The 72,089-nt window shown below is 47.3% G+C and overlaps 2 protein-coding genes, 1 long non-coding RNA gene and 1 pseudogene across 3 annotated transcripts; 2 read left to right on the top strand and 2 right to left on the bottom strand.

Annotated features, from left to right (window-relative positions):
• The first annotated feature begins 10,395 nt into the window (after nucleotides 1–10,395).
• Nucleotides 10,396–10,928, top strand: LOC120964177 (uncharacterized). The gene is made up of 2 exons (XR_005755821.3): nucleotides 10,396–10,495; nucleotides 10,706–10,928. It is a non-coding gene; the product is annotated as an uncharacterized lncRNA (long non-coding RNA).
• A 14,512-nt stretch (nucleotides 10,929–25,440) lies between these two features.
• On the bottom strand, nucleotides 25,441–33,072 carry LOC109761786 (acetyl-CoA carboxylase 1-like). Its single transcript, XM_040391175.3, is given in 4 exon segments — nucleotides 25,441–29,338; nucleotides 29,340–31,868; nucleotides 31,978–32,184; nucleotides 32,274–33,072. Coding segments are annotated over 4 exon segments (6,747 nt in total). The 5' UTR covers nucleotides 32,568–33,072; the 3' UTR covers nucleotides 25,441–25,621.
• A 6,270-nt stretch (nucleotides 33,073–39,342) lies between these two features.
• Nucleotides 39,343–40,804, top strand: LOC109761785 (F-box/LRR-repeat protein 14-like; annotated as a pseudogene).
• A 3,517-nt stretch (nucleotides 40,805–44,321) lies between these two features.
• Nucleotides 44,322–48,069, bottom strand: LOC109761784 (BTB/POZ domain-containing protein POB1). The gene is made up of 5 exons (XM_020320602.4): nucleotides 47,746–48,069; nucleotides 46,530–46,597; nucleotides 46,391–46,454; nucleotides 45,725–46,004; nucleotides 44,322–45,608 (listed from the first exon to the last, which is right to left on the bottom strand). The coding sequence occupies exons 1-5, from the start codon at nucleotides 47,942–47,944 to the stop codon at nucleotides 44,774–44,776; spliced, it is 1,446 nt and encodes a 481-aa protein (XP_020176191.2). The 5' UTR covers nucleotides 47,945–48,069; the 3' UTR covers nucleotides 44,322–44,773.
• Between the last annotated feature and the right edge of the window lie 24,020 nt (nucleotides 48,070–72,089).

Here is a 72,089-nt window from a genome sequence, read left to right as displayed (position 1 = left end):
TTGAGTTTGCCGGAATGTCGATTAACTTCCGTTCCGGCAAATTCGGGTACTCCATATGTCCTATTTTCAGCAAAGGTCATGCTGAAATTTTCCGTGAATTTTAGCATGACTTTGCTAAAAATAGGACATATGGGGTACTTGCGACTAATGCATGGGCCGGGGTATCTTAGTACTTAATTAAGTAGGATCAACTGCCCCTTTATTCTTGCTGCATTAAACCATAGGTGGCAATAGAGCCAAGTGATTAGGCCCAACTTAGAGTCGACAAACCCTAAATTATAAAACCTTGGCTTTTAGGGTGCCTCGGCGTCGATAAAAACCTAAATGATGAAAGCTTAGGCTTTTAGGGTGCCTCAGCGTCGACACACCCTAAATGATAAAAGCTTAGCTTTTAGGATGCCTCGGTGTCGACAAACCCTAAATGATGAGACCATGATCTTGTTCCTTGACAATAACCAACTTTTTGACCAAACTTTTTTCCTATTTAGAGCGAAACATGGCCCACAACGATGAGGCCGGCGGTTCGGGCGGCAAGGCATTCTGGGAGCTGTCCCAGGAGATGGAGGAAGAACCTCACCGCTATGAGGACGTCGCGGAAGACACCGATCCTGACTACACAACCCCTAGTGGCGTCGGGGATGACACCACTGATGGTGCCGCTGAGGATGCCACCACTGATGATGGCAGCGCACGCACAGATGGCAGCCAACCGAAGAGGCAACGGAAGGACCGGCGCCCGAACGTGCTCGGCACCGTCAAGGAGGAATTTACTGAAGTGAACTGCGACGGGGATCCAACAGCGCCCAAAGAATTACTCAAGGGGTACTCGGTTCAGCTCGGGTGCATTCTCCGGAGCACCGTCTCGATCAACACCGAGAACCTAAGGCATAAGGACCGAGGGAATTTGCGCAACCTCCTCTTCACGAAGCTGCACGAACGATACAAGTTCCCCGCTGAGTTTGCAAACACACGCCTCTTAGGGAATAAAGTGAACAGTGCCGCCCTCACGAAGATGAGCACGGCCCTGTCTACTTGGAGAAGCGCGGTGAAGAGAATGATTAACAAAGGTGATAGTTATGAGAAGATCAAGGCGAAAAATCCTTCGATCAGCGAAGATGACTACAAGGAGTTCAAGATCAAGTGCGAGAGCGGCGCATCCGAGGAATCAAGTCAGTGGGGGAAACAGATGCGGGACTTGAACTTAGGGGTCCACAAACTCGGTCCCGGCGGTTACAGAGTGGCGGAACCTATATGGGACAAGGAGGACGCGGAGCGTGCCGAGCAAGGCCTACCGCCCCGCTTCGAGAAATACCGTGAGAAGCAGACCAGGAACTATGTCAGGGCCCGGTACAAGGAGGACCCGGTAACAAAGGAGCTTACCACGGATCCGAAGACCAAGGCGCTTGAGAAAGTTCTGGTAAGGAATACACCAACGCGTAATTAGCTACATATATGGTTGCATTCTAGTTAATGAAGCCAAATTTCTAAATGGTTCACATTCCTTCCGCAGGAGACTGAAAGCAGGAGCGCGGGGTCGTCTCAGAGCTCCCCAGCTTGGGACAGCACTCTAAATAGGGCGTTGAACATAATGAAAAACAAGGATAAGCTCAGTAAGCCGTCGTCAGCTGGTCGTGTGGCCGGAAAAGGCTTGTCCACAAAATGGTCGTCATACTATACCGCTGGTGGGCGAAAGGAGAAAAAGACCAGCTCGGAAAGCCAATCGCGCGAGGTTCAAGAACTCAAGGCACAAGTGGCACGGATTCCGGAGATTGTCCAAGAGCAAGTGCAACAACAACTGGGAATGACGCTCACCGCCATTGTGCCTAGCTTGATTGAGGGGCTGCAGGCGTGGATTGCGGGCGGCCAACAGGGGCCGCCCCCGGTTCCCAGCTTCACGGCCAGCAACTTGCACAACGTGCAGGCGGCGCCATTGGTGTCTCCGGCGGAGGTGGTATTGGTGTCTCCGGCACGGGCATTGGAGCTTAATACACCCGGGTGTAAGCCGGCCGACACCTCGGCAGCAAGCGGCCCCTCCGTCAGTTGCACGCCCGCCGTTGGCGGTGCCTCGACATTAGCCGAGCTCGACGCCATCACGGTAACTAAGCCTCTCGGTCGATGACTTCATCTCCTTGCCTTTGACTGGGCATCCCTGATGCCCTACATGTTTTCGCAGGCGCCGCCGACGTTCCATGCACTCTCCTGCACTTCGTGGGCGGCGAGTTGATCGATGTCGCGAAGGGCAGAATCGTTCAACCAGGCAACCCCGTGTTCCACGGCAATCCGATGCCACCCACCGTGTATAGGGTTGAACTAGTTAGGGTGCTGCCAGGCTGCGACGAGTTGTTACCTCCGATTCGACCCGCTGGGGCCGACGAAGATGATGTGATGACCCTCAGCGCCTGCGTAAGCTGGCCCCTGCTTTGGCCGAAGAGCCAGATTCGTTTGGGGCGGGGGACACCACCCCACAGACAACACCGCCAGTCGTGCCGGCGCCAAGCCATGGCAAGACCGCTGCAACGCTACCGGACATGCCGGACATCCCTATGGCACAGGATCCGAACATGCATATGGCACAGGATCCGGACGATGACGACAACGACGACGGTACATTTACCAACGTCGATAAGTACTTTGCCGAACATGGGTACGGTGACGAATTCTTCGGGCCTCCTTCTCAAGAACCCAACCCTGAAAAAGACGACCGCGATCGAGCTGGTACCGCGGAGAAACCCAATTGCAACAGGCGTCGTCTGGCGTTCAGTTCTCAGGAGACGCCTCCAGCTGCCGCCTTCACCGAGCCTCAGATAGCCGAGGTGCGGAATATTATCAGCCCCAACACACTCAAGAAGGCGGTCTCTGAGCAGAACTCGATCCCATTACAGGAGATGAGGAAGAAGGGACGGAAACGAAAGAATAACAAGGGCGGTGCGAGCCAGCCGGCACCGAGTACGGATACGTGCTCAGGACAGGACACCTTCACCTAAGGATATCGCGAGGAGGGTGCATGTGGCGGGTAGGCCGATGCTACCGACTAATCTGCTCAATGCTGCAACCGGTGCTATGCGGAGTCTGCATGACAGTGTTCTTTCTTTGGAGAAGCGGCGTCTCTCCGAGAATGATGTGGCATACCCGGTTTTCGTGGCCAAGGTGCCAGAGGGCAAGGGCTTTGTGGATAGAGCCATCGAGGGTACGATGTCCTGCGGTTTGATGACATCTTCGCTATATTTAACCTTCATCCGCTGCACTACACCTTCATTCGGCTATTTTCGCTGAGTATGGGGATGCGGATCATTAGAGACAAGACCTCGGACATCGTGATGGTCGACCCCTTCTACATGCGTGCCAAGATCTTGGGCAGCGCTGGGGACCGGCAAGTCGCGAGTTCATACCTCGAAGGCGTCATTCTGGCAAACCCAGATAAGGATAACTTTCTCGTGCCTTACTTTCCCGAGTAAGTCATCCCCTCACCGCCCGGTAACATATGATTTCTTAGATTTCGATCGTTCTTTTTTTTCTAACATTCCGTGTTTTGTGCAGTGACACACATTGCACACTCATCCTCTTAAGCCTGAAATATTCCATGGCCACGTATTTCGACCCGGACTGTCAGTCGAAGATAGACTACACAAATATCAAGAAAGTTCTTGATGATGTTCTCCCCGGCTACGCCAGATCTGGAGGCACCTTCAGCAGGCCACTTCGTAAGTATGGCAAGCACATCTTCAGCCACAATACGACGTTCTCCTGCGTCAAGCAGCCGCCTGGCGGTCAGAAGGATGCCTACTACGCCCTCCATCACATGCGGGCGATCGTACGGGACCATAATCACCTTCTGCTACCAAATAATCTCAAAGATTGGGCCGCACGCTTGTCGGCAATCCAGGACGCGGACATCAGACAAGAATTCTTTCGCATCCAGTCGGAGTTTGCGGAAATTATCCATCAAGATGTCCTTCGTACCTCGGGGCAGTTCTATCTCAGACATCAACCGTCCAACAGTGAGATAGAAACAACGCTACAAATGCAGGCTGACAACGCCCACGATTTCATGACCATCACGAAAGACGGCGGCTTCATCCACGCTCCGGTCCCTGAGTCGAGTCGAAAGTAGTGATGCTATGTAGTTCTGAAATGTCGATTGGCTCATGTTGTAATATTAAACTTTAATGAACTTGTATGTCTCTTTGGTTTGGACAGTCATTCAACTTATATGTAATCGATGCTATTTATTAGTAGGACCATGAATCGTGCTATTAATGTGTTGCTTTTCTCTTCCGATCTTTTGTTGCATACTTATATATTGCTTATGTATTGTCTGTGAATTGCTACTAACGTTTTGTTTGGCTAGTGCATATATAGAGATGCCGTCGTATGTCGTGTACAAGGGTAAGGTTCCCGGAGTCTACGATGACTGGGAGGAGTGTCGGAGACAGGTTCACCGTTTCAGCAATAACAGTTACAAAGGGTACACCACTAGGGCGGAGGCGGAAGTTAGATACGCGCGCTATCTAGCGGGAGAGAGGAGGGGGCGGAGGAGGAACCGGATGAAGACCAGTTTCATCGCGATGATGCTAATCGTGATGACCGCAGCTCTCTTCTATGTGATGGTAGTTTAGATGATCGATATCGACTTGTAATGTGAAGACAAACTCGCTACTCGCGGTTTCGAGGCTTGTAATGTTATAACTTTGTTCGGTATTTGAAATTTGGAGACTAATATGATGAATTGTATTCGGAGACTAATCTTCTATTGTATTCGATAAATCTGCTGTTTATATGTTGTGCTCTCTATATTATGTGCAGTAATATGTTTTGTAACCTGTGCAAATATCAGAAAAGAAAAAAAAATCCCTAATATTCATACTAATGGCGCACCACTCAGCACACTAATGGCGCACTGCAGAAAGGACACTAATGGCGCATCACCCCCTAGTGCGCCATTAGTATGCCAAGGCACATGGGTAAATATGGCCCCTGGGAGGCATACTAATGGCGCACGATGGGGGTGCGCCATTAGTATACCAGATACTAATGGCGCACCAAGGATGCGCCATTAGTATTTAATTTTAATGGCGTGGTGCTAGTGGCGCACCAGTAGTGCGCCATTAATAGGCAAAACTGGTGCGCCACTAGCAGGCCTTTTCCTAATAGTGGATGTCCCATTCTTCCTAGCTAGGAGAAGCGGTGATTCTCAAAAAAAAAAAAGAATAGGCGAAGTGGTACTAATCTATGAAGCGAACGTGTGACGCTGGCTAGGTGTAGTTTGGAACTTACTTCCTTCGTTCCAAAATATAGTGCATCCGCACTTTTTAAGGTCTAACTTTGACCATAAATTTAACCAACGAGACTGACTGCGGCAGGAGAAAAAATTATATAACTGAAAACTTCTTTTGAATACGAATTCACTGGTATAATTTTTGCTTCCGCCGCACTCGGTCTCATTATTTATGGTCAAAGTTCAAGCACGGGAATAGAGGAGGCACTATATTTTGAAACGGAGGGAGTACATACTACACATAGGTGTGGTTGACCCAAGCAAGTGACTGGGCCATCGTGACTCGCATAGGACCACACAAGGTACCAGGGCCAGCCAACTTCCTTAGCGGCACGACGAGAAGCTAACGCATACCCATCGCTCCCCCCCCCCCCCCCCCCAATGCGTGAATTTGGGCCGGCAAACGTTCGGCAAGTATTGCCCAGTTTTTTTTGTTTTTGTTTTGTCTTTTTTGCTTCTTCATTTTTTTTTGAAGATTTAAAAAGAAGGTTCCAAATTTCAAAAAGTGTTCATGAATTTTAAATTTATTTTCACAAATTCAAAAAAATTAATTGTTTCAATAAATGTTTTGAATTAAAAAACATGATTTTGAAAAAAAAATCTTGGATTTCAAATAATGTTGGAAAATTAGAAAAAAATTGAACTTCAAAATATGTGTACGAATTTTAAAAACTTCTTGAGTACAAAAATGTTCATTAATTTTCAAAATGTTCGTGGTCCAAAAAATTTCATGAAATAAAAAAAATCTTTCATAAATTTCAAAAAAATTTCCTGAATTTGGAAATAGTTCAAGAATTTCAAAAAATGTTGGTTGATTAAAAAATTGTTCCCAAAATATAAAAATGTTCGCTAATTCAAAAAAGGTTCCCAAACTTCAAAAAATGCAAATAAATTCAAAATTGTCCCCAAATTTCAAATGTTGGTCGAAAGTTCAGAAGTTTATGAAACTACGAAAAATAATTAAAAAAATAAAAGGAAAGAAGAAAAAAGGAACCCGGAAAAAACAAAAAATGGCTCAAGAAACCGATGGAAATGAGAGGGAAAACACAAAACAGAAGAAATGAGCACGCGCTGCCGCCCAGGGATGTCGTCCCATGCCGCCACCCACCAAGGGCGAACGAGTGGACGCCCCTCCACCACTGACGTCAGTCGGGCTTTGTCCGCCAGCGCACACCGACGGCGGTGAGGGGAAGGGGGAGGAGATCGGGCCGAGACCGGCGGCAGCTAGGGTTAGCCCCCATTGCTCACGGGAGCGACGCGGGAGGTGAGGTGATTTTTTGTCCACTGAGACATGAAACAGAAACTAGTAGAGAGGTGCATCGCACGTTCATCCTGGTGGTTTATCGTTAGGAAAAAGAAGACATAAATAATAGAGTTGGATATTTGGGTCATGGTAGCAGAGATCTGTAAACATGCTAGCTAGCTAGTAGTAGTAATCTAACAGGCAGGTAAGTTCACTGGAGTTAATATAATACCTTAGGGAGTTCCATATATTCATCAGGATATATTTGAGGTAACTGAACAGCCGTTTGCCCAATGCACAATGTGAAGACTATTGACCTCTCCGTATGTTCGGTCAGAACTTTTCCTCTTTCTTTCTACAATGGAAGATCTAATAATATTCATCCAATTGGCACTACACGGACTTCATTTTTCATACAAACATGTCTGTGGCGCTGCTTTCATTAAAGAAGCAAAAAACCAAGTTTAACTGCTTACAAAGCATCATCAACACTGAAAGGCTCCCCTCTTTGAAGCACATTATCAAAAATTACATCAACATAATGAAATGCAGTAATTGAAATACCCGTGCGTTGCCAGTGGATAAAACAATCTCTACTCTTAAAGGGAGAGTATATGGTCATGATGGTAGGTTCGTATGTCATTTGGTTTGGTTTTGTTGGTCTCGCACGCAGCCATTAATGCCCAAAAATCGCCTCAGTTATCTCTTGTCTAATTCATGCCTTGACCATAGTTGCATGCAATTAAATAGCTAGACCAGTTAATTATGTGTTAACTAGCTAGATAGTTAATAGGTTCGCTTAATTTGAAAAGTATAATCGAGCGTTGGACAGGAGGATCTTTGGACGGAAGAATCACATTAATTATAAAGAGTATTATTATTAGGACGGGGTCATTTAAATTATGGAAAGTATTCTCGAGCGTTCGACAATAGGATCTTTTAATTATGTATAGTGTTGTTTTTGGACTTCAGGATCACCTTTATTATAAAAGGTATCGATTGTTGAACGGAAGGATCACGCTAATTATGCAGAGTATCATTATAATGACGTAAGTATCACATTAATTATGAAAAGTATTATCGAGCCTTAGTCCATGTAAGTACTCCCTCCGTCCCGGTGTATAAGTCATTCGCGTAGTTCTAGCTAGGTCATCGATTTGAGGAATTAAATATGTGTGATATGTCATGAAAAGTATATCATTAGATTTCTACACTGATGTAGTTTCTAAATATATATTTTTTATCGCATATAATACATATTTAGATAGTTAAATTGTCAACCTAGAACTCCGTGAATGACTTATACACCGAGACGAAGGTAGTACAAATTTTGCACCAAATCAATTATGAAATTGATTCATTAATGCAATTAATTAATTAGTCAGCCATCCACTACCACCTTAATTAATTTCGCACCAAATCATCTAACACCCCATTTGGATGTATGTATCAGGGCCCTGTAATCGATTTGGTATTGCCGAACTTACAATTCAGGTGTTTGGGTTGTATATGGAAACTGTCGTCTGAATCCTGGCGAATACAGGCCCGAAATCTCGCCTGCGCCTCGAGCCCTCCCACGATTCGGACCCCTCCCGCTCTGAAATACCTGGAAATGGCAAGTTCCCGCAAAACGTACCTGTTCGGGCCTTTGTTTCATCGCTCGACGAGGGGAAACCCTTTCCCCCACCCCGCGACAGGAGCCAGACGAGGCAGCGCGCGAGAAACCTCGACGGCGGCGCGCAGGTATGCTCCACTCGCCGGCCGCCCTCCCCCCTCCTCCGGCGACTCATTCCTCGCTGTTGTAGCTCCATCTCTTCCCCGTCGGCTGGTTTCCTTCGTCCTCTGATGTGCAGTCCCCCTCCACCCCCCTTTGAATCCCCAAATCCATCAGAAGTGATGAGGAGCATCGGTATGGTCTTAGGAAGTATTTGCTCAAAGAAATGTACAATGGTTCAGAAGTAACTTGCTATGATGAGTTGCGATTAACTAAAATAAACTTCCATGATTTATGTGCTATGTTGCGTGAGAAGTGTGGCTTGGTTGACAACATATATGTGACTGCAGAAGAAAAGGTTGCAATGTTTTTATTGGTGGTTGGGCATGGTCTTAAGATGAGGTTGCTCCGTGGCACTTACAAGCGTTCTTTAGAGACTATTAGTAGGCACTTCTCGAGTGTGTTAACAGCCATCCTTTCCCCAAGTGGGGGATTTATAAAGCTTCCGGACCCTTCTGTTGAACCTCCAGATGATTACAAATGGAAGTGTTTTGGCAATGCATTGGGAGCACTAGACGGGTGTCATGTTGACATCTCTGTTGTTCTGACTGACCAAGGCAGGTATAGGAACAGAAAGCAAGACATCACCACGAACACATGCTAGGTGTTGTTGACTGGAACATGAAATTTCTTTATGTTCTACCTGGCTGGGAGGGATCTACTTCTGACTCCAGTGTATTGAAGGGATAGGTCCTTACAAGACCAAAGTAGTGAAGCACTGGGATTCCATATCTACAATATATTCAAAAGATCATGCCAATGGGGAAGGTGCTGTGATGGGTGCTGAGAATGCTGCAGAGCCAGAAGAACCAATTGAAATCTCTCCAAAAATGGCACCAAAGAGAGCACGAACATGTGAGTCCATTATGTGCATGATTGGAGAAATGAGGACTACTTTTAAAGATGCTTTGAAGACAACCGATCCACTTCCGTTGCCAAAGGCTACTACTCCTTCTGAAATACTTGCCGCACTTCAGTTGATACCAGATTTGGCAGAAGCGGACATGTTGTGCTCTTATGGAAAGTTGATTCTTAATGAGCGCTTGTTTGAAGCTCTAATGGAGCTGCCCATGCACATGAGGAAGACTTGGCTGCTATTGTTGCCTTGAAGTTACACAAGTTATGCTTTCCTGTTTGTCTTGTTGAACTTGAACCTATCTAGACTATTATTTTCCTACATCTGGGACCATGTCATGTTGGACTTGAACTTATCTGAACTACTGCGTTGTTAAATTTGAAACTATGTCTTGTTGTGAATTTGGAACTATGTCTTGTTGTGAATTTGGAATGCCTATTGTTCTGTACTTTGTTGGTGCAAGAGATTGTTGCTGTTGTTGCATCAATATTATATGATATATAATGTTGTTGTCAATTTCTAGAATATTTGATAGTATTTTTGGCTATATATTCATCCAATTGTATTCACACATTGTACAAATTTTGGTTTTATGCACATACTATTGTTGCTATGCAATTCCATATTTTGACATCCAAACAAGATTCTGTATTGAAACCTTAGTAAGATTCCATGAACCAATTCAACAAACACCCAAACAGCCGAATTCGTATTCATGTCCATTACAGTTTCCTGACTGAATTGGAATTGAAACCAATTCAATACATAGGCCTCCAATACAGACATCCAAACAGAGTGTAAGTATAATTAGGAAGTTTTTTCAACCGTATCTTTACTATAAAACCCTTGACCCCCCTTACAAAAAAAAAACCATTCGCTCCCACCTCCCCACACGCATAAGAAAACTCACCTCCCTGGCCTCACCCAAAAAGAAAAGAAAAAAGGATTTTTTTAAACCAAGCACCGAATCAATTTGCAAATCAAGTAATTAATGCAACAGACGTGCAATACGTTTAATGGTGACTAGGAATGCGTTCAGGTGCCACTCGCCTCCCACGTCAGTATGCACTTGCAAAGTTGAATGGGCTTTTGAGAACGATCTTTATATTGTATAGATTCCAAAACAATAAATAACTATAAAGATCTGCCATTAATGTTTCCAAATTGTATAGAGTCCAAGTTGTTTTGCATTAGTGACTACCTGCGAAACTTTAATAGTATAGATTCTTTTGACATTATATATTGTCCCTTTGGCTCTTGTTGGAATGTATAGTGCAAGAATGGACGGAAGGTCTGCCATCGCTTGTTTTCTGGTGATGCTTGTGTTTTTCAAAAGCACATCCGCAGGTTTGTTCTCTCATTTGTTGTTCCTAAGTAGGGTTCCTTCTCTCTAAACCAAGTAGAGTTCCTTCTCTCTAAAACAAGTAGAGTTCCTAGGGCAGATGTTATTTCAAAAGAAGAGCCTTGAAAAATCTACATAAGATTTCAAGATCGTTGCACATGCAGCCTTGAAAAATATGATGTTGGTATAATTTCCGTTATGTTTGTGGTACGCAGACTGTCAGTTGGTTCACATTAAGCTCGTGTACTGCACCAAATCAGTATGCAAGGTTGAATGCTCGGCTCAGTGGCAGGATATGAAGGTCTACGAGCATTGGTGCAATCGGTTTTTCGTTGGAACTTGCTACCGCAAGATTTGCTATGATTAATAGATCTTAATGGATATGCTATGCACACTTTCATGTTATCAATAAATAATGCATAACTTTGTGTCCCTGAATCACTGATTTCTATATGGTCTCATGGACAAATTTCTTAAAGGCGAATATCATATAGTTATGAACAAATATAGCGAGCGAAACTGATGAGTACATTACTTTTCTTAGCAAACATTTGACTTCGGTCTTCAACAAGAAAACAAGAACTCATGTACTCATCAATTCTCAAATGGCACCCTTGTGTTGGGAAGAGGAAATAGGCGTCCAGTGTGTCACCTGCAGATGTACGATAAACCAAGTCATGCCATTCGTCCAAAGCGCCATTGCCAGCGCTGGGAACATGGTTATGGAGACTGAAAACAAGACAGTCACGAAACAATCTGTTCATCATTCCATATACACAACCATCAAGTTAATAACACATTTGATAAATGAGGGAATAGCTAGGGGCCAGTCGACTGAATTTGTTTTTTGGGTCAGTCGATTTGTTCCCAGCCGTTATCTTCTTCAACCACCTAAAAAAATTGTGCATCGTCTTCCTTCCCACAATCTCGATATGAACCGCCCACAACTGATGGCCAAACCGCCAGCCTCCACCACCCAGGGCGGCGCTCCGGCAACCGCCTCATCCCCCCGCCCACCAACCACCGCCATGCTTGCCGCCTCCCACGATCATCCCTCTAACAGGCAAACCACCTAAATTTTCCGATGAACCTGCAGCCCCAAGCACCCTTAAGGTAGACAAGGAGGCTCTTACTTCTCCCTAGACCCTAAGATAGACGAGCAGGCTGCTTCTTCCACTACTAGGAAAAGGCCTACTAGTGGCGCACCAGTTTTGCCTACTAATGGCGCACTACTGGTGCGGGTGCGCCATTAGTATCTGGTATACTAATGGTGCATCATGCCGTGCGCCATTAGTATAGACCAACATGCGCCATTAGTGTGCCTCCCAGGGGGCGATATTTACACATGTGCTTTGCCATACTAATAGCGCACTGCGGGGTGATGCGCCATTAGTATCCTTTGGCATACTAATGGCGCACGCTGGGGTGATGCGCCATTAGTATGTATATTAGGGATTTTTTTCTTTTCTGATATTTGCACAGATTACAAAATATATTATTGGACAGAATATAGACAGCACCACACAGCAACAGCAGATTCATCGAATACAATAGAAGATTAGTCTCCGAATACAATTCATCATACTAGTCTCCGAATTCAAAAGACCGAACAAAGATAGAACATTACAAGTCTCGAGACCGCGAGTAGCGAGTTTGTCTTCACATTACAAGTCGATATCGATCATCTAAACTACCATCACATAGAAGAGAGCTGCGGTCATCACGATGAGCATCATCGCGATAAAACTGGTCTTCATCCGGTTCCTCCAACGCTCCCTCCTCTCTCCCGCTAGATAGCGCATGTATCTAGATTCCGCCTCCGCCCTAGTGGTGTACCCTTTGTAACTGTTACCGCTGAAACGGTGAACCTGTCTCCGACACTCCTCCTAGTCATCGTAGACTCCGGGAACCTTACCCTTGTACATGACATACGACGGCATCTCTATGCACTAGCCAAACAACAGAAAATACATAAGCAATATATAAGTATGCAACAAAAGGATCGGAAGAGAAAAGCAAGACATTAATAGCACGATTCATGGTCCTACTAATAAATAGCATCGATTACATCTAAGTTGAACGACTGTCCAAACCAAAGAGACATACAAGTTCATTAAAGTTTAATTACAACATGAGCTAATCGATGTTTCAGAACTACACATAGCTTCACTACTTTCGACTCGACTCATGGGACCGGAGCGTGGATGAAGTCGCCGTCTGTCGTGATGGTCATGAAGTCGCGGGCGTTGTCAGCCTGCATTTGTAGCGTTGTGTCTATCTCACTGTTGGACGGTTGATATTTGAGGTAGAACTGCCCCGAGGTACGAAGGACATCTTGATGGATGATTTCTGCAAACTCCGACTGGATGCGAAAGAATTCTTGTCGGATGTCCGCGTCCTGGATTGCCGCCAAGCTTGCGGCCCAATCTTTGAGATTATTTGGTAGCAGAAGGTGATTATGGTCCCGTACGATCGCCCACATGTGATGGAGGGCGCAGTAGGCATCCTTCTGACCGCCAGGCGGCTGCTTGACGCAGGGGAACGTCGTATTGTGGGTGAACACGTGCCTGCCGTACCTACGAGCTGGCCTCTTAAAGGTGCCTCCAGATGCGGCGTAGCCGGGGAGAGCATCATCAAGAACTTTCATGATATTTGTGTAGTCTATCTTGGAGTCATGGTCCGGGTCGAAATACGTGGCCATGGAATATTTCGGGCTTAAGAGGATGAGTGTGCAATGTGTGTCACTGCACAGAACACGGAATGTTAGGAAAAGAAAAGAACGATCGAAATCTAAGAAATCATATGTTACGGGGCGGTTAGGGGATGACTTACTCGGGAAAGTAAGGCACGAGGAAGTTATCCTTATCTGGGTTTGCCAGAATGACGCCTTCGAGGTGTGAACTCGCGACTTGACGGTCCCCAGTGCTGCCCAAGATCTTGGCACGCATGTAGAAGGGGTCAACTATCACAATGTCCGGGGTCTTGTCTCTAATGATCCGCATCTCCATACTCAGCGAAAACAGCCGAACGAAGGTGTAGTGCAGCGGATGAAGGTTAAACATAGAAAAGATGTCATCAAACCGCAGGACGATCGTACCCCCGACGGCGCTATCCACAAAGCCCTTGCCCTCTGGCACCTTGGCCACGAAAACCGGGTATGCCACATCATTCTCTCTGAGACACCGCTTCTCCAAAGAAAGAACACTGTCATGCAGACTCCGCATAGCACCGGTTGCAGCATTGAGCATATTTGTCGGTAGCATCGCCCTACCCGCCACATGCACCCTCCTCGAGATATCCTTAGGTGAAGGTGGCCCGTCCTGAGCACGGATCGTACTCGGTGCCGGCTGGCTCGCACCGGCGCCCTTGTTAGTCTTTCGTTTCCGTCCCTTCTTCCTGATCTGCTGTAATGGGATCGAGTTCTGCTCACAGACCGCCTTCTTGAGCGTGTTGGGGCTGATAATATTTCGCACCTCAGCTATCTGAGGCTCGGTGAAGGCACCAGCTGGAGGCGTCTCCTGAGAACTGAACGCCAGACGACGCCTGTTGCAATTGGGTTTCTCCGCCGTACCAGCTAGATCGCGGTCGTCTTTTTCAGGGTTGGGTTCTTGAGAAGGAGGCCCGCAGAACTCGTCACCGTACCCATGTTCGGCAAAGTACTTATCGACGTTGGAAAATGTACCGTCGTCGTTGTCGTCGTCGTCCGGATCCTGTGCCATATGCATGTCCGGATCCTGTGCCATAGGGATGTCCGGCATGTCCGGTAGCGTTGCGGCGTTCTTGCCATGGCTTGGCGCTGGCACGACTGGCGGTCTTGTCTGTGGGTTGGTGTCCCCCGCCCCCAAACGAATCTGGCTCTTCGGCCACAGCAGGGGCCAGCTTACGCAGGCGCTGAGGGTCATCACATCATCTTTGTCGGCCCCAGCGGGTCGAATCGGAGGTAACAACTCATCGCAGCCTGGCAGCACCCGAACCAGTTCAACCCTATACAAGGTGGGTGGCATCGGATTACCGTGGAACACGCGGTTGCCCGGTTGAACGATTCTGCCCTTGGCGACATCGACCAACTCGCCGCCCACGAAGTGCAGGAGAGTGCAAGGAACGTCGGCGGCGCCCTGCGAAAACATGTAGGGCGTCAGGGATGCCCAGTCAAAGGCAAGGAGATGAAGTCATTGGCCGAGAGGCTTAGTTACCGAGATGTCGTCGAGCTCTGCTAATGTCGAGGCACCGCCAACGGCGGGCGTGCAACTGATGGAGGGGCCGCTTGCTGGCGAGGTGCCGGCCGGCGTACACCCAGGTGCATTAAGCTCCAATGCCCGTGCCGGCGCCGGAGACACGAATACCGCCTCCGCCGGAGACACCAATGGCGCCGTCTGCGCGTTGTGCGAGTTGCTGGCCGTGAAGCTGGGAACCGGGGGAGGCCCCTATTGGCCGCCCGCAATCCACGTCGTCAGCCCCTGAATCAAGGTAGGCACAATGGCGGTGAGCGTCGTTCCCAGTTGTTGTTGCACTTGCTCTTGGACAATCTCCGGAATCCGCGCCACTTGTGCCTTGAGTTCTTGAACCTCGCGCGACTGGCTTTCCGAGCTGGTCTTTTTCTCCTTTCGCCCACCAGCGGTATAGTATGACGACCATTTTGTGGACAAGCCTTTGCCGGCCACACGACCAGCTGACGACGGCTTACTGAGCTTATCCTTGTTTTTCATTACGTTCAACGCCCTATTTAAAGGGGTGTCAAAAGGGGAGCTCTGAGACGACCCCGCGCTACTGCTTTCAGCCTCCTGCGGAAGGAATGTGAACCATTTAGAAATTTGGCTTCATTAATTAGAATGCAACCATATGGAGCTAATTACGCGGGGGTGTATTCCTTACTAGAACAAGCTCAAGCGCCCTGGTCTTCGGATCCGTGGTAAGCTCCTTTGTTACCGGGTCCTCCTTGTACCGGGCCCTGACAAAGTTCCTGGTCTGCTTGTCACGGAATTTCTCGAAGCGGGGCGGTAGGCCTTGCTCGGCACGCTCCGCGTCCTCCTTGTCCCATATAGGCTCCGCCACTCTGTAACCGCCGGGTCCGAGTTGGTGGACCCCTAAGTTCAACTGTCGCATTTCTTTCCCCCACTGACTTGATTCGGAGGTTGCGCTGCTCTCGCACTTGATCTTGAACTCCTTGTAGTCATCTTCGCTCATCAAAGGATATTTCGCCTTGATCTTCTCATAACTATCACCTTCTTCAATCATTGCCTTCACCGTGCTTCTCCAAGTAGACAGGGCCGTGCTCATCCTCGTGAGGGCGGCACTGTTCACTTTATTCCCTGAGAGGCATGTGTTTGCAAATTCAGCAGGGAACTTGTATCGTTCGTGCAGCTTCGTGAAGAGGAGGCTGCGCAAATTCCCTCGGTCCTTATGCCTTAGGTTCTCGGTGTTGATCGAGACGGTGCTCCGGAGAATGCACCCGAGCTGAACCGAATACCCCTTGACTACTTGTTTGGGCGCCGTTGGATGCCCGTCGGAGTTCACTTCAGTAAATTCCTCCTTGACGGTGCCGAGCACGCTCGGGCGCCGGTCCTTCCGTTGCCTCTTCGGTTGGCTGCCATCTGTGCGTGCGCCGCCATCATCAGTGGTGGCATCCTCAGCGGCACCATCAGTGGTGTCATCCCCGACCCCACTAGGGGTTGTGTAGTCAGGATCGGTGTCTTCCGCGGCATCATCCTCATAGTGGTGAGGTTCTTCCTCCAGCTCCTGGGACAGCTCCCAGAATTGCTTGCCGCCCGAACCGCCGACCTCATCGTTGTGGGCCATGTTTCGCTCTAAATAGGAAAAAAGTTTGGTCAAAAAGTTGGTTATTGTCTAGGAACAAGATCTCTAAGTTGACCAAATAACCTAATTCTCGAGGAATGTTGCCAAAAAGTTGGTTATTGTCAAGGAACAATTGAGAGATGTTTGTGATATTGCCTAGGTGTTGTGGGACGGAACCTATAGCTTCCTTGCAACCCACAAAAGACAAAGGAAAAGGGGTGAAAATGGGGAGATGGTTAGCTTTGATGAGCAGGCAGCATCTTCCTAACCCCCTTCTTCTTGTCTCCTCTCACTATCTCTCTCACACACATGGCAAGCAAGAGTGTCTGAGTCTGTGAAAAAATACTAAACTAATCCAACCACTAAAGCACTAGATCACTACTATTGGTTGATGTCAAGATACATGCTGATTAATTTTTGTTTCGGTTGAGAATCGGGCACCTTCTAGGTCAAGAAAATTGGGCATGACCTTTGCTAATTTTCTTGACCTAGGAGGGCCCCAATCTCAACCGAAACGGAAATTAATCAACATTTCAGGAGAAAGGGGTAACGAAGTGATGGGGCAAATGTGCCAGGCACCACAATGTGATCACAGAAACAAAGCAGCACCACTGGTGTTGGATTCACAGTGTAAATGATGGATGAAAAGCCCACAGACCATATGGTCCTCTGCTTTCATACGAAGAAAATAAAAGTTCACATGAATGGCTACTTGACTAAATGGTGCCAGGTAAACAAACTCCCAAAGTCCACTAGCAGATCCAAGATCTAATTCTATTACACACAACATAGCAATTTAAGAGAATTAGAATAAGGATAGTAGGAAATGAAAAAGAATTATGCTCAAAGAACAATGGTAACAGCAAAATATTGAAACCTTTGGTAAGCATTATATTACAAAAAAAAAAGATATTTAGTACTATACAATATCCATAACCAGAAAACAAGACATGCATATTCTTAGGCAGAGTAAAATAGTCCTGCATTCTTGGCAGTTGTCTGCTAGTGATTTGCCTCATCATCATATCATAAGTAAAATTCTTATTCTTATTTACTCCTTGCATTTTCATTCTTCTTCTTACTGTCAAAATTCATAGTAAATTCTAGCCTTATTTGTACTGCTTGTGCTTGTAGTAGTAAGATTCAGGAGTAGGACATCACAAAAGTACAGTCCACAGGTTACTCCAAGTTTCTGAATTTTCAGTAAATTTTCTGTAAGAAAAGAACTAAAAGAAAAGAAATCCTAGGGTTAAAAAATCTGGAGCAAGTCCTAGCAGAACCACAAAATGTTCATCTACTCCTAGGATGTCCTGTTCATAATTCTAGTTCATGTCCTAGGATGTGCTATTCGTAATTCTTAATCCAAACAGCAGATACACAAGCACTGGATTTTACAAATGTCCAAATAGTGTCATATCTGAAATGTATGATGTTCAGTAGCAGAGATTCAGAGTCATTAGTTTTGAGTGTACATCGTGAAAAACTGTACATCTGATTATTTGGTCATTTTACTGCCCATTTTAGAAACATCTTAAACATCCTATAGGATGGTGTGAAGGAAATGATCACAAGATAGCACTGAATACTTCAACTTCCTCATCTGTCTGTAGTTAACTTCCAACTTCGTAACCCATTTGCATCGAGAAAACAAGTACACAGAGCATCACTAAGTGGCACTAGTAGTACTACGGATGCACTAGTACACATTTTCCTAGCATACAGTAGAGTAAGGAGAAGAAAAATAAATCTAGGCTTTCTATATGTGCCACTCAGACAGGATTTCAGATTGCACAACTTTCTGTCCCTTACTATCTGGCCAGATTCTAATTGCCCAAATGTTAAACTTGTTAATTCTTTTTCCTTCTCTTTTCACCAATGCACACATACAGAAGGATCCATCCATGTCTTGAACTAAAGTATACTGGAATGTGAGATTAGCATGACAGGGGAGTAACCAAAGTATGACATTAGATGGAACAAACTGAAGATTTGGTTCAGACTTTGGGCTTAAATCACAAGAAACTTTGACAATCACCTTGGATTCAGCAAAGAAACCATTCGTTGACATTCCAGGATTACAAACAACAAAATGCGTCACAAGAACACAGAGGGGGAAGAGGGGGAAGCAGCTCGGGTGCTCACTAGGGAGGTCAAGGGCGCCTCGAGGTAGCCGGAGCTAGTCGAGGCGGCGGAATTCGGCATCGAGCGGTGGCAATGGTGGCCGAGGCGGAGGAAATCGGCGGGCGTCGAAGGGATGGCTCGAGGGCGTCCGAGCTCGTCTGGGTAGACCTCCTCCTCGTCCTCCTCCTAGTCCTCCTCCTCCGGCTCGGGGTGCGGGGGCGCGGGGGCGGCGGCGCGGGGGAGCTGCAGTGGTGGGGGCGCGGGGGCGCGGGGGAGCTGTAGTGGTGGGGGCGCGGGGGCGCGGGGGCGGCGGCGCGGGGGAGCTGTAGTGGTGGGGGCGCGGGGGCGCGGGGGCGGCGGCACGGGGGAGCTGCAGTGTGGGGGGCGCGGGGGCGGCGGGGGTCGGGGCGGCGGCGTCGTGGGTCTGGTGAGCGCGCGGGTGGACTGGCGAGGGAGAGGGACGAAGGGGATCTGGCGAGGGAGAGGGAGGAATTAGCTAGGGGGAAACTTACTAATGGCGCACCCCGAAGCGGTGCGCCATTAGAATGTTTTTTTTAGATAGCAATGGCTCACCCACGATCGGTGCGCCATTAGTAATTTTTTTTATATAGCAATGGCGCACCAGCCAGAGGTGCGCCATTAGTAATCTTTTTTTATATAGCAATGGCGCACCAGCCAGAGGTGCGCCATAAGTAATTTTTATTATTATTATTTTTTATTGCATCTAATATTTTTTTAGAAAATGAATATGAATATAAAACAGTAATAATTTCTTATAAAAACAGTAATAACTTTTTAAAAAATATCATCAAATTTTTTATTTGAAAATATTTATGAATATGAAAAAATATCATCAAATTTATTATTTGAAAATATCATCAAATTTGTTATTTGAAAATATAATCAAATTTGTTTTTTTTTTTGCAATTTTAGTTGCATTCATTTGTGACGGTGGAGCGGGCCGGGGAGGGCGCGGGGGGTCGTCGGCGGCGGTGGAGCAGGCCGGGGAGGGTGCGGTGGGTCGTCGGCGGCGGTGGAGCAGGGGAGTGTGCGGTGGGTCGTCGGCGGTGGTGGAGCGGGGGAGGGTGTGGGGGTCGGCGGCGGCGGCCGGTGGAGCGGGGTAGAGGGTGCGGGGGGTGCTCGGCGGCGAGGGGGACCGGATCTGGCAAGGTGGGATAGCGATCGAGATGGAGGGGGATCGAGATCGAGTGTCCATGAAATTTAAAAATATTCATGAGTTCAAAAAGTGCCCATGAAATACAATGGAGAAATGAAGGCTATAATTTAAATACAATCGATCTTAGCTAGCTATCTGTTCACAATCTTCTTGCCCTTATTTTTCGTAAATGGAGTTCTTCTCTTGAACGGACGTCCTTTAGGTAGGGTGGTCCTGCTTCTTCTTGTGGTGTATGCTGATACTTCATCGTCGTCGCCATATTCCATCTTCGGGTCGCCGTACTTGTTTAAGTCTTGCTCATTGGTTACTCCATCCATTCTGATGATCTTCCTTTTGCCTCTCCTCACGACAACATGACTGGGCTTTGACGGGTCGGTAATGAAGAAGCATTGGTCCACTTGGGAAGCTAGTACCCATGGCTCATTTTTCGCGGTGACGTTCGCGCCTGCGGTCTTGGATTTGGCTTCGGGTATAACCATGGTGGTGAAATACCGGTCTTCTTTTATGACGCTCTTGGCCCATCTGACACGGAACATCGGGACCTTCTCTCCAGCGTAGCTCAGCTCCCAGATCTCCTCGATCCTTCCGTAGTATCTGTCCTTGTTGTTACCAGTGTAGGATTCCATCGTTACCCCGGAATTCTGATAACCATCGCTCTTCAGGTCCTTGTCCTCGGTGTAGAATGTGTAGCCGTTGATATCGTACGCCTCATACGTCATCAGGTTGTGCTCGGCGCCCTGTGACAAGGCGAATATGAGTTGTTCTTCCGCGGAAGAATCCTCATGTAAAGGGTACGACAGAAGCTTCTGCTTGAACCAACGCGTGAAACATGAGTTGTGCTCTTTGATTATATCTCCGTCCGTCCTCTGTTGGCCTCGGTCATTGTACGTCTTCTCAATAAAGATTTTGTGCTCTACCACCCAAGGATCGACCACGTCTATGTGTTGTAGCGCGACTAGGTTTGCTCTTTCAAAGTCGGCGAGTCGACCCTCGAAGTCGACATGCATTTCGCGGCCACCCTCACGGTGACCCCATCCAGCGAGCCTGCCGAGGTGCCTGTTGACGGGCAGACCAACGGGGTTCTCGATGCCTAGATAATTCGTGCAGTAGGAGATGCACTCTTCGGTCAGAAAGCCCCTGGATATGCTTCCCTCTGGACGTGACATGTTGCGAACGTGTCCTTTGATGACATCATTCATCCTTTCGAACGGCATCATGCTATGCAGGAACGTCGGCCCGAGTTGGATGATATCCTCCACGATATGGACCAGCAGATGCACCATAACGTCGAAGAATGCGGCGGGAAGTACATCTCAAGCTCGCATAGTATCACCACGATCTCTTCCTGTAGCCTTCTGAGTTGCCTCACGCCAACCGACTTCCGAGAGATGACGTCGAAAAAGTTGCATAGGCCAAATAGCGTTTCATGGACGTGCGCGTCCATGATCCTACGGATTGCAACTGGAAGTATCTGCGTCATCAGCACGTGACAGTCGTGAGACTTCATCCCGCTGAACTTCTGCTTCACTGAGTCTAGGTATCTGCTTATCTAGACTTCACCAGCATGTGTGCTTCTTTGGCTGCCAAACGGATTGACTCCATCGGTGCTCGCGCCCAGCACGATGTTCCTTGGATCCTTCCCAAATTCTGGGTATTCGAAGTTCAACGCTTGCCACTGGCTCCCATCCTTAGGGTGACTCAGCATCTTGTCTTTTTTATTTATCTCCGGATCATTTGTGTCATCTTCTCGCTTCTTCTCCTCCCTATCCGCGTGCCAACGCAGGAGCTTTGCTCCCTTAGGGTCCGCGAAATACCGCTGCAAACGAGGAGTGATCGGAAAGTACCACACCACTTTTCGAGGAGCTTTCTTCCTCTTCTTGTATCGAGTGACGCCGCACACCGGACATATGGTAGACTCCGCGTGCTCGTCCCGATAAATGATGCAATTGTTCATGCACACATGGTATTTCACGTGCGGTAAATCCAGAGGACACACGATTTTCTTCGCCTCCTCGAAACTGGTCGGGCACTTGTTCCCCTTAGGAAGACGTTCGTGCCAGAATGACATGTTCTCGTCGAAGCATCCGTCGGTCATTTTGTGTTTTACCTTCATCTCCAGAGCCATGAGCGTTACTTTCAGGCGGGTATCCTCGGGCCTGCATCCTTCATACAATGAAGTAACCGCGTCTATCTCTAGCTGATCCAGCTTGGCTTTCTCTCGGGCGGCAGCTCTTGCGTTATCTGTTTGCTTGAGAAGCAGCTCTTGAATATGAGGGTCCTGCACCCAGCCCATCGATGGTCCATCGTCGTCTGCTCCGCCGGCATCTTCATCTTCATGATCATGCCCTTCGTCTGCTCCGGCATCTTTCTCATCATCATGTCCGGCATCTTCTACATGATGACTGTGTACAGCATCACCGTCGTGATCATGTCCTGGAGATTCTTCGTCTTCTCGCCCGCCCGAGCCGCGGTGGTTGTCTTGCTGCCCTTCCTCATTTCTTGCCCGGCCCCATGGACGACTACATAGTCATCTTCATCACCTTGCCACCGATAGCCATCCATGAAACCACGCAAGAGCAGGTGGCCCCGCACCTGCCCGGAATCCGGGTCCGCAATAAGGCTCTTCAGCTTGCATCTTCGACACGGACATCTTATCTCCGTCTCGTTCTTTTCAAGCATCTCGGCCTTCACGGAGCTCAAAAACCTATTCACGATGCCTTCGGTCATCGTGCGAACCATGGTCGCCTGCGGGGTAGAGCAAAACGATATTTTAGAACCAAGAAAAAATTTGGCATGACTTTCCCTAAACATAGGACCAAAAAGAATGCATAGTGCCAAAATTCTCGCCGAAACGGAAATAAATCAACATTCCGGCAAAATATTGGCAACTATCGCATTTCAAATACCGGTACCTGCAAACACAAACATATATGCAACACCACAAACATACATAGATCTAGCTAGGCCATAAAAAGTGTATGTGCACGGTGTTGGAGGGAGAACAACATAAAGGTAGCTTCCCCCTTACTTACCTATCAAAAAAAGGTAATTTAACCACTTAATTTGGATGAATTTATGGTGCAAATGAGGTGAGGAGGAGGAGGCAGTCGAGACAAGCTTGGAGGAGGAGGTGGAGAGAATGAAGCGGGGAAAGTGAGTGGGTAGGTGTGGCTGTCCGAAATATCTAGCTGGTCCTAGGTTACTAATGGCGCACCACTTACAAATGCGCCATTAGTAACCCTGGTTACTAATGGCGCACCTGCTGGTGGTGCGCCATTAGTAGTTTTGCAAAAAAAAAAATATAGTAGTGGCGCACTATGAGGCTGGTGCGCCATTACTAGTTAGAACTAATAATGGCGCACTGTGCCCTGGTGCGCCATTAGTATGTTTGGAAAAAAAAATTGTTACAAGTGGCGCACCGTGTGTCTGGTCACACTAATGGCGCACCAGCACATGATGCGCCACTGCTATATAGTAGTGGCGTACCACATGTCTGGTGCGCCATTAGTGGCCATTTCATCTATAGCCCTTTTTCTAGTAGTGTCCCCCCTACATCCAAAGCTAGACAAGATTAAACCTGCCGGCAACGGTCTCAGTGCACTGCGGTTGCTGCTTCCTTCTCCACCAAATCGATTGACCAAAATTATAAGTTCAGGCCACTGGTGTCCAGCAAAACTGTTTGATAATAGTATTTTTCTTCCTTCTGATTGCATCTGGAAATATAACAATCGGCAGATTTGATGGACAAACTGCTTAAAGGCGAATATCATATAGTTACGAACAAATATAGCGAACGATACTGATGAGTACATTACTTTTCTTAGCAAACATTTGACTTTGTTCTTCAATGAGAAAACAAGAACTGTTGTACTCATCAGTTCTCAAATGTCACCCTTGTGTTGGGAAGAGGAAATAGTCGTCCAGTGTGTCACCTGCAGATGTATGATAAACCAAGTCATGCCATCCATCCAAGGTGTCATTGCCAGCGCTGGGAACATGGTTATGGAGACTGAAAACAAGACAGTCACCAAACAATCTGTTCATCCTTCCATATACACAATGAGGGAATAGCTAGGGGCCAGTTGACTGAATTTGTTTTTTTGGGTCAGTCGATTTGTTCCCAGCCGTTATCTCCCTCAACCTCCTAAAAAAACTGTTCATCATCTTCCTCCCCACATCTCGATATGAACCGCCCACAACCGATGGCCAAACCGCCAGCCTCCATCACCCCTGGCCGGCAGCGCTCCCGCAACCGTCTCATCCCCCGCCCTCCCACCACCGCCATGCTTGCCGCCGCCCACGATCATCCCCCTAACCGGCAAAACACCTAAATTTTCCGGCGAACCTGCACCCCCAAGCACCCTTAAGATAGACAAGGAGGCTCTTGGTTCTCCCTGGCCCCTAAGATAGACGAGGAGGCTGCTTCTTCCCCCTGCACCCAAAGATAGACAAGATTAAACCTGCCGGCAGCAGTCTCAGTGCACTGCGGTTGCTGCTTCCTTCTCCAGCAAATTGACTGACCCAAATTCTAACTTCAGGCGACTGGCATCCAGCAAAACTGTTTGACAATACTCCCTCCGTTCCTAAATATTTGTCTTTTTAGAGATTTCAACAAGTGACTACATACGATGCAAAATGAGTGAATCAACACTCTAAAATATGTCTATATACATCCGTATGTGGTAGTCAGTTTGAAATCTTTAAAAAGACAAATATTTAGAAACGGAGGGAGTAGTATTTTTCTTCCTTCTGATTGCATCTGGAAATATAACAATCGGCAGATTTGATGTATGGACAAACATATAATCTGTTAAATACTTCTTTCTCACTAAATTTGAGACTTTTAGTTCAGTACGGTGAGCAAAGCTTTCAGTGTCAGATAACTGTTGCAGTTACACTTACACCACATCAGCTCAGACACAAAACTTATGGTTATGGATCCCACGTTGCCCCAAAAGATAAAAACCACAATAACAGCTAGCGCGTGATCCGGGCCAGGCTGGGGCCTACAGTTTTGTATACCAAGTTCGTAACTCCGACCGCTCCAGCACCGTTTTATCTAGCTCTCAGACGCAGCACGCCGTCGATGAACTATACTTCAGCCGCCATAGACCTGGAGCATGGGTGATCTAGGCAGAGCATTGCAGATTCTGAGGTCAAAGGCAAACTCGTGAGCAAGTGATAGCAATGCCTCATGCAAGAAATTTATCAGAAGCCATCAAGATGTCGAGCAGAAGAGTACTAGTTGTCAACTTTCCCTAAAAGCGCCATAAAGGCGTATTCATCTGTTCCTCGTCAGAGGGCGGGGAGCTCCCGCATTGCATTAAGAAGAGAGTTGGTCCGATTAATAAGGGAAACCGGACCCAAAAACCATACACGTGGTTAATTAAGGGAAACCGGCCAAGACCACACACACCGGACTAGCACTCAAGGGACATCGCCCGAGCCAGATACAAGGGTGCCTAGGCCCAAGACCATCGACAATACAACATACCCAACCAAGTCAACCTCTGCAACCTCGAGAACGCGCCTACAAAACTGAGATCTGATAAATGAGATCAAACATTGACCTCCACCAAGGCACGAATTGCCTGGACCGTAGTCGGCGTAAGCGGTTTCTTATACATCTGTAGATAAGGCTTCATCTTCTCTTGTACATCCTCCTCGGTGTTCATCTGTTCCAAGTAGGATGAAAACAAGAAGATATAGGGACTAACAAAACAGTTCAACAAAGATCTAAATAGTATCACTTGGTGTGTAATGGTTATTACCGTAGAGTTTCGGTATTGAGAAAATATAAACATGCAGAAGAGTGGACAAAATGTCCATTTGGTAGGTAAAAGAGTGGCGAAAAAATCAGAAGCATAAATATCATCTTTAACATAAATAATCATTCTTATTGACTCTGGCTGGCTGTGTAATGTACATTGGCATGAGACAGGCCAAACAATTTACTACAAGGTTAAAACGGCTCACTACATACATAGGCCTAATTTCTACTCCACCCGCCAAAGACGAGCAGGTCTGTTTATATTTGCCATCAACCAAGAAGCTGCCTGAGGCCGTCGATGACCTGCTCCCTCTTTGAAGGATTCATTTGGCCAAGCAGGAGCGAGAGACCGTTGGGCAAAGCCTTCACATCTGAGCTTTCAGCAAGTTGTGACAACAGCCTGGATACTCGTGCAGCTTTCAACTCCTCGAGATACTTGTCATAGTTGCTACAGTCGTCTTTCCAGGCGAAGAAAGCTTCGTCGTCGTTCCAGTTATCGCCATCTCCCTGTCCTTGAGAAGCCATATGCCATTCCTTGATACGCTCGAGTGCTAATCCGTGAGTAGGCATCATCTGCTCACCGGCGGCTTCTCTAACTTGTTTGGCAAGTGAATCCTCGGCAACCCTCCTTCGCAACCTCCTGAAGAAGAAGGCCCGAGACTCCTCCCAGTCCACCACCTTACTGATCACACCTTTGGCAATCATTCTGGAAGTGGTGTCATGCAGTTCAGCAAACCAGGTAGCAACCTGAGTGTATATAGGCATCAGCTGCTTCGTCCGAGCGGCCATCATACTCCTGATCCTGATGGACTCCGTTTCTGACGTGCCTGTCTTAATTTCTTGGAGGAGCCTAGCATTGAGTCTGGCCAACTGAGGATCAAGCCTTAGCATGCTCTCTTCGACTTCATTTGGCTTAAATTTGATCTCAATTAGTGCCTTTGGCTCAAGGACATTACCTTTTGCACTCCTCTCGGCATACATCTCAATGTGCTCAGGATTGACCTTGCTGTCCACCACAACCCATGCGCCTCCACGCAGCTCTCCAGCCTTTGGTATATACACAAAAGCAGGCTGCTTATATGTCCTCAGATTCTCGACAATCATGGAACCGGCCTGAAGGATTCCTTCAAACAGATCCCTTTGGCCACCAGAAAAGCCTCTCCAGTTAGCAAGTATGAACAACGGGAGCTCTTCATGGTTGAAATCCAGCAGTGCCTGGGCTGTTTTCGCGGCCGAATCTGGGAACCACACCTGTCCTGCTTGAGGGACTACACGCTCTGCAGAATCAAGCTGACCAGGATCAGCGGGGGTCACTTGCATCATTGTCTCAGTTTCCACAGCTATGACACCGACTGGAATCCCGCCCAGCTTTGCCCTTCCGGTAATAACAGTTTTCGCCCATCCACCTAATGTTTCCACAAAGCTTTCTCTGTCAAACATACCACCCAACCACTTGCCTCCTTGAGTGTCCTCCTGAAGGCCACAGATGGCTGCACGGGCATCACATGAATTCTGTGGGAAATATGTTACAGGTCTCTCAGGTGGATCAAGAGGTTTCAGAATAGGAAGAGGACCGCCAACATACGGAGGCACGTAGCTGAGCCATTTCAAGATAGCAGAAACACCTTCAAGATCATCTGACACTGTGAGATGGGCAACTCCATTTGCAGCCATGATTTTGGGCCCACCCAGTTGCAATTGAGAGCTATAAACCTCCCGCCCCAGGAGCTTGTTTAGCGGAGAAAACCCAGTTAAAATAATTGGTTGATCAAGGCGCTGTATACACCGCATCCCTATCCGAGCAAGATAAGCCCCAATGCCAACAGCTTTCCCAGTCACAAATGTCAGAGTAAACGTCTCTCTGTATGCCTTAGAGTAGGCACTGGCAATGGCACCACTTCCATGTAGATTCTCACAACCGAGTCCGTCCTCTTTCCCAACAATGGTATCAACAACCCATCTGGTTTCTCCACTTTCCAGCTTTAGCTCATGGGCTATAACCGAAGATCTTAGACGTGAATAATCTTGATCCATGAGGTAAATATAGTGAAAACCACGTTCAGGGATCTCATCATCAGACCATCCGACATGGAAGCATGCCTTTATTTCGTCTGCTACACCGAGCCTAGCACCAGAAGTTGCTGCCAAGTAGATTAGAGGAATTTTCCTCTCACAAGCAAGATTGGTAACAGCATCGAAGAATGCATCTTCTCTAGGACCAAAAGAACCAGCTTTAAATGTCACGTCATTTGCAACAACTATAATCTCCCGGCCGTCTGGAAATTCTGGTGTGGAGAGCTTCATCTTCCAAGCAACAGTTCCAATATCATTCATACCTGGAGGACGCTCAACAGGAACCAAAGGAGTACCCCATGATCCAGTTGAATCAGCAAACATAAGCTCTGTCACTTGAGCATACCGCTGATTGTGCCCGTTAGCTTCTGCAACATGTGAAATACCAGATTTCCAGGACTCCTTCAATGCTTTTTCAAATACCAATGGGAAATCATAGCAGTATGTAGTTTCATTTTTCCTAGCGGTGTTCAGTTTCTGGTCAAGAGCATCCAAAGGTTTGTATGGCTCATGTAATGGAATGCCATGCAAAGGACCAGCTGCGGGTGTGGCGGAGCGGTAGAAAAGCTTACTATTGGAGTCCTCCACTTCTCGGTAAATATCAACAGTGCAGGAATGCCCAGTGACAATGGTAACAACAACTCTCCAAGCACCACTAGCTTGCCCATCACAATCTAACCATAGCTTCACTTCCCACTGGCACACGGAAAGGCGATGCATCCTGACACCAACATGTTCATGTATATTCGTAGCCATATGCTTCAAAAGTGTGCATGCTGTCTCCTCATCTTGGCCAACTTCATCCGTCCGCCTTGAAACTGGAATTAGATCAAACAACCGCTGCTCTCTCAGTATGCACATATACATATGGGAGTGGCCTGACCTCACAGCCTCATTGTGAGCATGTAACTCTACTTCCTCCAGCGCTGCCATCAATGATCTGAGTATGCTGTTAGATATTAATGATGATGAGGCTTGAGCACGGCATACCTCATTGTCAATATTTCCAAACGAAAAACCATTGGTCACACTTGGCTGTCTGACTATGGTACGAAGAAACATCCTTTGGTCATTTGATCTCGGATCTCTACTGTTATTTACTAGTGTGTAGATATGCCACTGGCGATCACGCGATGGCGTGTATTTCGCGTCACTGTAACCTTCTAAATGCACTTTGTCCAATTCAAGAAATGTGGACAAAGGAGGTTCCACATGACGGAGCATCGGGTCCTCCTCATAATATAGCTTGTCAAATGACCATTTGAAGGAGTGGCGCATTGGCGGACGCCCTTCATCTCTTTGGATAATGCAGCTGACAACCCTAACACCAGCACCATTGAGATGCGATGTTATAGTCTCCTTCAGAATCTTGGAAAGTTTGTTAATCCTTTCTTGAGCTTGATCCTCATCACCACTGTCTTGAAGAGTGCTCATCTGATTGCTGATACCAACCAAAGCAATATGCAGAATATTGCCATGGTTAGAATTTATAGGATTACCATCTGAGACACTTCCAGCACCTGCTCTGTAATGTGAAGTCTCCTTTAATGCAGCTTCAATCGCAGTTGACAGACACTGAAGAGACTTGATTACAACCATTACACCCCATCGCCTGCCCCTGGGATCCTTTACATGTTGCTTTAGAAGTGTCGCAGACTGCCCAATATGCTCTTCGGAGAATTCCCATAATGCAATCAGGCCAGACCTGTGCCATTGTATCCGGACACTACCCCTTACAAGGTAATGCTCGTACAATCTCCGTATGTATGTCTCCACTACTCTCCGCTGAAGAGTAGGATCACTGTGATCAAACAAAGCCACAAGGGCGTCTTCAACTGCAAGTGGGGCACACACTAGATCTTCCATCCTTTCATTGATGGCCATCTTCCTCCTAGGTGTTGAAAGTTGAAACCCGCTCTCCTTCCTCAGTAAACATCTCCAGCTCTGAAAGGCTTCTTGCTATGCTTGTGCGGAGTTCACTCAATTTAGTTTGCTCAAGAAGTTGACTTGCTTTAAGTGCCAGCCCAGAGTATGCTGTATGGTTCAGAGCAGAAAAGCGCATCAACTGGTCCCTGTAAGCAGATGGATTTGGATAGACCAATCCGTCCATAAGCTGTAGTATCAACTCATTTTTATTTTTCACACCCTGATGGGAGAACACAATATAGACAACCTTCTCAAGGTCTTTTGCATGTTGAAGTCGTAGACGTTCTATCACATCAGACTGAATGTCATCACTGAACAGTTCTTCAACAGATAAATACTCCTCAAAGAGAGACTTGACAACAACGCAAGCATGGCTTTCTCTTCCACCCTCATATGACTTGACCAGGCTCATAAGTGGCTCTATAGGCCTCTCACTGGTAATCCTATCTTTCTCAGAACAGTGTGCAAGATTTGCCTCAATGACTTCCCTTATCAACTTGGCAGGGAAATCCTGGCCATTCCGGAAGTCAGCATTCAACTCATACTCCTTGTACACACCATCCAACTCATTCCTAAGATCTTTTGGGAGTCGTGTTGCCAAAACGGACATGAGTTCTTGCCACCGAAGAAAAGGGAGCTCCGGGCTGTCTAGGCAGTTTAGCAAATCTTGTACAACATGGCTGATATTATGTTCATAACCTGCAAGGATCATGTGGGCAGAATTCATACTTGCAGCAAACTTTTGGTGAACTTTGCCCGAAGTAGCAGCAGAAGGTCCAAGTTTTGGGAAGGTGCCATGAAATGGTTCAGCTTTCCTCACAGAAGATGGGTCGTCAAGATCCAACCTTGCTATCAGGTCACTCGCCTGCATGGCCTGACCCTCAGGCATGACAAAGTGAATAACGCCAGAGGCCGGTAGTAACAGTGGCATGCACATCTTCATGACCTCCACTTCAGCATATGGTGTATCAGCAACCACATGAGAACCATCGGCGACCAAAAACCGAAGAAGTTTGCACGGTGTATCAGCCAACAGCTTGGAAGGATCATGTTCTTTCTGTAATAAGCATGTTCTACCATTGATTAGAAGGCGCGTACCAGCCCCCTCTGTCTCTGCGTAAATTACATGACTGTTTCCATCCAACTGCATTAAGAGCCCGCCATCACGCAATGAATGCATCTCTGCTTCAATCTCTGATTCATTGATTCTTAATTTGTAGCTACCAGGTCCACCTCTTACTGTCTTAACTGTATATTTGATCCCTTCTATATTTAGTGTTACAGTCAAATTGACAAGAGAGATGTGCCTTGGTGGTATTTGACCTTTACTGAGATAACCGACATAATCGGTCACAACACTCGAGCTCCTGCTTGATGCTTCATATAGAGCTCCAGCAACAACTGAAAGGTACCATGGTGGCCTCTCTGCTCTGACACGCATAGCTATTCTGCTGTCTAGCCAACCAGTGTGGATCTTATTTTCACGGTATTCTGCAGCATTCAAGAGGTCCACCGTGTAATCAACATTGGTGCGTATGTCTCCACGAATCTGGATCTCTTTTAACCCAAGTACCATATTGGCTATTGCCAACGACCTGGATTCCCCAAAAGCAAAAACATGACCAAACTGAGAATCAGAAAACTCATGAATTGCTCCGCCAGACTTAACCGAGAAATAGGCCCAAACATTGGGTTTACTTTTAAAGTTTAGCTCCTCCACTCTTCCACCAGTAGGCTTAAACCCATCATCTGGATCCTCGCTAGTAACTCGAACTGCTACACAGTGACCCGTTGGCCTTACAGACTGTGCTTTGTCCAAGTCAAATTTAGCCGCAACAGCTGATATTTCCTTCCAGCTGTGATAGCCACCTCCATGTTCCACTCCATAAAAGCGTCTGATCTCTGGAATGTTGTAGAGGGGTATGCCCATTCCTACCACAACTTGAGATGCAGGTAGGTTTACTCCAGCAATCCATTCGGTCACAGGGTGTTCTACCTGCAATCTTGGATTAAGCTCCAGGAAGTAGTATTCACCTGTCTCCATGCTGTACAGATATTCCACGGTGGCAGCACCCTGATATTGCACACATTTAGCGAGCCGCCTTGCTGCCTGCTCAAGCTCTCTAACTTTTTCCGGAGGAGCAACTGTGATTGGTCCCTCTTCAATAATCTTTTGGTGCCTTCTCTGAACACTACAGTCCCGACTGTGCAGCGCTGCTACGTTGCCGTGCTTGTCACAGAGCAACTGAACCTCTAGATGCCGGCTCTGAGAAGCCAACTTCATAACAAATATAGGCGATCCAGGGACTTCTCCTTGCACCTGCTTAAACAAGGCTCTCACCTCATCGTCATTGTGCACCTTCCTTATTCCTTTACCACCACCGCCCCATGATGCCTTGATCATTGCAGGATACCCCACCACTTGACAACTAGCCACTGCTTCCTCTGTGGTTGAAACACAAGCCTTCTTATAGATCTCCTCAGGTATCGAGTGGCAGGTTTCTTGAGGAACTTTCACCTAGAGCACGACATTTGGTGTTAGTTTTAAGCAACATATATGTATAAACACTGATGGAGAAAACAAAACACTATATATCAAAGAAATAGGAGAAGGCACGCATACATACATGTGACCCACTCCATGGAAGAGTTGGAACTCCTGCTGCCTGTGCGATAAGAGAGGAACCGATCTTATCACCTAGTGCAGCCATGGCGGCCGATGGCGGCCCAAGAAAGATGATCCCCTTTTCCTTGAGCGCATCTGGAAGCTCTGGGTCCTCAGAAGCATGACCCCAGCCAGGCCAAACTGCGGAAATCCGGGTCCTCTCTGCTATCTGTGTCATGACAGATGAATTAGCAACAAGCACAATGAACATGGATGGTATAAAAGCAGGAGAATGAATGATGGATGAACCGCGCTAACCTCGACAATGAGCTGCACATTTGCATAGTTGTTGTTATTGGTTCCACCGGGGACCTCGAGGAACTGGTCGGCGATCCGCACGTGCTCCGCGTTGGCCCGGAGGTCCTCCGGGGTCGCCATGGCCACCAGGAGGACGGCCTTGTCGGTGCCAAAGGTCTCGGAGGCCCAGGCGCGGATGCTGCGCATGAACTTGACGGCGGCCATCCCATTGTTGGCGACCAGCACGCTGCGGATCGGCGTGTCGCCCCCGAGGGCCTTGCAGAATTCGGTGATCTGGTCGGACTTCACCATCATTGCCCCCTCTGACCAACCTTCAGCGCCACTCACCACCACCAATCAGGGCGACGACGGCGCAAGTTCTCCGACGAACACGGCACACGACGGTAATCTCGCGACCGCACCCGAAATCCGGCGAATTCGAAACCGGTTTGGTAATCTGGTGGTGGCTGCTGCTTATCTATATGTATTGCGGGGAATTGGAGGGGTGGCGGAGTCGAACACGATTTGGAAGGAGGGAGGGAAGCCCACACGGAGACGGACGGAGAGGAGCAGCCGGTTGGTCACGGGAAGGGGGTCCTGCTCCGAAGAGAGGAGAGGTGGACGACGGGACCGACTCGACCGCGGAAGTGGTGGGCGGAGGTGGTGGGGGTGTGGTCAGGTGGGTGCGCACCGGAGGCGTTCGACGGAATGCCTGCGGGCCGCGCGCACTGGAAGGGAAGGGGGAGGAAGATCGAAGATGGCGCCGGCGGCGGCGGGGCAGGCCTTGAATGGCTGGCGGCGCTACGCTGCCGTCCGCCGCGGAGCAGAGCGAAGAGGGGAGGGGGGGAGGGCAGCGGCACGCGCATACATGGACTGGGGAGAGAGGCGGCGGGTTGGAGACGAGACCACACCGCGACGACGGCTAGTCAGCTCTATTTTAAACCCTGAGAATGTAGAGCACGACGCAAATAAACCCCGACGTTAAATCCCTGAAATCCATACTCTGACCTCCCTGATCCCGGTCGTTTTTGACCTTTAGGTTGTATCCAAACAGGGGGATTTTTACCTGGGCAGAGAACGGACGGGATCAAGGTGAGTCATCTACATGCAGGTGGGTCTCATGGTCGCCTGGATTGCTCTGCATGCTCCCGCACCGAACGCATGCCCTCTGTGTGTGTGTCACTATCGTCTAACCTTTGGACCTGCTGTCGGCGACCTCGAGCACGCATGCGGGAGCAACTTCAACCGGCGACAATGCGCCTCCGCCATAGTGCGAGGCCAACCATCAAGCTGGTGCCAAAGCCTCCGGCCGTCGCCGCTCGAGAAGAGGAAGCTCGGACACCGCTTGGCGTCCGATGGCGCGTCAACGACAGTGCAGCTCCTTACCGAGGCTCGTCACAGCCTACGGGTGCCCCAGGCGGCACTCTTGGCTCGTGCGCCGGTGACGACCATGGCCGTCTAGATCCGTCTTGAAGACACTGCGCAAGCGCACCTCAGCGGGGACGGGGCTGCAGAAGCGGCAGCAGCGACCCCGACCATCTCGTCGACGTCGTTGTTCCGTCATGGCACGACAATGTCTGCAGATGGAAGCCTGCAGCGTCCATCTCCACGGGGTTGCTTCTGGTCCATGGCACGCAGCCACCATGTTCGGTCCAGCACATCGCAGCACCCTCATAGCCAATCGCTGGTGCGCTCGCGCCCGAGGCCGGCGTCCTCCGTCCTGCATGCCTTCTCGAACTCCGTCGCCGCGGCCAAGCTGTTCGACGAAATGCCTACTGGCTGCTGTGTCGGACAAGACGCACGTACAAGCTACCTTCAAACCTACGGAGCTGATTGATTCTGGCCGGATACGTATGCAACACACAGGAACATGTACGTTCGATTTGATTGCAACAAGAGCTAGTTTCACGTGGAGCAATTGCTCCTCCGACATGCCGCCCTCCAGCTCACCTTCTGTCGCCACCCGGTGTGAGCAGCAGCGCACTCCAAGCCGAACGGCGGCGGCCAGCGGGGCCAACGACGAACAGCGGAGAACCTGCGCGTGGTGTCGGCTCAGAGGAGCGCAGAGAGGCGGTGGCGGCGTAGAGTAGCTGGATCAGCGGTGTCGGCAGGATTCAAGGGCATGCACAGCCCCGTCTTACGTGTCTGTCTTTAATTTGTAATCCCACCATCCCACTGTGCCACGTCAGCAAATCCAGTTCTTAACAGGTGTAAGGGTGATTACAACCGGGATCGAAGAGTTCAAGGTATAGACTTCAGGGATTTAGACGTCGGGGTTCATTTGCGTCACGCTCTACGTCTTTGGGGTTTAAAACAGACTTCACTCGCTCCCCTGTGACTGACTTGACTGTGAGGCCCCTCTGCTAGAGATCTCACGAGCGGGCTGGAGTGTTTTTTTTTTTGCAACTATGAACCCTCAAGAGGGTTTACATTACTCTTTACATTTCATTCATCTGCATCCCAAACATTGTGCATCAATCAGCTTTCCAAACGGACAAGAGATTGATTCCAAAACCTTTTTGGCATTACATATTGAAGCTTTGCTGCATAAGAGAAAATATATCTAGAAGATGATCTTTGCATACAAGTTTTTTTAGCGAGAGAGTGGGTTGAGAAAATCCCTCAAATAGTTTTAAGTTTCAACGGTGGAACGGTGGTTGCATTTAAAAATGCCAAGTTTCAGCGATGTATTTTAAGCGATATTTTCTCTCGGTCGTAGACACAAAACAATTGATTTTCATCGGTCACTCTCGTACTAAGTTCAACATTGAAACTTAACATATGTTTTTATAAGTCGTCAAAATATATTCAAAATGGATCTTATTTGAAAGTGTTGGTCACAAGAAACACGAATATGAAAACATAACTTAACGTGAAATTTTTGTTTAAAAGATATAGGACTTTGAAAATCGAAAACCAAAATAAAAAGGCGGCACCAAGGGCTGAGTGCCCCGCACTTACGATGCCGCAAATCCTCGTCCAGTGGGTTATGATATTCATAATTCTAGGGATGTGCTTTATCTTGCAAGAAGTAAGATCAAAAGTGGAGTTGAGATATTCTGCACGGACAGGTCTGATCCTCCAATGTACATGTCTCCATGAGATTTATTGCTTCAGGCTCTTCTACTTATGTCCTGCAATCAGAGAAAAAGGCAATGGATCAATAGTTCAATATATTTCTTACTTTTAGAAGAAGAAAAACTGTGCGGGTCTAGAAGGCCGAGAATAGCGCGCGTCGGCCCGCAGCCATCCCGGGGCTGGCCCATGTATGTGAGCTCGCTATAGGCCCGCCCCACACCTTCCTCCTCCGCTGGAAAAGAGGCGAAATGTGATGCGTGCGAGACTAGCTAGGGCTTATCAAGAGAATCGGCACCGGTGCAAGCACAAACGTTTGGCAGGACAACTGGCTGCCGAGAGACTATAAGTTGAGGCCCATCTGCGCCCGATCAACAAACCCGCCGATGGTGGTTTCGGACCTTATCAATCCTGTCACCCGATCATGGAATAAGCAAGCCCTAACAGGAGGACTTCTGGGCTTGGCATTACGATAAGCGAGGTATCTTTTCGGTAAGGTCAGCTTACAGGATGATTTGTGCTATCAAAACACAAAGAGAAGATTGGCTAGAACACCGGCCGGGCCATTCTAACATTATTGCTGACAAAAACTCATGGACCCAGCTGTGGAAGGTGAAGGTTCCCTCAAAAATCCGAGTTTTTGTGTGGCGTTTGGCGCATACTTCAATCCCAACCGGCTTGGTTAGACATGAAAGGCATATGGCAGATTCTCCATCTTGCTCTATTTGTGGAGCAGAGGAGGACACTTGGCGCCATTCGCTACTAAGGCCCTGTTTGGTTCATAAGTCCTAGGACTTTTTTTAGTCCCAACTTATAAGTCCCAAGTCCCTACTGTTTGGTTTCTGAGACTTAACATGGGCTAAAAGACCATATTACAACTATAAGTCCCTATAAGACTCTCCTTGAGAGTCTTATTTTATAAGTCCCAAATGCCCACTTTAAGTCCCTATAAGTCCCTCCTGTTTGGTTTAAATGGGACTTATAGGGACTTTTTTAAGTCCCTAAACCAATAAGTCCCTGAAAACAAACACCCTCTAAGTTTCCGCATGGCAAGATGTGTTTGGGCTTTGGAGGACGATGAGCTGGTCGAGCATGTGATATCAAACCAAAACGAAGATGCCAGGCTTTGGCTGTTTTGGCTTTTTGAGACAACAAAGCAACAAGACCTAGCTCGAATTTTAGACCATGTGGGCAATTTTGTGGGCCAGGAGAAAGGCTATCCATGAGAATGAATTTCAGAGCCCGCTTTCCACTATGAGCTTCATAAAGAGATTTTTGGAGTTGCTAGACATAGCTAACTCGCACAGACCCAGGGCAAATGAAGCATGAGTGAATCGGCCGAGAGCAAAAGTGTGGTTACCGCCCCCGGGCGAGGCTGCAAAATTTAACTGTGATGGGGGCCTGTCAACGTTAGGAGACAAAGGAGCAGCGGGAGTTGTATGCCGTGACAAATTTGGCAAATTTTTAGGTGCTTCACCGATGGTTTTTGACGGCCTCACCGACCCGGCAAGTCTGGAGGCACAAGCATGCAGCGAAGCACTAGCTCTAGCCCGGGATTTGAATCTGCAGGAGCTCGCCATCGCTTCAGATTGTGCAGAAGTGATTTCTAACATCAAATCTGCAGGTTCTCCATCTTATGCTCCTATTCTTAGAGAGATTCAAACTAGTAGCAATAATCTTTCTTTTGTTGATTTCCGTTTCGAGAGTAGAGACAATAATTTTGAGGCCCACTGCAGCTGTGTCTCTCGCGGTGGGCCCCCATGTGTGGCTAGGGGTTTTGCCAGAGATTGCTTGTATTCTGGATGTCGTGAACTTTTAATAAAATCCCTAGTTACCTTCAAAAAAAGGCTAGGGTGTTCACTCTCCTCCAAACCGAACCAAAGAAGCTAGCAGCGGCACTCTCCTCCGCCATCTCCGGGCTCGAGCGGCCGGGGCCATTGTCGTTTCTATCTCCTCCGAGGCCGGTCGTGGTCAAGGAAGGTACCGCCGTTCTCCGCTTCTCCTCTCCCGAGAGACCCCTCCCTCCCTATTCCTTGCGTTGGTTCCTCGATTCCACATGTACACGTTTTCTTTTCTTTTCTGATTCGCTTTCTTGATTGATAGGGGAAGGACGTCGATAACTGCCACACGTGTGGTGTATCGGGTGGTTGTGCCGCACGCCCTGTGTGGCACGGAGACGACCCCGCCCGCACAACCGCGTCCGAGCGCGCGCAGCCACAGACCGCATTTCCGGTGCAGCGCGATCGCCCCGCACGAGCACGTACGGGCGAGCGAGCACGTGGCCCGCACGACTCGTCTCGGCCGTCGCCCCTCCTCGCCTGCGAGCCGCACGCCCCGTGTGTCACACGCCCCGCGTGTCAGTAACCACGCGCCCCGTCGCGATTGCATGGTCCGGACCCTCTTCAGTTGCCATGTTGCCATGCTGCTGAACTACAGTTGCCATGTTGCTGAACTACAGTTGCCATGTCGGACAACTACAGTTGCCATGGTTGCTCAACTGCAGTTGTCAAAGTGCCAGAGGCCATTTTTGGGCAACTACAGTTGTTGCCATGTATGGTCTGGTCTACTACAGTTACCATGATTTGAAAAACTTTACGAATTGCCACCTACTAACACTAGACAGTTGCCATGTAGCACTAAAAAACATGGCAAAAAACATGTTTCGGGTAAAGAGAGAGTTGCCGTCTGCTTACAAGCACGCTAGAGGCAGTTGCCATGTATCCTGCAAAAACACATGGCAACTGATAGCTTTTGGTGTGTGGGAGAGGAGACGTGCATGTGGGCGATGGTGGTATCTTTAGGAGTTGCCACCTACTAACACTAGACAGTTGCCATGTAGCGCTACAAACAGACGTGGTAACAATAACATGTTCGGGTGAAAGAGAGTTGCCATTTGTTTACAATCACAAATAGGGCGCAGTTGCCATGTACCCCTCAAAAGACATGGCAAATGACAGTTTGGGTGTGGGAGAGTGGGAGAATGGCAGTCGTGGGAGATGGGGAACAGAAGTGGTGCGTGGCGTGCGGGCGCGACATCAGTTTCATCGCACGCCCCGACTGGCGAACCGTTGACCGCGGAGAGAAAACGGCGTGCGGGCGAACTCTCTCACACGCCACACACACGAGTTGTCCTACGTGACACACAAATTCAGTCTTTTCATACCAAGATTCGTGCAAAAAGCGCTGGACGGCGATGGAGGCGTGTGGGCGAGTTGGCTAACGCCCACACGTGTGGGCGTTAGTGTTTTCGTAGGGGAAACCAATCTCATGTTTTAAACCGGTAGTATAATCCATAAACTTAGTTATTAATGTTCTAGATCCATTCTCCTAGGTACTAAAGTAAGCTTATGGAATATTAACCGGTAGTAAGCTTACTTTTTGCCTGGTGTTGCAGCAAATACTAGTCGTAGTAGTATTTCTAGTTGAACAGATATTAGTTTGGCGTTATATATCTACTAATGACTGCTCCATGTGGACTCATCGGCTGCGGCAAAACGATTGATTTTCCCTACTTTCTTTATTAATTGCCCAAGCAAGAGCTACAAGTACGTACACTACTAATTTGCATATATGCTCTGCTTTTCGTGTTCAGATTCAGCAATTAGTACTAGTAATTCTTCTTGTGGAATTGCTTGCGTCAATTCTAGCTCGGTTCTTTGATCTACTCCTAGCTAGTTCATTATTCAGGCTCTGTTACTTAATTATGGTGGTAGCTACTTTAATTTAATGATGATGATGTGGCCCTCCTGTAGCGTCGTTTTTTCTTTCTGAAAATCTAGACACAGATAAGGTGCAAGCTACATACATTAATAAATCTCCATGCGTATGAAATTTTGGCCCGATACAGAAAATGCTCAAAGTTCATCAGTAGTATATTATTCGTAATGTGAGTGTGTGTCGCCGGTGTATCTCCATTTATCTTCACATGCATTATTTATTCTGATATATATCATAAGTTTGAGTCCAGCTCTTCGGTTGTTTTCTGAACCTTGATATATATTACCTTATTGCTACAGCTGAATTTGTTCAATGGAGGACCTACCGGACGCTCTGGTGACAGAGATTCTCAAGAGGATCACCAGGACAAGTGATCTCAATTCTCTTTCCCTTGTGTCAAAGCAGCTCTACAAGATAGAGGGGGGTCAAAGGGCTGCTATCCGTGTTGGTTCCGGTCTTTGCACCGCTACAAAAGCACTGACATTGTTTTGCGCCCGGTTCCCAAATCTGCGGAAGGTGGAAGTCGATTACTCTGGTTGGATACCTGGACATGGAAAGCAGCTGGACAACAAAGGCCTTTCTGTGTTTTCATCTCACTCTTCCTCGCTGATTGACCTCACCTTAAGCTTCTGCTCATGCATCGATGACTCTGGGCTTGCTTGTTTAGCTTATTGCAAGACATTGGTGTCTCTCAGGCTCAACTCCGCACCACAAGTAACGTCAGTTGGGCTTTTCTCGGTTGCAGTTGGTTGCACAAGTCTATCTGCTCTCCACCTTATTGATTGCGAGAAAATCGACAGTGTGGAGTGGCTGGAATACCTTGGTAGAGATGGATCGTTGGAAGAGCTTGTAGTGAAGAACTGCCAAGGAATCAATCATCATGACTTCCTAAAGTTTGGTTCTGGATGGATGAAGCTCCAGAAGTTTGAGTTTGAAAGGAAAAGAGAAAGGTATGATTGTCTTCCAGGTGATGTGGTCTATGACTCCTCGTACGATGCTCACAACATGGATCTATATGATTTCTGTTGTGAGAGTTTGAAGGATTTAAGGTTGGCGCATATTAAAACTTGGCCAGAAGTAGGACTTCGTGTTCTCCTAGGGAAGTGTAAAGCATTGGAGAAGCTTTGCCTTGAGTATGTTCATGCCCTAAATGACAATGACATTATTGCATTGTCTCGTAGCTGCAGCAACCTTAAAAGCATCTTACTTAGGCTCAACCTGCAGCGCTACTCTAGTGATGTCAGCTATTGTGAAACCAGGACGTCATTTACTGATAACAGCCTTTACGCTCTTGCCCTCAATTGTCGTATGCTTCAGATGGTAGACCTCAGCTTTACAGGATGTTCCCCTGACTGGCCATCAGAAATAGGATTCACACAGCAGGGTTTTCTGGTGCTCATTCAGTCCTGCCCGATTCGTGTTCTCGTGCTCAACAACGCCAACTTCTTTGATGACGAGGGGATGAAGGCCCTCTCATCCTCACCACATCTGGAGACACTCGAGCTTATATTGTGTCATGCGGTAACTGATGCTGGGATGCGCTTCATTGCGCACACCCCATGCTTGAGAAATCTCACACTTGGGGTGTGTCATTACATTACTGATGTTGGAGTGGCTGAACTTGGGCGTGCACATAAGTTGTCATTGAGTATTGTGGTGAGGTCTCTCCGCAAGCTGCGCAGGGTGTTGCCAAGTCAGTTCACTACTCCAAGGACTCTTCAGATGCCCTTATGAAGAGAATTGGTCTGGGCATCTATTGATGAAGTGGTCTCCAAAATTTTCAGTATGAGTTTGCTGCTGAAGCCATTAAGTTGTTCAGTGTGCATCATTGGCCTTCTACCTTTACTGCTATGGTTTTTCTGTATGACAGTCTAATGATGATCTTTGGACGGCATCTGGTGAATGAAACTTTAATAGCAGGCACCACTCGTGTAGTGTGATTCTTGTTGCGTCATTTCTACTCTATATATAGCCGTTTTGTAATCCGCACAAATCGGCCCCAAGATTCCCTGTTTTTGCCTGTTTTGTAGTGTTGTTTCTCTAAGAAATGCCGTGAACCCTTTTTAGTACGCAGGGGATTTTGAAGACATATATATCTGCCTGCTATTTTTGTGTGGGAATTTTGGTATGGATCAGTGTGGTAATGGTCAATGTTTCACACGGACCTGTAGTACAAAGGCGGCATGCTTGTTTTGTTGGAATTGATTCTATTTGGGGATGTCTTTTCATTGCTTCTCAAAATATACAAGTTACGAGTAGTTACTAGCACCATTTGGGTTTTTAGATTCCAAGATTACAAATGCGGTGTAGTCATCTCATGGAACCTGATGTACAACCGGAACTTGAACCACTGAAGGCATATAACATAGCTGTTCGCTAATTACAGGCTTGATATTAAATGGGGCTTGCGTTTCTGTTTACCTAGCAAAAGTATGATGAGTGTATGAAAACTCAGAATTGAGTACACACCATTTGAGAAGATCATATCTTAAAATTGGAGAAGCCAGCACCGAACTTTGGTTGCGATTGTCGTGTACTAAGTTCAAATCTGGATGAAAAACTGAACTCTAAGAAGTATTGGTTGTGAGTGTTGCATACTAAGTTCAAATCTGGATGAAAAACTGAACTCTTAAAAACTATTACTCCCTCTGTTCCAAAATATATGTAGAACGTTTTTTTTTGAGGGAATATATGTAGAACGTTTTTTTAGGGAATATATGTAGAACGTTTTGGTAGGCTAAAGGTAATAACAATATTTAACCTCGTCCTCGCAAAAAAAAGATATTTAACCTCAGATAAGAGAGCATACTCCTATATTTCTCCCTTTTTTATAGAACCCTTTTTTTTTCTTTCAGTTGTTCTTTACTATTATCTCGAGTCACTGTGGCACGGTCACAACTTAAATTATTTCCATGGCAGCGGGAGATGAGAAAGAGCAACTAGGCACATAAAAGGAATATTAGTCTCAGGCCAATACTCTGTTCAGCCCTTGGCAACACATGCATGTCGAGTACTCATCTGTTTCTGTTCAAAGAGAGTAGGCGATGCGAGCGAGACTATAGTTTTAGCGCGGGACTCGGTTGATTGATCAACGCCTTCAAGATCGATTGCATGGGACTAGGGTGTTGAAGGTATTGCATTCTCCTTGGTTCCACCAAGAAAACAACCCAAACCCTCTGTTCGACGGACCCTATTGGTTGTTTGTCGATTCACAATGCATATGTTTGTTAGTTTAGTTTCTTTTTGCTTACGCCTTCTTTTTTATTTAGACAAGAGGCATACGCCCAAGAGAGGATTTTTGCCTCCCGGTCCTGGGATCATGGCACCTGGTAAGACCAAATTATTATTTTTAGAATCACAAAAATAGTGAAACAAATCAGGCATGTAGATGTCAATTGATTCACCATTACAAAATGTTTCAGAAAATATCATCTCGGTCTGAATTCTATACGCAAAAAGCAACACGATACATATCCATTTTGTAGTGATTACCACCAGTCAGTCGATCGAACCCCATTATATATATGGTTGGGCATGTTTTTCAAGCATGAATCGATCTGGCCACAATAACAGAGAGGGTACAGTCTCTTCTCCACTTTCTCAGTAATCCACTAGTCAATTGCCACTAGCTTTTTATTTGAAATTCGGATACCAATGTAGTTATTTCATAGGGAAAGCACCAACTTCACAATTAAAAAGATTTGCAACTCTCTGCCCTTCTCCCTCATGGGCGCCCTATAAAACCTCAATTTTCTGACATAGCCTCAAGGCAATAGAGCAGGAGCCTTACAGTGACTATGTGTTCTAACTTCTAAGTCATTTTCTTTCCTGTATTATCCGCATATTCGAGGTGTGTTAGTCTATCTTCCACAAGGTGAGGAACCATACCCACCTATGACCCTCCATCTTGGCTGCAGTCAACATTTCACCCACAACATCTCCTATTAGATTGAACAATAGAGGTGAAAGCGGATGCCCCTGCGCAAACCCATGTATGTTCTGAAATATGTTCCTTGCTCTCCATTCAAATTAACACAAATCCTACCAGTATGTACCACTTGCTGGACCGATCCATTGGGGAGGAAAGTGTTTCCTATGAAGCACAAGCACTTTAGTTAAGAAACTCCATTGTACCTTGTGTCAGTGTCGTATGCCTTTTTCAAAGTCCAACTTCAGTATAATCCATGCCTTCCTTTTTTATGCAATTCATTCATATATGACCTGATAGTAGGCGATCTCGGGTGGAAACAGAATAATAGTAGTACATAGGATCTAGCAATTGTTGTGGAGAGACCAGAAACGTCTGATATGGTTAGCGCACGACCGCACGTGTTACGCTGTGCCTTCGTATAGAATTGGATGCCGCGTTGATGGAAAAAATCAAATCAGATCAGCATAAAATGCAGAGCCAGTGCAATATTAACCAAATCAAATTAGATCAAAACGGATCAGCGTAAAATGCAGAGCCAATGCAATATTAATCTAATCAAATCAGTTCAAATAGGATCAGCGTAAAATGCAGAGCCAATGCAATATTAATCAAATCAGATCAAATTGGATCAACGTAAAATGCAGAGCCAATGCAGTATTAATCTAATCAAATCAGATCAAATCGGAACAGTGTAAAATGCAGAACCAATGCAATGCTGGTGAAATCAACTCGGAGCCGAGGTCTATACTGGTGCTGCACGGAAGAAGTAGACTACCGACTCCAACATCGGCTAACTAAAGGAAAATAGCATAGGAATTTACATTCAAACCGGTGAGAATGAAGAAGGAACAGGTATCTTAGTCTCTGCAGCTAGCAAAAGTGTCGAATCTCCACTACAGGCGGCAGCTACAACTCTACAGGTTGCCACAAAATTGCTTCGTGCATCGCTAGCAGCCAAATTACTTTCCTAGTGGACAATCTCACAGTGGTGTCCGCGTCAAGGAATCTTCTTCAAGACCCTGGGCATTGGCAAATTAGAAGCCAGCTTGCAATTATTATTTTTGCTGCAACAGCCAACATTCAAGCTCACAATTGTGCAGCTTCTTCCTACAGAGATGATAATCTTCTGAGCCAAAAAATGGCTTGTTATAGTAGTGTACAGCATACAGGAACAGGAGATCACTGTGCTAGGCTTGCAAAACTAGGCAACTTATGTGTTAAGGATCGCCAAATCCTGTTTGTAACTTATATTTGATATATGATATGAACACAGGGCGCCCCCCCCCCCCCCCCTCCCCCCCCTCAAGTATCTCCATGCTGATAGAGGAAAAGAAGAATTGCCAGAATTTCTTCTCAATGGAAAAGCTTTATTTCCATGTTAATACAGACAAGCACAGAGTACCTCTAAGCAAAGAACCAAAATTAGAGCGCATATATACATATTTCTATTGATAGGAAGCGCTAGTTAAACCTCATCCTTCAAAACCAACAGAAACAGGAAACAGACTACGAAAACGCTCCCAGCTACTGCTACCCTACAACTGTCGGTGTCAGGGACAGAGGAGCAAAACGCACCAGACAACGGAAGGTACCAACAAGCAATATCCTGGGTGTGACAAGAACAGGGCCATCAAGAAGCAACACATCTGGAAGGCAGTGGCCAATGCATAAACAATCTGCGCCATGATCTTCTCGCCCTCTTTTTGGCGGGACCTCCCAGATCATCCCGGCGCGCAGGATCAGGCGAGGATCACAAGCAAGCCATAACAAACACCTAACTTTGCTGAGTAAGAAGATATCACGTTTGCAGTTCCGTCTGCTCCACCACCGTCAGATCAACTCTCAGGTGCAGCACGCCGTCGATGAAGATGCTATCGTCAGCCATGAAGGTCTGCCATGGAACCCAAAAGAGATACCTCGATCCAACTGGAAACTTGTCACTAAATGTGTGTCTACCATTTAACTTGCTTACAAACTGCCGCGATGGCCTTGTCCTTGCGGCAAACTCATAATCCACCGTCACACACGTTGAGCCCTTCAGCTCCAAATCGATATATAACAAGAGGCCAAAACTGTAAGACTCCCCCTGATCGGCCTTGCAACATCTTGCCCCAAGAATGAAGCCCTGACCTGCGACATGGAACGGGTGTGAGAATATCTTTCCTGACGGGAAGAGTTGGGAGCATTCCTCATGCTTCAAATCCATGTAAGCTATAACCTGCGGGCAGGGTTGATCAAACGCAACCACTTTCAGATGTCTGTACTTGTAATCTCGCTCTGCAAATTGCTGACAGGAGGGTGCACATGCTGCAAGAGCACCTGGTTTGTGTGCTGGATAAGCTTTGCACAGAAGCACCCCATTGATACACTTAGTCACTTGCTCATGGTCTATGTCGTTAGCAGTGCATGCTAAGATCTCCTGAAGTGTCTTATAGGTCATATGGCTGAAGCGCAGGAGTGGAAGTAAATGAGAATTCAAGATCTCACGTCTTTCCTCCAAATCAGGGTATCGAACACGGGCCCAATTGAGCAAGAGCAAGAATAAGTAATCTTCACATTCCACATGTATGTCAGTACTTGAAAGTATGGCTTTGATCCCAGCAAGAGAAATGTTTGTCACTTCCTTCCGGAGACTGAAATAAGAGAAACCAAGCCTTGGGTGAATTTCATACATGATCTCTGATGATAACATATACAGTTATCCTAAGAAGGAAATAAAAGGTGGTTCCATCCAATGGGGATCACTCACTTATTGTAATCCTTGTATTTATTGACAAGGAAATCCTTGGCTGCACTTATCAAAAGTTGAACTTCAGCTGCCATTGACATGGTGCATGGGTGATCTAGGCACAGCAGTGCAGATTCTGTGGTCCAAGGCAAACTTGTGAGCAACTGACAGCAATGCCTCATGCAAGAAACGACTTCAAATTTGTCCGCAGCCATCAAGATGTCAAGCAGAAGAGAGGGCTCAGCTGTGGTGAGTTTTCCACTGTATATAAAGTTTAAAAGCTCCATAAGGGCATTTTCATCTGTTCCAAGTAGAATGGAAACAAAAAGACACAAGGATTAAGGAAACACTTTAACAAAGAACTAAACAACAACAAAATGAATGTGTTTTCACGTGTAAATGGTTATTTATGTGTGACTATTGACTGACGGCATTGAGAAGAGCTGTCCGTACATAAGACTTAAGACAAGATATCCACTTGGTAGGTAAAATCAAAGAGGGAAAATAGACTAGCTATTTCATCATTGAAGGGAGTAACTCAGAAATATAAATCCCTTCTTTGTTATGTATTTAATCATGTTCTTGTTTAAGAAATAATATAGAAATGGTAACACGGCCACAAGGCCCACAATAGCAAATTAGAATACATTATAAGAGGAATTTTTTACATTTGAGTCGTCACATTACCTGAATCAGCAATCCTAAGTGTTGGATGTGTCTGATCAGATTCTTTCATGCCATTCGAGAAAAGCTAAGAAGCACGAAACTTATTAGAAAGCATTAACTGACTATAAAAAAATGTATTCAACAAGGCTATAAGAATTACCTTGAGAAAGAAAGGACTCCTCACAGCAAGAATCGCTGAGTTGATATGAATCGTCTTTACTCGTAAAACTGGTAAAAAATACTAGGATCAGAGAAATAAAGGAGAAACATGAGAAGGAAGTATGAGGTACAGAGTAGAACAACTAGACAAGTCATCTGCTGTAAAAAACACTTGGAGCACATTGTGCAGATTCATTTAATTAGTCTTCAGCAACATGGCAAAATATTGAAGGGAAACGTTTAGAACTGGTCGACCGGCTGAAACTCCGCCGGTCATGTCCACACTGGCGATGGGCCCAACGCACCACCGCTTAACTCTCCTTTATCCTGTCACAGAAGTGCCCATGGCCATTCATTCCAGCGCTACTCTTTCCTTATCACCTCGCGCCTCTTTCCTTGTGGCTCCCAAATAACTTTCTCGTGGGCGATGACCGCCGGCGATCCCGGGCCAACCTGCCCACCGTCTATCCCGCGTCAATGTCCCCCGCAAATGAGCTACTTCGGGACGTACCCACCACCGCGCGCGGCAAGGGGGGAGGTCATGGCCTGCAGCGTCGATGAGGTGCGGTGCTGGAGACCTACCGGGGGATTCGCTCAACCGGCGAGGATGGTGGCCACCATGGTTTTTTTTGCTGCATCAGTTTTTTGCTGGAACCTTCTTTCAATTTTGCTACAAATTGAGAGAATTGTGGTGCCGTCACCGCCATGATGTTTATTAATACTTACAATAACCCTAATGTTTCAACACACACACACACACACACACAAGAAGAGGTGAACTAAGAAAGAAAATGGCAGATTAGTGCTTTGAACATTTAACATGTATCATGGTTATTCAGACAGCGGATTTCTAGAGTTGCAAGGAGCGCCTCCCTCCACGCATCCTCTCCAATCGTATGAAGGTTCATATTTGCTAACTTCGTATGGAAAAATATGTTAACTACTTCGATTGTGAATAAAGCTTTGCACCATATCTCTCAGGCTCAAAACTTATGAATCTCCTGTCGAAACAAAATTAGCCCAACCATTACTACACCAGCCGCAGATTCCCCCACAATGCAGCATCCGAATTGCGCCAAACATCATGTACTCTCTCCGATCCATATTAATTGACGCTGATTTTGTACAAAGTTAGTAGGGAGTAATTAATTTACAACAGTATCATGCGATTGCCGACCGGCGGCCGGGGGAGGGGGAGGGGGTGGCTCTGTACGCACCTTTCTCCTTGCAGTGGCGCGCCGAGTCAGGGAGGAATCGTCCGGCGAAGTCTTCGCCGGCGACGACCTCTATCCGCAGCAACCTGTCGGAGAAGTTCTGCGAGTTGAACGCGAACTCGAAGCTGGGCCCCTCGCCGCCGCGCGAGAACTCCAGGTCCTTCTCCGCCCCCTCCGTCGTCGACCCTTCGGTGCCGGCCATGTGCTCCGGCGACTTTGGAAGAGGGAGAAGGCGCGGGACGGCGGAAGCGGGGACGGTAAACCCTAGCTGCGGAGGCTTCTCCGGGGAGGCGGCCGGCGGCCGGGTATTTTATTTTTTTAGATTACGGCCGGTTCATTCCGAATGCCCACGAGCTTTTTCTATTTTGGAGTAAACCAAAGAATTTCCCAAGAGAACCCTCGAAAGTGGATAATTACAAGCACACATTCTTCTGTCTCTGTCACAAGGACAAATAAAAAAGGTTAATCAGATAGACGCCACTGCAATTCTCGCGTATTCGGGAAATGCCATTAGAATTTCCTCATATTTCTCCATATGTCATTATGGATTTAGGGTATCTCCAACGCTCACCCATAAATATGCTTCCGCGGACAGAAGGAATCAGTCACGGACATTAATGCAGGAGCCGGCCATCCAAAACTGCTCGCATACATTTAATCAACTATTTGAATTAACCAGACGAAATTCATGCAAAGACCATTAAAATTCAGATATAATTTACATAAATGGATGATTTCTCGACCGTTTTTACTAAAATTGTATTAAAAAAATGAACCCGGTTCCATGCCCCTATCTAGGGGTAATACCTCCTGCTTGGATGTGTTTCTCTCTTCTATGAGTTGAGTCGTTACCAAGGATATTCTTTAGCTTGTAGACTTGAGTAAATTTTATGAGCATGTCTATGTCTTGTGTCCTTTTCACCTTACGATACACGGTGTAAGTGTTGGGAAACGTTGCATGGAAAAAAACTACGCGCACGCAAAATCTATCCATGGAGATGCATAATAACGAGGGGGAGAGTGTGTCTACGTATCCTCGTAGATCGTAAGCGGAAGCGTTTGACAACGCGGTTGATGTACTCGAACTTTCTTCACGGTCAAACCGATCGAGTGCCGAACGTACGGCACCTCCGCGTTCAGCACACGTTCAACTCGGTGACGTCCACGCCTTCTTGATCCAGCAAGATGGCGAGGTAGTGGATGAGTTCCGGCAGCACGACGGCGTGGTGGCGGTGACGGTGAAGTTATCTCCGCAGGGCTTCGCCTAAGCACTACGATAATATGACCGGGGTTGTAAACGGTGGAGGGAGGCGCCGCACACAGCTAAGCAATTGTCTGGGGTGTGCTAGATGCCCCTTTCCCACATATCTATACTATTATAGTACATGTTTTTTTTAATACTTGAATCTACCTTCATTTCACTTGTTCTGCCCGCCTCTTCCAACATGAATTGTAGCCGTCGGATCTATTGGATCGAACGGCTAAGAGCGCATGGATTCGTCACTCATGTTTCTCCCGCCAACCTACAAACACTCGCGCCTTCTGGAAGACTCCACAACCCACGGTCGCCTCCTGGTCCTGGCTGGATGCATGGAAAAAATTGATTGCTGAGCCCATTCGGTGTGGAGACGTAGGGCGTCTGGCTGTTGAGGAACGGGATGCATGCGCTGCGTCGACGGGGGCAGCCAGGAACGTGGATCTGATTTTTTTATTCTTTCGAGAAAAAGGAACGGGATCTGATGAAGGGTGTGGTGGTGTGCTGACGCTCTGCTTTTTTTTACAGTGGCTATAGCTGCCTAATGGCAGGCTTAGTGTGACCCGTATGGCCGAGTGTCAACCAAAATTCGTAGTTCAGCCCAGGCAGAAAGGTGGATGGCTATTTGACACGCTTTTCACAAGTTTTAGATAATACAAAAAAAGCAACTACCATGCATATACATGTATATATATATGGACATTCCCAAAAGAATGTGTATATATGGATACATGTCGGTGAAGATTTTTGGGACAAGGTTCTAGACGCACCCTATATAGCATTTTTAATTTTTTAAATATCAAGAAAAAGAATCAGAAAATGTTCTCTTTGCAAATATGATTGAGTGTTCTACTCACGTATGAAGTTCAATGAAGAAATGACTATGGTGTTCACCTAGGCGGGAAAATAAAATTGCAACTTACAAAGTTGAATAGTATGTTTGTAAAAGGAAAAAAAATACAAATAGTAAGTAGTATATTTTTAAAAGAGAAAATCAAATCGTAAGTTTATATATAGAAATGTTTTTTTAACAGATGATCATGAAAGTCATTTCTTCACGAACTTATACGTATGAGTATAACACTAGACCATATTCGTTAAAACAAGTTTTAGAATTGTTTACCTTTTTGAATATTTTTTAATTAGGGCACACCTATACCCAGGTTCCATTATGTATTTTTGTATTTATCCATTTTTTTGGCAATTCTTTCTGGATATACGACCCTTTAATATCTTGCCTAGCCTCTGGCTGTATTCCATCTATGCCCGGGTGATGTAGAATGCATAGAGATGATCATTTTCTCAGCAAAATATGATTCCATGACGTGAACTACCATTTTATGAATATTGAATGCAGGTTTGTGAAGTAGTACTTCCTCCGTAAAGAAATATAAGTCTAAAAAGTCTTATATTTCTTTACAGAGAGAGCACGCACTAACCAACATTTCTTGACATATTTTGGCAATTTGAGAAAATGAAAAATTATCAGGACATCATAACTTGGTACAGGTTGCAAAGCTAAAACAATCCATGTAAAAAGGTGCTCAGTTTGTATTGAAAATTTGCTTTTTGTGTGAATATTTTTATTAAGAATGTACATGTGCAAAGCACGTGCCTTCGACTAATATATATAGGTGGGAGGGAAAGGCGAGAGGCCAAGGGGCGCCCCAAGTAGGTCTGAATCCTACTTGGGCTTGCCCTAGCCCCCCCTTCCTTCTTTTGGCGCCAAGGGGGAGGAAGGGGGAGGTGGTGCCCCCCCTTCCTTTCTCCCACAATGTGGGCAGGAGGAGGTGGCGCCCCCCTTTCGTTCTTCTAGGGCTGGCGGCCAGGGAGAGGGTGCGCCAACCCCTCTGTGGCTGGTGTGTGCTTCTCCTTGGTCCATAGACCTCCCGGGGCCTCTCGGAACCCTTTCCGGTGATCCGATGACTACCCGGTGCACTCCGAAACTATTCCGGCGTCCGAATACCATCGTCCTATATATCAATCTTTACCTCTCGACCATTTCGAGACTCCTCGTCATATCCGTGATCTCATCCGGGACTCCGAATAACATCCGGTCACCAAATCATATAACTCATATAACATTATATCGTCAACGAACGTTAAGCATGCGGACCCTACGGGTTCGAGAACTATGTAGACATGACCGAGACACCTCTCCGGTCAATAACCAATAGCGGAACCTGGATGCCCATATTGGCTCCTACATATTCTACGAAGATCTTTATCGGTTGAACCGTTATGACAACATACGTAATTCCCTTTGTCCATCGGTATGTTACTTGCCCGAGATTCGATCGTCCGTATCTTCATACCTAGTTCAATCTCGTTACCGGCAAGTCTCTTTACTAGTTCTCTAATACATCATCTCGTAACTAACTCATTAGTCATTTTGCTTGCAAGGCTTCTTATGATGTGTATTACCGAGAGGGCCCAGAGATACCTTTCCGATACTCAGAGTGACAAATCCTAATCTCTATCTATGCCAACTCAACAAACACCTTCGGAGATACCTGTAGAGCATCTTTATGATCACCCAGTTACGTTGTGACGTTTGATAGCACACAAGGTATTCCTCCGATATCCGGGAGTTGCATAATCTCATAGTCGAAGGAATATGTATTGGACATAAAGAAAGCAATAGCAATAAACTGAACGATCATTATGCTAAGCTGACAGATGGATCTTGTCCATCACATCATTCTCCTAATGATGTGATCTCGTTATCAAATGACAACACATGTCCATGGTTAGGAAACCTTAACCATCTTTGATCAACAAACTAGTCTAGTAGAGGCTCACTAGGGACACAATATTTGTTTATGTATTCACACATTTAGGTTTCCGATCAATACAATTCTAGCATGAATAATAAACCTTTATCATGAATAAGGAAATATAAAATAACAACTTTATTATTGCCTCTAGGGCATATTTCCTTCAGTCTCCCATTTGCACTAGAGTCAATAATCTAGATTACATTGTAATGAATCTAACACCCATGGAGTCTTGGTGCTGATCATGTTCTGCTCGTGGAAGAGGCTTAGTCAACGGGTCTGCTACATTCAGATCCGTATATATTTTGCAAACTTCTATTCTCTATCCTTGACATATTCACGAATAGAGCTGAAGCGTCTCTTGATGTGTTTGGTTCTCTTGTGAAACCTGAATTCCTTCGCCAAGGCAATTGCTCCAGTGTTGTCATAAAAGATTTTCATTGGACCTGATGCACTAGGTATTACACCCAGATCGGATATGAACTCCTTCATCCAGACTCCTTCATTTGTTGCTTCCGAAGCAGCTATGTACTCCACTTCACACATAGATCCCGCCACGTCGCTTTGCTTGGAACTGCACCAACTGACAGCTCCACCATTCAATATAAATACGTATCCGGTTTGTGACTTAGAGTCATCCGGATCAGTGTCAAAGCTAGCATCAACGTATCCATTTATGACGAGCTCTTTGTCACCTCCATAAACGAGAAACAAATCCTTGGTCCTTTTCAGGTACTTCAGGATGTTCTTGACCGCTGTCTAGTGATCCATTCCTGGATTACTTTGGTACCTCACTGCCAAACTTATGGCAAGGCACACATCAGGTCTAGTACACAGCATAGCATACATGATAGAACCTATAGCTGAGGCATAGGGAATGACTTTCATTTTTTCTCTATCTTCTGCAGTGGTCGGGCTTTGAGTCTGACTCAACTTCACACCTTGTAACACAGGCAAGAACCCTTTCTTTGACTGGTCCATTTTGAACTTCTTCACAACTTTATCAAGGTATGTGCTCTGTGAAAGTCCTATTAAGCGTCTTGATCTATCTCTATAGATCTTGATGCCCAATATATATGCAGCTTCACCGAGGTCTTTCATTGAAAAAAATCTTATTCAAGTATCCTTTTATGCTATCCAGAAATTCTATATCATTTCCAATCAATAATATGTCATCCACATATAATATCGGAAATGCTACAAAGCTCCCACTCACTTTCTTGTAAATACAGACTTCATCGTAAGCCTGTATAAAACCATATGCTTTGTGTTGGAAATATGCCCTAGAGGCAATAATAAAATGGTTATTATTGTATTTCTTTGTTCATGATAATTGTCTATTGTTCATGCTATAATTGTATTAACTGGAAACCGTAATACATGTGTGAATACATAGACCACAACATGTCCCTAGTAAGCCTCTAGTTGACTAGCTCGTTGATCAATAGATGGTTATGGTTTCCTGACCATGGACATTGGATGTCATTGATAACGGGATCACATCATTAGGAGAATGATGTGATGGACAAGACCCAATCTTAAGCATAGCACAAGATCGTGTAGTTCGTTTGCTAAGAGCTTTTCTAATGTTAAGTATCGTTCCTTAGACCATGAGATTGTGCAACTCCCGGATGCCGTAGGAATGCTTTGGGTGTACCAAATGTCACAACGTAACTGGGTGGCTATAAAGGTGCACTACAGGTATCTCCGAAAGTGTCTGTTGGGTTGGCACGCATCGAGACTGTGATTTGTCACTCCGTATGACGGAGAGGTATGTCTGGGCCCACTCGGTAATGCATCATCATAATGAGCTCAATGTGACTAATGATTTAGCCACAGGATCATGCGTTACGGAACGAGTAAAGAGACTTGCCGGTAACGAGATTGAACGAGGTATTGGGATACCGACGATCGAATCTCGGGCAAGTAACATACCGATAGACAAAGGGAATTGAATACAGAATTGATTGAATCCACGACATCGTGGTTCATCCGATGAGATCATCCTGGAACATGTGGGAGCCAATATGGGTATCCAGATCCCGCTATTGGTTATTGGCCGGAGAGGTGTCTCGTTCATGTCTGCATGGTTCCCGAACCCGTAGGGTCTACACACTTAAGTTCGGTGACGCTAGAGTTGTTATGGGAAATAGTATGTGGTTACCGAAGGTTGTTCGAAGTCCCGGATGAGATCCCGAACGTCACGAGGAGTTCCGGAATGGTCCGAAGACGAATATTTATATATGGGAAGTCCTTATTCGGTCGCCGGAAGTGTTCGGGGGTATATCGGTATTGTACCGGGACCACCGAAAGGGTTCCGGGGGTCCACCAGGAGGGTCCACCTGCCCCGGAGGGCCCTATGGGCTGAATATAGAGGGGAACCAGCCCCTAGGTGGGCTAGGCGCCAAACCCCCAAGGGCCCATGCGCCTAGGGTTGGGGGGAAACCCTAAAGGGGGCGCCCCCCTTGGCTTGGGGGGCAAGCCTCCCCCCTTGGCCGCCGCCCCCTCTAGATCCATCTGGAGGGGGCCGGCCCCCCTCTCCCTTGCCCCTATAAATAAAGGGGGGTGGGAGGGCATCCGCACCACATCCCTGACATAGCCCCTCCCTCCTTCAACTCCTCCTCCTCCGTAGTGCTTAGCGAAGCTCTGCCGGAGAACCACGAGCTCCATTGCCACCACGCCGTCGTGCTGCTGGAGTTCTCCCTGAACTTCTCCTCTCCCCTTGCTGGATCAAGAAGGATGAGACGTCCCCGGGCTGTACGTGTGTTGAATGCGGAGGCGCCGTCCGTTCGGCGCTAGATCGGATCTTCCGTGATTTGAATCGTCGTGAGTACGACTCCATCAACCGCATTCTTGTAACGCTTCCGCTTAGCGATCTTCAAGGGTATGAAGATGCATCCCTCTCTCTCGTTGCTAGCATCTCCTAGATTGATCTTGGTGACACGTAGGAAAATTTTGAATTATTGCTACGTCACCCCAGTGGCATCATGAGCCAGGTCTATGCGTAGATTCTATGCACGAGTAGAACACAAAGTAGTTGTGGGCGATGCACTACAAAAAAAAAAGACACATCCGTGACATTTTGGGCCGAACGAATATTTTTTCTGTCATACATATGACACTTCTATGACGATAATTGTGACAAAACCCGGTATCATCATAGATGTGGTGGGCTCCTACTTCTATGACAAAAAATCATGACAGAAAATGGGCTTTCGTCCTGGGCGGGCCGGAGACGCAGCTGCATGACATTCTTTGGGCCGTCCATGACGGAAAAAACCGTGGTAGAAGCGAGGGGGAGGAAAATTTCGGGGAGTTCCCGGTTACGGTGGGAGGTCGGGGGCCGAGCGATGCGCGTTTCTCTCGTACACGTACGCGCGTGTGTGCGAGGCGTTGGCTCTAACTGAACCCGAGCGATGCGTTGGGCTCTAACTGAACCCGAGCGATTGCACTGCAGGCTACGCGTTACTGAACCCGAGCGATCGATCGATGGCTGTTAACTGAACCCGATCGAGCGATTCCTTTGCTACTGCTGCTAACTGAAGCCGATCGATTAGATGAACAGTGAGCGTTGCGGGGGGGGGGGGGGTTGGATGAACAGTGAGCGCTGGCGTTGCCTCTTGATGAACAGGACCCCGTGGTGTGGAGGGCTGGATGAACAGTAGACGGTGGAGGGGTGCCCGTGGAGGGGTGGTTGAACAGGACCCCGTGGTGTGGAGGGCTGGATGAACAGTAGACGGTGGAGGGGTGGTTGAACAGGACCCCGTGGTGTGGAGGGCTGGATGAACAGTAGACGGTGGACGGGTGCCCGTGGAGGGGTGGTTGAACAGTAGCCGGTGGAGTAGCGCACGGTGGAGGCTGGATGAACAGGAGCCCGTGGAGGCTAGAGGAGGTCGACGGTAGCCCGTGGAGGCTGGAGGAGGTCGACGGTGGAGATGAACAGTATCCCGTGGAGTCCCGTTTTGCGGTACGCCACACCCCTCCCGATCAACAGGACCCCCGTTTCGACCGTAGAAGGTCCGTTTCGTCCGTTTTGCGGTACGCCACACCCCTCCCGATCAACAGGATCCCCGTTTCGACCGTAGGAGGTCTGTTTCGTCCGTTTTGCGGTACGCCACACCCCTCCCGATCAACAGGACCCCCATTTCGACCGTAGGAGGTCCGTTTCGTCCGTTTTGCGGTACGCCAGACCCCTCCTGATGAACAGGATCCCGTTTCGAACGTGGCCGGTCGAACACAAGGCCGTTTCCTCCGTTCTGCGGTACGCCAGGCCTCATTTCCATCGCCTGTTCCGTCCAAGCCCTTCCGATGAACACGACCATGCATTCCGTTCCGACCCAGCCGGTTGGCTCCCACGCGTTCTGTTGCCTCCCGATGAACACGACGCATTCCGTTGCCTCCCCATGAACACGACGCATTCCGTCGCCTCCCCATGAACACGACGACGACGCCGTTTCTCCGTTCCGACCCAGCCATGTCAACGAGCCCTCGCCGTACGTATGCGCGAGTAGGCGTTCGAGACCCCGCCCGTATGTACACATACGTGGCCGTATTTTCTTTCTTGCACCCTGGCCGCTGTACGTACGTGTACATGCTATGTGCGCGCCTCTACTACGACACGTGCGCGCCTCTACATCCACCAGTATATATGTACGTACACGTTCGCGACCAGAATGACAACGCTACGTACGCTTCGACCAGGTGGGTCCCGACTGTCAGGCACTTCCTTGCATACGAAGATGTAGCTGGTGGGTCCCAGCAGTCAGGGGGGCAAATCGTTTTGTTTTTTTCCCGGACGCACTTCCTTGCGTGCGAAGGTGTAGCTGGTGGGTCCCAGCAGTCAGGGGGGAAACATTTTTTTCACGAAATACGGTGGCCCGTCCGGTGGGTCCCCGCTGTCAGGTGGAGGAATAATTATTTTGCGCGTAATAAGGAGGCACTTCCTTGCTGCGGCCGTGGACCCAGCTGTCAGCGTCTCCACGCACAGTACTCTTCCGATGGAAGTCGGTCGTTGACCACATTGACCACGCCGCGCCGAGAGCACCACGGCGGTGAACGACGGCGAGGCCTAGGAAGGGGACGACACGGAGGTAGGGAAGACTCGGCAGTTGTTTCCCACGCGGAGGGGAGTGCGATTGTACGAGGTTTTACTGGTTCGTCTGCCGTCGCCGAAGAATAACAGCAGGTGTGGGTGAGTAGAGGGATGGCTAGGCCAGCGATGGAAGTACGGTGGGGCGGTGAGGCCTGCACGTCAGCACAGCCGGCCGCGGGGAGGAGGGAGCAGGCAGTCCCGCCGGGGCTTGTTTGAGCGGCTCGAGCAGGAAGAGCAAAGATTGAAGAAGCACAACGGCCGTTGGATGGACATCCAATAGTCAGTGCTTGCGCGTCAACCTTTTTTTAGGAAAGCCTCAAATCTGTGGAAAATAGCATACAGCCTATCTGCCATTATTTCTAATAATTTACAGCCCATTTGCTAATTCTTAAGGTTTTTTTGGAGCCCATATTCTTTTTGTTAGCATTACAGCCCATATTGTGGCCACAGTTAAAAAATTATACGAAATTTTGCATATTTCGGTACGGTCCGAACTGTTTTTAATCCCGAAATTTCGACTCACATTCAAACTGATTTTAAAAATAAATGTATATTAATATAAAATCCAACAATTTCTCCACGCATAAAAATTAATGTAATTTAAAATCTTGAAATAAAAAAAAGATTTTTGAAACTAATTGCCGGTTTGATGTGTTTTAAAAATGTACTGCCCATTTCTCATTACTGATGGGCCATTTTCTCGGCCAGCCGAATGAAAGCTCTCCTCGTCTTGAAAGATTTGCAGCCCAACAGGCCTGACAAAGCGACTTACTTGGGAAATCACAAAAAACTGGGCTGTGGCCGTGGACCCAGCTGTCAGCCTCTCCATGTATAGTACTCTTCGGATGGAAGTCGTTCCTTGACCATGTTGAACACGCCGCGCGGAGAGCACCACGGCGGTGGACGACGGCGAAGCCTAGGAAGGGGGCTACGCGGAGCCGGGGAAGACGCGGCAGTGGAAGCCCGCGCGGAGAGGATTACGGGGGTTCAGTGGTTCGGCTGCGGTGTGAGGCTGCCGTCGCCGCAGGGCCTGGCCAGCGGTGGGAATAGTAGGGGGCGGTGAGGCCTCTGCGGCAGCACAGCCGGCCACGGGAGGCAGGAGCATGCGGCACGACCGGCGCTGCTTTGGGCGGCTGGAGCAAGAAGACCAGAGGTTGAAGAAGCAGTACGACCATTGGATGGACATCGTATGGTCACTGGAGCTAGAATCGTTCATATTGACTAAGTTGACAAAGCCCTTCGTCCCCGTAAACTTAGTAGGCCCACAAGTCAGCCTCCCACCAAGGTGGGTCCCAGCTAGCCGGGGGAGCATTCATTTTTTGTGCGTAATAAGGAGGCACTTTCGGTGGGTCCGAGCTGACAGCGGGGGGAACGTTTTTTTCACGAAATACGGTGGCCCGTCCGGTGGGTCCCATCAGTCAGGGGGAAACGGTTTTTTTGCAAAATACTGGTGGCCCGTCCGGTGGGTCCCCGCTGTCAGGTGGAGGAATAATTATTTTCCGCGTAATAAGGAGGCACTTCCTTGCGGCTGCCGTGGACCCAGCTGTCAGCCTCTCCACGTACAGTACTCTTCCGATGGAAGTCGGTCGTTGACCACATTGACCATGCCGCGCCGAGAGCACCACAGCGGTGGACGACGGCGAGGCCTAGGAAGGGGACGACGCGGAGCCGGGCAAGACGCGGCAGTGGATGCCCACGCGGAGAGGAGTACGAGCGTTCACTGGTTCGGCTGCGGTGTGAGGCTGCCGTCGCCGCAAAATAACGGGGGGTGTGGGTGAGTGGAGGGATGGCCTGGCCAGTGGTGGGAGTAGTATGGGGGCGGTGAGGCCTCCGCGGTAGCACAACCGACCACGGGAGGCAGGAGCAGGCGGCACGACCGGCGCTGCTTTGGGCGGCTGGAGCAAGAAGACCAGAGGTTGAAGAAGCACTATGGCCGTTGGATGGACATCATACGGTCACTGGAGTATTGACTAAGTTGACAAAGCCCTCCGTCCCCGTCAACTTAGTAGGCCCACAAGTCAGCCCAACAATATGGTGGGTCCCAGCTAGCAGGGGGGTATTCATTTTTTTGGGCGTAATAAGGAGGCACTTCCTTGCGTGCGAAGATATAGCTGGTGGGTCCGACCTGTCAGCGGGGGCAACGTTTTTTTTCGCGAAATACAGAGGCCCTTCCTATGGGTCCTAGCTGTCAGGTGGAGGAATCATTATTTTGCGTGTAATAAGGAGGCATTTCCTTGCGTGCGGCCGTGGACCCAGCTGTCAGCCTCTCCACGTACAGTCCACTTCCGATGGATGTCGTTCATTGACCACGTTGACCAGGCCGCGCCGAGAGCACCAGGGCGGTGGACGACGGCGAGGCCTAGGAAGGGAACGACACGGAGCCAGGGAATACTCGGCAGTTGTTTCCCGCGCGGAGGAGTACGAGGGTTTACTGGTTCGTCTGCCATCGCCGGAGAATAACAGCATGTGTGGGTGAGTAGAGGGATGGCTAGGCCAGCGATGGGAGTACGGTGGGGCCGTGAGGCCTGCGCGGCAAAGCATAGCCGGCCGCGGGAGGAGGGAGCAGGCAGTCCCGCCGGCGCTTGTTTGAGCGGCTGGAGCATGAAGAGCAGAGATTGAAGAAGCACGACAGCCGTTGGATGGACATCCAACAGTCACTGCTCTCATGTGTTGACTAAGTTGACAGGGCGTTGCGTGTGCGTCAACCTTTTTTTCTATGAAAGCATACGTGTCAACCTATAGTAGGCGCACAAGTCAGCCTCAAATATGTGGAAAACAGCATACAACCCATCTGCCATTATTTCTAATAATGTACAACCCATTTGCTAATTCTTAAGAAATTTTTTGGAGTCCATCTTCTTTTTGTTAGCATTACACCCCGTATTGTGGCCACGGTTAAAAAGTATACGAAAGTTTGCATATTTCGGTGCGGTCAACTGTTTTTAATCCAGAAATATCGATTCACATTCAAACTATTTTGAAAAATAATTTATATAAATATAAAATCCAAATAATTGTCCACGCATAAAAATCAATGGAATTTAAGATCTTGTAATGAAAAAAATTGAAACTAATTCCCGGTTTGATGTGTTTTAAAAATGTACAGCCCATTTCTGGGCAAACCGAATGAAACTCTCCTCGTCTTGAAAGATTTGCCGCCCAGCAGGGCCGATAAAGCAAGTAGGCCTTGTTTGGGTATTTCTTAAAAAAAACTGGGCTAGCCATTTTCAGCAAGAAAAAAACACAACTGGGCTCATGATGTGGTAAACATAAATAAAACCCTGGCTAGACGGGCCACAGCCCCCGCACAGCCCCGTTGTTACCCTGATCCGTCGCTAAAACTAGTATAAATAACAACTGCTTGTTCCTCAAAAAAAAACTGCGCGACTTGCTGGGTCCCTGGTGTCAGCCGCTCGTAGTGTAATTCTCTCGTTTATTGACTACGTTGACAATGGCGTGAGCCCCAGATGTCCAACCATTAGGAGGAACCATATTTTTGGGCTTGTACTATAGAGGCACTTGCTTGCGTACTGCCATGACGCTGGTGGGTCCCTACTGTCATCCTCTCCATGTACAGTCATCTCCTTATTCCTCTCGGTTGTTGACGACGTTGACAACACAAGGGCGGTGCACCGCGCATGGCGAGCGAACCAAGGCCGCAAGGCGGAGGACGACCGCGGGGCCTCGGACGGAATGAACAGGAGCCGTTGAAGATGCGCCGGTCCAGTCGCAGGCGGAGGGGAGTACGAAGGTTGACTGGTTCGGGCGCGGGTGCGTGCTGGGGCTGACGTCGCCGGAGAATAACAGGACGTGTGGGGGAATAGAGGGAGGGACTGGCCAACGTTGGAGGGTACGTACTGTAGGGCGGCGGAGGCACAGCCAGCCATGGGAGGCGGGAGCAGGCGGAGCCGACGGGGTGGTTTGGTTTGGGCGGCTGGAGGAAGAAGAAGACAAGAGATAGAAGATACACGACAGATGTTGGATGTCAATCCAACGGCTGGTAGGCAGAATCGTTTGTGGACTGGCTAGTAAGTCGACACCACCTTGGATAGGCTATTTCCTCGCGGGTCCCAAATGTCAGAATCCAAATCTGTCACGGTCATGCAGCCTTTCCTATGAAAATTTACAGCCCATTTGATGTGCTAGTTCGAAATAAGTTTGTGGGTGCTGGTGGGGGCTAATCACTTGGCTTCTGTAATGCACAGTGAGCTCAAGCAGCCGGCGAGAGTGATGTTATTTCCCTTGGTTGGGATTTGTTACAATATTTCACTCTAAATTAAACGAATGGCAAGCCATTTGCCTTGTTTCAAAGAAAATATGACAGTCACAGCCGAGTTGAAAAGGGCAGGAACATCTAACTCCAGCTTACAAACTGTACAAAAGCACGAGGGTTAATTGTTCATCAGGTTTACAAAAAAACCAGATTGAAAAGGGCAACAACATCTAACTCCAGCACTGTTTTTGGCAGTCACAGTCAAATGGATCGGCCAGGTCCATAGAATGAACATCCTGGGTCGTAAAATTTACTGGATTATGACCACAATATGTTGTAAATAGAAGCCCGACACGTTCAGAAGCCCTTTTGCCCACCTGAAACTCCTTTTTTTGCTCTTCGACATACCCATCCGTCAAAACCATGCTGCTGATAAACTTAAGCCTGATGGACAATAGTAACCTCGCATTCAGCAGGAAGAATGTGGCAAATCTTCTGTTTGCACGGTTGGCTACATATCGTTCTAGCGTTATTGTCTTCAATCGAATCTCATGAGAAGTGAGAAAATGCCGATGCTTACGAATCCACTGATTGGTTATTAATTTCTTACCCCGTCCTGTTGCCTAAATAGACATGAAGATTGAAAACAGTTAAGGTCTAAAAGAAGAGTGTCGAAAGAGCAACAGCTGAACGGTTAATTCTAGTACACTATATGCGGGCTTCCAATGTGCGTGAAATTATCACCTTTATATACAACTTCTCCAGACATGGAAAGCATTGCAGCAAGCCAATAATCTTGTTCAGATCAAAACTATTCATTTGGATATATAAGATCTTGACAGAATCCAGCACCATTGATAGGCCATCCATGGAGAAACTCTTCATTGAGCATAGAACATAATATTAGTACAAAATGTGTACTCCAAGATGATATATAAATTATGCGCAGAAATTTAAAATGCAGCTTATGGTTACAAGTGTAGATGATAATATAAAGTACCTGAAGAACTGTGGAGCCAAACACCATATTGAAATGAGCACAGAGATCATGTATTACACCCAATGTCTCCAGTTTAGGTGCAGAGAGGACGGTTATTTGCAACGGTGAATAACTAGAATCAAGGATCAACCTTTGAAGTGAAGGGGCATCTTGGATGATGAGCTACCTTCCGTCAAAAGAAATTCCAATTCTTCCAATGTTAGGCGACTTTATTTGGAGACAACCAATTCTAACTGTGAAAACAAGCTCCAAGCACTCCAGCGCAGGGCAACTGGAGTGGATGATGCTATGCAATGAGGCCTCCGATATACGAACCCGCACAAGTGAAAGTTTCTTGAGAAATGGGAGTCGAAGGTTTAGTACCAGATTGTCTGGTAGGTAGCACAGCGCAAAGGTGGCGGTGTGGAGAGAGGACGAAAACCGCGAGATGGACATCGGTGCTGAGGGCACAAGTTCCTGGCGTTCGGTATGTGGTATGTGATTTCCAGGGGAAAAGTAGAACTCAAGCAGCTGTAGTTCTGTGAATTCAGGGGATTTCAGCCAGGCGTCCACCGTGCAGGGCATGGTATGCTTGCTCAGGTAGCATGACGGGATGCAGAGGCTTTGAACGGAGCCCTGGTGGGAGGAGATGATGGCTCTGGGGATTTCAAAATCATTGAAGAGAGATAGCTGATGACAGTCGAGATTAAGGGGCACGACAGCGGCAACAATCCTTGGTGGGGAGAAGCAAGATGATCTGCCCAAGGACGGCGTCCGGGAGATCACGGATGCGGTCCACCCGAGATTCTACGGGTTCCTGGGATCCGGTGGGGGCGGGGTCACCGCTTCTCCCCGCGCTGCCGGGTGCGGGATCTACAACAGGCGTCGCCGCTGGCGGGAGCCTCATCTTCTTGGCGCTGGGGTCAGCCGACTCCATTTTCCACGAGGGCGTCACGTCGCGCTCACGGATTTGAGCAGAGTAATGAATGATGAGCCTAGTTGTAGTGCGAGCGAAGAAGAAGGGGAGCTGGGGGTTTTCTGTAGGAGTGAGGAAGAAGGGGAGCTGGGGTTTTCTGTAGGAGTGAGGTGAGGAATTTGGGGGTACGAGTGGAGCGAGCTGACGTGAGGTGGGTGGGAGCGAGGAGGAAGAAGAGCACCCAGTGTGGATGGGCTTTTGAATTGATTTAACTATTTACTAGTGTGGATGGGCTGTTTTGTCTTGGGCCCAGAGAAACAATTACTACTAGTACAGTGGAGACACTCTACAGCTACCCAGAAAAACAATTACTACTAGTACAGTGGAGACACTCTACCGCTTCTGGCTCCTCCTAGGTCATTGAAACGTCTCCCTCTACTAAATGCCGTTATACTTTTGTTCACCGACATGCGGGCCATGCAGCGCGCGGGCCCAAATGCCATCCACAATTAGAAGGCAGTATGCAGGCGGAGAGTCACCCCGGTCGTAGCGCGGCAGTAACGAGCCGTCGTATCACAAAACCCCACCTCCCCGCAGTCTAAGTTTGACGGACGAAGCAACCATCATTTCACTCTTCGCTGAATCCCCTTCTCCCTCGGACTATCCTTCTCCCTCACCGTCTTCAAGAAAGGCAACACTCGCATCTGCCACTGTTCTTCTCTCCGAATGAAGGGAAGGTAAGGGGATCCGTGATGTTGGTATATTTTCGTTCAGAGAAAAAAAAGAACTTTTGCAAAGCAGTAACCGATCCTCACTCTCTTTTTTGTTTCATTGTCATTGCGATTGTGTTTTCCTTTCAGTGGTCTCCTAGCATTCGTCAGTTTCATGATGGACTTAGGAGAACCAGGCAAAGATCTGCCGATATTGGAGCAGACGCGGGAGGCTGATCCCCACGAGACAGAGAGCTTCAAGAAGATGGAGGCAACCACCGAGCTGACCCCAGATACGCTCACGACCACTACTGAGATGGTCAACGCCCCCGTTTGAGGTTACAGCCCCCGTGGCACTGCAGGAGCAGTTTCCCCCCTTTGAGGATGTGTCCCCCCGCTGAGCTGCCCAAGGTGATTTCCTTCTTTGCCGATCTCGATTGTGGTTTTTCATCTAAGTATGTGGTGATTTTTTTAGAAAAAGAAGTATGTGGTGATTAATAATGCAAAATTTTATTAGCTTCGATGCCATGCTATACATAGTGGTTTAAATAACTTGTGTTTCTTATACTGAAAAGTAATTCAGAATTTGTTTCTATTTCAATTAGAGCCCTGATGCAGACAAGGATTGTGTGGTTGTACATGTCACTCGCTATGAGGCGGACGACCTGAATATACGCACTGGGAAAACATAGTTCTTAGGCTGTTGGATCCTGGAAGCCATTTGCGGTTATACCAATAAAGATTTGTATTCCAGCCTCACTGTTGTCAGTCGTGTTGTCCAGGGTGTACTAAAGCACAAGAAGTTCAAAGCTACTCCTTCGTTTGTGAGGCATACTGTTCTTGTCAAGCTTACGCAGGAAGATGATGTGGCATGCCTCCACAAACAAGTTTATCAGTGGCAAGGCCACAAGGTTGTCTTCATGAAGGTTCACAGGATTGAGCTGCTGCGGGATGTCCTCGATGATGTTCATGGCAAGGTCCCTCTTGTGTCCAGCCCAAATTAGATCGAGGCATGAAATAGTTGCCCCAGCTAGTGTTTAATAGTAGTTTGGATTGTGTCTAATTATCCGAACCTTGCCTGTTATCGACCCCTCTGGGGCTAGTACTCTATTTGAATCCGTCTATGGGAACTGCTGCTACTTTTGTGTGCCCGTGAATCATGTGAGAACCATCATAATTGTTGCCGAAACAGATGCGTCCTCACTAGTTTTTTCATGAATATGGCATGGTAAGACATAAGTTGTCACGGTTTATCATACGAGCAGTGTGTGTTTTGATGAAATAGAGCACTCGTTCGAGAACCATGCGCCGACGTATACATAAGTACTTGTAAACACTGTTGGTGCTACCCCACTTGTAAGCAGTTGTGCAAAACACGGCACATTGGCTCAGCTCGCTTCAACACTAGGCTATCGACCAGCTAACAATCAACAATCTGCTGTCTGACATATAATCAACTATGTATCTTGTTACAGTGGTTCATGCAGTTAATTGAGGCCACAATGTAATAAATTCCAAACGTTCACACACTAGTCCAGCGCTCATGTGGAACACTCACATTAAACTCGTCTTCATAAAAAAACTTGAAAAGCATAAGTTAAGCAATTTTATACATCTCAATGATTCATAGAACATAACAAACATATACTAGTTCACAGCAAAAGACAAAGTTGTGAGAAGGTTTACAAATCAGGAAAAAAACAAGCAAGGCTTCTCTGAGCAAAGGGCCTCCCGGCAGGCTTAAATTTCCTGGAGTTCACTCTGGTTTTTTCTTGTTGCCACCATTTAGGGTTAGGTTCTCTCATTCCAGAATAACCAATTATAATTGTGGTCTCAGCTGGAATGCTGAACTGAACCATGCAGTGTACTGACCAGCTGAAATGCTTGTGCATTCCACTAAATTTAAGCACCACTATTTGCAGAAATAAGCAGACCACAATGCCTCTTGTCCGCGCACCTGTCCAAAAAACCGCCATGCAGCCGTGCCAGCTAGTCCTCGGTCCATGGATGAACTGTTAGAAAGTGCATTCCGGACTGGGATGCAGTTGTTTTCGCTCGTCCCTGCACTGCAATCAGGAAGTAAAACGTACGAATCAGCTTCTTTTAGATTGCGTTGGTCATTCTACCTTAGTTACTAGTACCAATGTAGGGATACCTTGAAGACGGGAGGTTAGACGCCGGCAACGAGGGATAGCCATCTCATTTTGCGCAGTTGTACTAAAACTGAGGTGTGTGCTTTTGATTGCGCGGATAGAAATGATATGGAGACAGACATCCCTGTTTGCGCAAATACGAAATAGGTTATTTAAACAGTGACAAATATTACTACTTTCCCCCGTTTCCTCTTAGAACCAAGTCCTAGATTCATGCTACAGCTTTCCCACTTTCTTCCCTGTTTGAACCAACGCTTTGAGTCGACTGTATGAACTAGCTTTACTTCTAATAATAGTAGAAGTCTAGGTGGCTTTGGAACAGCGGACGGAAGTAGAAAAGGATCCACACGAAGGGAGCTGGGGCAGTAGAGCAAGGCAGGTTTCGAAGGAATATATACCTGAGGGTCGTCGGCATGTGGCAAAGACGGCATCGGGAGGCCGCATCTTGGCCACAATACCGCAGGGTGGAAGAAGGGGTCGGAGGCCCTCCCGAGCCGGCGCTCTCTCGGAGAGAACGGCACGGCCGCCAATCGGGACGCGCGGGCAGCCGTTGGTCTCCTCCCTCGCCACCGACGACAGCGTGAACGATGCACCTACACCCCTGCCCTGGTCGAGGTTGTCCGGCCGGATTTGTGACCAGCCGTGAGCTGAGAGAGAGTGTGGCCGCCTATGTGTTGCTTAGATCTGGAGACATGAGAGAGTGAACGAGAGGAACCCTAGTAAAGCAAGCGCTAAGGCTCCTGCTTTTATATATAGTGGAGTGATTTTGTTGTACCAGCTTCAAAAAAATGCGCTCCTACGTGTACCCGCGAGTGGGTGTGAGAGAACTAGTGCGTGCGTGCACCGCTTCTCTTCGTGAGAGTACAATATACTATGCCCAAAGAACGTTCGCCGCAAGAGTAATACTATAAGTGTGTGACGTGTGAGCTAAAATAAAATGTGCGCGCCATCTTTTGTTTTTTAGAAGTTCTGAGGGTCGGGTGTGAAGAGCACATATGTGCGTGATGTCTACCTGTAGATAGATGGTGGGTGCGATGTGCGAGTCTGCGAGAGGACCCGCGAGAGTCGTGACTCGTGAGGGTGCGTGTGCGTGAGAGAGAGGGGGCACGTATCAATGCAATGCATGTGTCCGTAAATCATTATCCGACAAATGTTCGCCACAAGCCTTTTCGTGACGAACGCCGTAAGAACTGTTAGATCGGCATCCGACAGTGTCAGTTTTTCCATGTCATTTAACAGAACAGCCACTCCTCCTACACACAAATCTTCCACGTGAGTGTTAGCAACTGCCGTATGCTCCCTCTGTTCCGAAATGCAGTGCATATAGCTTTATTGAAAATTCGAACCTCGCAAACTTTTATCGAGTTTTCGTGTACCAAATTGCACATGTAGAATACCATATATATATATCATTTCATTCATCTTCGAGAGGTAACTATAAAGATGGATGAGGAGTCTACAAAGAAAGACCATCGTATCACCTGCAGCAATTTCAAGCATCCTTTAGTGTCGAGGAATATCATAGGAACTCTATATAATATGATTTTTATAGGATTTTTTCCTTTAGAGCCAATTGGTTCATAGGAATAGATTCATATACTCCACATTTCAAAGGAAATAAACATGATATCATTTCTATAGCTTTAGAGCCACTTGGTTCATATGAATGGATTCCTATACTCCCTTAATTTCAAAGGAAAATAAACATTAGCGTATATTCAATAGAAAAGTTCCTATGATATGAACCAAATTACATCTCTTTTCTAATCCCTCCTCATAGGAATTGAGATACATGTCATATCTAGATTCAATGGAAAAGTTCCTATGATGTGAACCAAATGACATCTCTTTTCCAATCCCTACTCATAGGAATTGAGATGCTCCATGTCATCTCTTTCCCTACAACTTCCATGTATACATCTTCTATTCCTAAATAGATAGTACAACCCACTAGTAGCTTTTTTCCAAAACATGCAACTATGGCACAAGAACTATATAGTGTGCCAATAGCTTTGAAAGATGGTCGCTGGATGAAGCTAACCCGACAGTGCAGAGATAGGCAAATCCGAGCACTACTGGCCGTTGGATATCATCAACATTCCACCAGATCTGCCACATGTACAATTTAGAAGACTCCATGGTTGAACTTAAGCATAATGCACAAACCTCAAAACACAAGCACTTCTCCTTTGTTCTAGAATCTTCTGTATCATAATTGATTATTTTTTTCTAAATGAATTGCCATTATTTGTTTTTTACTTTATGATTTACAATGCACAACCCCATGAATCTTAACATTTTTATAAAACTAATTGATTTTGAATGAGATGAACTATAAGAACTAAACGAACATCTACATCATGCATATATGACTCAAAGCTTTACATGCTATAGTCTGTATTTATTCGTAATTTGGTTTCGAAATCTCATGCGTTCAATACATGTGTACCTTACTAGTTTTGAGTAGAGTAGCAAATTTCACGCGGCCCCGAGTATATCAAAATGCAGGGCCCATGTATCATTGCCTTTCGGTCAAACCTACGTCCACAATTTTTTGTACGTACTATATCTCCACTGGTCCCCGAACCCAAAATGCTGCCTCGTTCCCGTAAAACCAAGCGGCCCACACATATTTAAGGCGTCAACTCGAACCCGTTTACTACGACGTGGCCCCACACGCCGTAGTACTCCTACAAACCCTACCGCCGCACTCATCATCGGTTTTCTTCAAGAGGACGAGGGAGAAGCCGATTTGTAGTGGAGGCGCTTTAAAAAAAAAGGATCTGTAGTGGAGACCCCTACCCTAGGGTGCCCTAGGTAGCTGCCGCACGCATCATTGTTTTCTCTTTTCTTTATGCTCTTGTGCCCTAGAGTGAAATGATGGTTGCTTCGTCCATCCAGCTTAATGCGGGAAAGGTGGGGCTTTGTGATTTGACCCCTCATCGCTCATTTTCTACTACTGCGGCTCTACGACCGGGGTGCCTCCAATTCCAACCGCTGCTCCGAACTGTAATTTGGTGCATCGCACGTGGAACAAGACGGTGGATGAGCCACATGTCGGCCAAAGGGGTCCTGTTAAGTGTGTCGCCATTTCGTGTGCGGACTGACCCTGCTTGAGTTGCTACGCCAACACGACAGGAGTAGCCTACCACTTGGTTTTGCTCCTTGGTGAATCCTGACTATATTGATCTAAAAAGATACGTGCTGAACTACCCTCTCCGTCTCAGTTTTTTTATTTTTAGGCGTCTCGGTTTATAGGGCCTGCACGTAGTTCTAGGTCATCCATTTGACTAACTAAATATGAGTTACTATGTCACAAAAAGTATATCATTGGATTCTTAAGCGGATGTAGTTGTATTTAAAAGTCGAGGGCGGGGCTTTTCCTGCGCGGTAGGCGGGGCAGTTCCGCCTAGTCGGTTCGACAGAGACGCGAGAAGACGAGGGAGTAGGCTGCTGCAAACGTAGGGCTGTGTGATTTGACAGCGAGTTACCGCTGGACAGGTGGGGCCCCATGATTTGACTTGCCATTATCATTTTAACTGCGGCGCTACGACCGGCGTGAGTCTCCCGATTCCAGACCACCTCCATACAGGTGCCTCTCCCAATGCTCCACCATGTAGTAGAGGCTGGCTCTTGCATGAGAGCCCACTTCTCCACTTTTTCCTTGCCTCTCTTTCCTCCACATATGCAAAAATGCCATGTAAAGCGCACTATTGTACTTACTTTTACTTGCTCCTACAAGTGCTTAAGCTTGCCACATAGGCATAAAGTCTGATGTGGCAAGTTAATCAAGAAGAGAGAGAGACTAGTTTGGTGACCCAAGGAAGAAATGGTGCTAAGCGCGTGTACCTAGGTGAAAAGACAATTTTGAGTCTATAGCTAATTAAATGAAGCAAACTTAGCAACACCATTTCATTGGAAGAGGTCACTCCTTGGCAAATGCAATAAATACTAGTACTCCCTGTGTCCCATAATATAAGAACGTTTTGGCACTACACTAGTGTCAAAAACATTCTTATATTATGGGACGGAGGGAGTACGAAGAAAGAGATAGAGAGGAGTAAAAAAATTACACTTATAGCCAACCTTGTTGTAGTATGAGTGACTAAGTGATGACTATGTATGACATGCCAACATCAGATAGCCTAACGCACCGTGTTAAATCTCCAAGGGCGCGACCGCACGAGCGATGCGATGGTCGTGGTAGGCGCGACCATGATATGGGCTGCTGGCAGCCCTTGGATCTGAGATCAAACGGTCGCATGCTAAGTTGCTGAAAATTTGCAGAATAACCCTCCAGGATAGGATATTAACCCATAGGTCTAGAATCACACCATGCAACCGTTCGATCTCAGATCCAAGGGCTCTCGGAAGCCCGTATCATGGGAGAATGGAAAGCCACTACCCTGCCGTTCACACGCTGGCAGTTCGCTCCTACTCGTCCCCGCACGTCCTTCAATACTACGGCGGTTCGCTCCTAGTCGTCCCGTCCATTCACATTACGGCAGTTCCACTAATCCTAACCCTCCTCCCAAATCCATGGCGTCCCAAATCTCCACGATCGGCGGTGAGTACAAGGTTAGAACCATCACCGGCGATGAGTTCAACGTCATCTACACCCGTTCTTCCGCGACGGTGAAAGGATGCCTTTCTCGCTTCAGACGCATGTTCAAAAACTCAGATGATGAGTGGGTCGCTGGGCTAGATGTTGAGTACACCACAGTCCTGGGACGAGAGAAGGATCTAAAGGACGAAGAGAGGAAGAAGCCCGCCGTGATCCAGGTTTGCGTACATAACGTTTGCTTGGTCTACCACATATGCCATGCCGACGTTGAGCGCCAGGATTTTAAGAACTTCCTCAAAGACAAAACAGTGAAATTCGTTACTGTAGACTTTAAGAACGACAAAGAAGTCCTGGGTCGGATAGGCCTCGTTGTAGGCAACCCCTTCGACATCCAGAAGAATCTGCTGGTGCCCTCTCGTCAGCCTTCAATGCTGACCCTGGCAGGAGCCATGGTTCATCCTTCGTACCGTAAAGTGGAGAAACCTCATTACACGTTTCATCGTCATGCATGGCAGTGGAATGTACTAGATATAGACCACATCCACTATGCTGCAATGGATGGCTACCTTTGTTTCAATATCTACAAGGGTTGGATGAAGAGCAACAGCCAAGTGTGCGGTTCAAGCAAAGAAGTATCGGCCAAGAGGAAGAGGGACAAGGATGAAGTCGAGGACATGGACGAGGACTCCGAGTAAGGTGGCAGTGTCGTTGCTCATGGTGGTTCTAAACTTCTAATGCAGTGTCTACCGGATTAGTTGCATAGTTTAATTTCAGGTGTGCTTAGTTTAATTTGAGGGGTGTGTTGTGCTGAGCCCCCAGCAGAACTATGTTATGTTTCTTCTCGTTACTTTAACTCTTCAGTATGTACATACTACTAGTATTTCTTTAATAGAATTTAGCACCCCAATTAAGCACGTACTAGCTTTTTTAATAGTACTATATGCATAATTTGGCGACGAGCGCTCTCTATATGTACCACCTTTTTTTTAATTTCAATTTTTGCTCCATGGCGCAATCGATCGATAGTACTACTGTACAAAAGTATACTTTTTTAAAAGGCTAGAGTACTGTTCATCACATATATAGCCAGTTAAATTCTCAACCTAGAACGACGTGCATGCCATGTAGTAAACCGATACGGAGGAAGTATAGTAAAAATGAGGTGATTTTACCGAGCGATCGGCGGGGGAGCATGGCCTGTCATGCGGTCCCACGTGTCATGATGTACCAAGGCGATGCGCGTGTCCCTCTTGAGGCAGAAGCAATACTACGTGGCTTGAGATGATGGCGAACCGAAGTGTGAAATAATGGTTGCTTCATCCGTCTGGGAAGGTGCGGCATTGTGATTTGACGTCTCATTGCTCATTACTACTACTGGTCCGGTACGAGTGGGGTGCGTCCCCCTGCTGTTCTGCACTGTTATTTGGTGCTTGACACGTCGACCCGGTTGCTATATGTCCCACATGTCGGCGACAGGAAGTACAGAATTCATGAAAGGGAGCGTCGACGGAGGAGTATACTACAAAATTCATGAAAGGGAGCGACTTAGTTTTGGAAAAATCTGTTTTTATGGAGTACGTACCCACTAGGGTTTATAGCGCTCATCTAAAAACCATTCGTTTTTCCGTTTGATAAGTCTCAATTCTACTATACTAGTAGTAGTACCATTACATGTTGGATTTCGAGGT

Source organism: Aegilops tauschii, chromosome 5, assembly GCF_002575655.3.
Source record: "Aegilops tauschii subsp. strangulata cultivar AL8/78 chromosome 5, Aet v6.0, whole genome shotgun sequence".
Classification (NCBI taxonomy): Eukaryota; Viridiplantae; Streptophyta; class Magnoliopsida; order Poales; family Poaceae; genus Aegilops; species Aegilops tauschii.
This window is presented reverse-complemented; position numbering and strand designations above follow the sequence as displayed.

What these genes read in the sequence shown, in the direction of transcription:
- LOC109761784 (XM_020320602.4), bottom strand. Translation starts at nt 47,944, where the DNA reads ATGGCCGGCACCGAAGGGTCGACGACGGAGGGGGCGGAGAAGGACCTG. An exon ending in ACTTAGGATTGCTGATTCAG is followed by an intron (nt 46,005 to 46,390) that starts GTAATGTGACGA and finishes TACTTGGAACAG; the next exon opens with ATGAAAATGCCCTTATGGAG. An exon ending in AAATACAAGGATTACAATAA is followed by an intron (nt 45,609 to 45,724) that starts GTGAGTGATCCC and finishes CTCTTATTTCAG; the next exon opens with TCTCCGGAAGGAAGTGACAA.